Below are 69,912 nucleotides of genomic sequence, written 5' to 3'. Positions count from 1 at the left end.
AGACAAAAGAGGTCTGTTCCCAAAGGTGTGTCCATCCTGAAACCTCTCCCTGCCCCTTTGCAATCTACAGTCCTTTATATCTAGGCCCAGCCCCATCTTCTTCCAAAATACCTGGGCTACCCCTCCCATCACACAACTGTGAAGATTTTTTTTCCGAAGGCCCAACAGAAAGAGAAGCTATAGAGAACAATTTTTACATTAACCTTACTTCAACCACCTATTCACAGCCCTTGAAATACTGTGAATAAGGGCTCACCCGACCACCAAAACAAAAATCTAATATCGACTTACCCTCCTTCTCAGTGTTGACCAGTATCCAGCCAGAGAAATGAAAATGTCCCAGCCCTGCTCCTGAAGGTGTCCGTCCCAAAAGCTGTTTGTTTCATGAAACTTACAGTACAGTCCCATGCACAATCCTTATTCATTGGGGACTATTCATTAGGAACCTGAAACTTGCGAAAGGTGACTTACCATCTCTCTGACCATTGAGCGGCTTCATGCTGCAAAAGTCACGAATACCAGTTCTGCACCAGATGAACAGTGACCATCCTGAAAGGTGTTTCTTTCATGAAACTTATAGTATGGTGCAATGTACAGTCCTCATTACACAAGGTCTCCAGGCACCTCTATGCTCCGCAAGATTCAGGAGATGAATAACCCGGTTTCTGCCATCAAATTGTTTCAGGATTCAGAAGTGAAAATGTCCCAATCCTGATCCCAGATGAAAGGTGCCCATCCCTAAAAGTGTTTCTTTCCTAAAACTGATTGTATGGTCCCATGCATAGCTGTGGTAACAGAGGTACTGCAGGATCCTCTAGACTTTGAAAAATCCAGGAGGTCACTAACCCCCATTTCTGCCGTCAACTGGTTGCAAGCTTCAAAAGTGAAAAATCTCCCAGCCCTGATCTCAGACAAAAGGTGCCAGTCCCAAAAGGTGTTTCCTTCCTAAAAACTGACTGTAGGGTCCCATTCACAGCCGTGACAACAAGACGACTGCAGGATCCTCTAGACAATGACAAACTGCGAAGAGTGACTTTCCATTTCTATGACGGGCAACCTGCTTCGAGCTTCAAAACTGAAAATCTCCCAGCCTTGCTCCCAGATAAAACGTGCCCATCCCTAAAGGTGTTTCTTTCATGAAAATTATAGTATGGTCCAATGTGGAGTCATAATTACGGGGGGTGGGGGGTGGGGGGTGGGGTGGTGGTGTCTCCAGGCACCTTTACGCTCTGAAAAAAGTCCGGGAGGTGACTGACCTTCTTTCTGCACGTTACAGCTTTCGCGCTTCCAAAGTCAAGAATGCCCGGTCAGTCTCCCAGATGAAAGGTGCCTGTGCTGTGTACTGGTAGCTAGCAAAGTGTTGATAACACCCCAATGTTTTGGCTACTACTGAGAAGTGCCAGCACACATCAAGGCTGTCTCTCCAACATGTCTTTCCCCCCTCAGAAGCAGGCTGGAAGTGGGCAAGATCTTGGGAGGGGACACAGCCAGCATGGCTGAATCAAATTCACCAAAGCGATATTCCATACCATATGACATCTGCTGAGCAATAAGAAACTGAGAGATAGGGGGAGGAACAGGGTAGGGGCACTCATTTTGTTTTTTTTTACTAAGTTTGTCTTCCCGAGTAAGGATTAGGCTTACTGAAGCGCTGCTTCCCAGGAACTGGCCAGACATAGCGTGCTCATAAAAAGTACAGAATAATATTTTGGTTTTGCTTTGCTTTTTGATTTAGCTACATTAAACTGCTTTTATCTTGACCCATGAGTTTGGGGTTGTATTTCCATATTGTTTTCTCCCATCCTTGCCTTGTGGAGGAGGGGAGAGATAGAGAGGATTGGTGGAAACTTGGCATCCAGCTGAGGAAAAACCACTATCCATTACTAAAATAACCTGCAGGCCCAGTGTTAGTAGAGCTTGGAACAGGGCCCTGACACAGGTTTCAGGAAGAAACGCCTATCTACCTGAGACTTTTCGAGATGGAGCAGGGATAGGACGTTTTCAGTTTTGAAGGTCAAAGCTGGTCGAAAGACAGCGAGATGCTAAGTGCATGTAGGAGTGTTTGGATGCCATGGTTGCAGTTTGAGGAAAGAAAGAGTTTTCGGGGATGGGAGGTTTCGTCTGGGTGAAGGGTGCAGACATTTTAAGGTATGATGGTCGAAGCCAGTCGGTGGCCCGAGAGATGCTAAGCCACACGTTGGACTTACTGGATGCCTAAAGGAGCCTGCAGCCCAAGAGTTAGGAGGGCTGCTAATGCGGCCATGATAGAGGTTTCAGGAAAGAAACACCATTCAATGATTTGAGGTTTCGTTTGGCAGCAGGGCCTGGACGTTTTCAGTTGTGATGGTCAAAGCCGGTCAAAAGTGAGCGAGATGCTAAGTCTCACGTTGCAGTTTTTGGATGCCTAAAGGAGCATGTGGCCCCAGAGTTAGGAGGGCTGTGAATGGGACCACAGTTGAGGTTTCAAAAGAGAAACAGCATTCAATGCCATGAAGTTTTGTCTTGGAGCAGGGCCTGGACGTTTTCAGTTGTGACAGTCAAAGGCGGTCGAAAGCCAGCGAGATGTTAAGTCGCACGTTGGAGTTTTTGGATGCCTAAAGGATCCTGCTGCCCCAGAGTTAGGAGGGCTGCTACTGGGGCCATGGTTGAGCTTTTAGGAAGGAAAGCGTTTTTTGGGGCTGGTAGAATTCATGGGGGACCATTGGCCAGAACTTTTCAGTTTTGATGGTCAATGCTGGTGTAAAGCCAGCTACAAGATAAGTAGAATTTTAGGGTTGGAGGATGCCTAAAGGATCCTGCAGCCCCAGAATTGCGAGGGCTGTGAATGGGGCCATGGTTGAGGTTTCAGGAAAGAAACACCATTCAATGACATGAAGTTTCGTCTGGCAGCAGGGCCTGGACGTTTTCAGTTGTGACAGTCCAAGCCGGTCGAAAGTCAGCGAGACGCTAAGTCGCACGTTGGAGTTTTTGGATGCCTAAAGGATCCTGCTGCCCCAGAGTTAGGAGGGCTGCTAATGGGACTATGGTTGAGGTTTCAGGAAGAAACACCATTCAATGACATGAAGTTTCGTCTGGCAGCAGGGCCTGGACGTTTTCAGTTGTGACAGTCAAAGGCGGTCGAAAGTCAGCGAGACGCTAAGTCGCACGTTGGAGTTTTTGGATGCCTAAAGGATCCTGCTGCCCCAGAGTTAGGAGGGCTGCTAATGGGACTATGGTTGAGGTTTCAGGAAAGAAACACCATGCAATGACATGAAGTTTCGTCTGGCAGCAGGGCCTGGACGTTTTCAGTTGTGACAGTCCAAGCCGGTCGAAAGTCAGCGAGACGCTAAGTCGCACGTTGGAGTTTTTGAATGCCTAAAGGATCCTGCTGCCCCAGAGTTAGGAGGGCTGCTACTGGGGCCATGGTTGAGCTTTTAGGAAGGAAAGCGTTTTTTGGGGCTGGTAGAATTCATGGGGGGACCATTGGCCAGAACTTTTCAGTTTTGATGGTCAATGCTGGTGTAAAGCCAGCTACAAGATAAGTAGAATTTTAGGGTTGGAGGATGCCTAAAGGATCCTGCAGCCCCAGAATTGCGAGGGCTGTGAATGGGGCCATGGTTGAGGTTTCAGGAAAGAAACACCATTCAATGACATGAAGTTTCGTCTGGCAGCAGGGCCTGGATGTTTTCAGTTGTGACAGTCCAAGCCGGTCGAAAGTCAGCGAGATGCTAAGTCGCACGTTGGAGTTTTTGGATGCCTAAAGGATCCTGCTGCCCCAGAGTTAGGAGGGCTGCTAATGGGGCCATGGTTGAGGTTTCAAGAGAGAAACACCATTTAATGACATGATGTTTTGTCTTGGAGGAGCGCCCTGACCTTTTCAGTTTTGACAGTCAAAGGCGGTCGAAAGTCACTGAGATGCTCAGTCGCATGTCGGAGATTGCGACGCGTAAAGGAGGCTGCAGCCCCAGAGTTAGGAGGGCTGCTACTGGGGCCATGGTTGAGGTTTCAGGAAAGAAACACCATTCAATGACATGAAGTTTCGTCTGGCAGCAGGGCCTGGACGTTTTCAGTTGTGACAGTCCAAGCCGGTCGAAAGTCAGCGAGACGCTAAGTCGCACGTTGGAGTTTTTGGATGCCTAAAGGATCCTGCTGCCCCAGAGTTAGGAGGGCTGCTACTGGGGCCAATGGTTGAGCTTTTAGGAAGGAAAGCGTTTTTTGGGGCTGGTAGAATTCATCGGGGACCATTGGCCAGAACTTTTCAGTTTTGATGGTCAATGCTGGTGTCAAGCCAGCTACAAGATAAGTAGAATTTTAGGGTTGGAGGATGCCTAAAGGATCCTGCAGCCCCAGAATTGCGAGGGCTGTGAATGGGGCCATGGTTGAGGTTTCAAGAGAGAAACACCATTCAATGACATGAAGTTTCGTCTGGCAGCAGGGCCTGGACGTTTTCAGTTGTGACAGTCAAAGGCGGTCGAAAGTCAGCGAGACGCTAAGTCGCACGTTGGAGTTTTTGGATGCCTAAAGGATCCTGCTGCCCCAGAGTTAGGAGGGCTGCTACTGGGGCCATGGTTGAGGTTTCAGGAAAGAAACACCATGCAATGACATGAAGTTTCGTCTGGCAGCAGGGCCTGGACGTTTTCAGTTGTGACAGTCCAAGCCGGTCGAAAGTCAGCGAGACGCTAAGTCGCACGTTGGAGTTTTGGATGCCTAAAGGATCCTGCTGCCCCAGAGTTAGGAGGGCTGCTACTGGGGCCATGGTTGAGCTTTTAGGAAGGAAAGCGTTTTTTGGGGCTGGTAGAATTCATCGGGGACCATTGGCCAGAACTTTTCAGTTTTGATGGTCAATGCTGGTGTAAAGCCAGCTACAAGATAAGTAGAATTTTAGGGTTGGAGGATGCCTAAAGGATCCTGCAGCCCCAGAATTGCGAGGGCTGTGAATGGGGCCATGGTTGAGGTTTCAAGAGAAGAAACACCATTCAATGACATGAAGTTTCGTCTGGCAGCAGGGCCTGGACGTTTTCAGTTGTGACAGTCCAAGCCGGTCGAAAGTCAGCGAGACGCTAAGTCGCACGTTGGAGTTTTTGAATGCCTAAAGGATCCTGCTGCCCCAGAGTTAGGAGGGCTGCTACTGGGGCCATGGTTGAGCTTTTAGGAAGGAAAGCGTTTTTTGGGGCTGGTAGAATTCATCGGGGACCATTGGCCAGAACTTTTCAGTTTTGATGGTCAATGCTGGTGTAAAGCCAGCTACAAGATAAGTAGAATTTTTGGTTTGGAGGATGCCTAAAGGATCCTGCAGCCCCAGAATTGCGAGGGCTGTGAATGGGGCCATGGTTGAGGTTTCAGGAAAGAAACACCATTCAATGACATGAAGTTTCGTCTGGCAGCAGGGCCTGCACATTTTCAGTTGTGACAGTCCAAGCCGGTCGAAAGTCAGCGAGATGCTAAGTCGCACGTTGGAGTTTTTGGATGCCTAAAGGATCCTGCTGCCCCAGAGTTAGGAGGGCTGCTAATGGGGCCATGGTTGAGGTTTCAAGAGAGAAACACCATTTAATGACATGATGTTTTGTCTTGGAGGAGTGCCCTGACCTTTTCAGTTTTGACAGTCAAAGGCGGTCGAAAGTCAGCGAGACGCTAAGTCGCATGTTGGAGTTTTTGGATGCCTAAAGGATCCTGCAGCCCCAGAGTTAGGAGGGCTGCTAATGGGGCCATGGTTGAGGTTTCAAGAGAGAAACACCATTCAATGACATGAAGTTTCGTCTGGCAGCAGGGCCTGGACGTTTTCAGTTGTGACAGTCAAAGGCGGTCGAAAGTCAGCGAGACGCTAAGTCGCACGTTGGAGTTTTGGATGCCTAAAGGATCCTGCTGCCCCAGAGTTAGGAGGGCTGCTACTGGGGCCATGGTTGAGGTTTCAGGAAAGAAACACCATGCAATGACATGAAGTTTCGTCTGGCAGCAGGGCCTGGACGTTTTCAGTTGTGACAGTCCAAGCCGGTCGAAAGTCAGCGAGACGCTAAGTCGCACGTTGGAGTTTTTGAATGCCTAAAGGATCCTGCTGCCCCAGAGTTAGGAGGGCTGCTACTGGGGCCATGGTTGAGCTTTTAGGAAGGAAAGCGTTTTTTGGGGCTGGTAGAATTCATCGGGGACCATTGGCCAGAACTTTTCAGTTTTGATGGTCAATGCTGGTGTCAAGCCAGCTACAAGATAAGTAGAATTTTAGGGTTGGAGGATGCCTAAAGGATCCTGCAGCCCCAGAATTGCGAGGGCTGTGAATGGGGCCATGGTTGAGGTTTCAAGAGAGAAACACCATTCAATGACATGAAGTTTCGTCTGGCAGCAGGGCCTGGACGTTTTCAGTTGTGACAGTCAATGCCGGTCGAAAGTCAGCGAGACGCTAAGTCGCACGTTGGAGTTTTTGGATGCCTAAAGGATCCTGCTGCCCCAGAGTTAGGAGGGCTGCTAATGGGACTATGGTTGAGCTTTTAGGAAGGAAAGCGTTTTTTGGGGCTGGTAGAATTCATCGGGGACCATTGGCCAGAACTTTTCAGTTTTGATGGTCAATGCTGGTGTAAAGCCAGCTACAAGATAAGTAGAATTTTTGGGTTGGAGGATGCCTAAAGGATCCTGCAGCCCCAGAGTTAGGAGGGCTGCTACTGGGGCCATGGTTGAGGTTTCAGGAAAGAAACACCATTCAATGACATGAAGTTTCGTCTGGCAGCAGGGCCTGGACGTTTTCAGTTGTGACAGTCCAAGCCGGTCGAAAGTCAGCGAGACGCTAAGTCGCACGTTGGAGTTTTTGGATGCCTAAAGGATCCTGCTGCCCCAGAGTTAGGAGGGCTGCTACTGGGGCCATGGTTGAGCTTTTAGGAAGGAAAGCGTTTTTTGGGGCTGGTAGAATTCATCGGGGACCATTGGCCAGAACTTTTCAGTTTTGATGGTCAATGCTGGTGTCAAGCCAGCTACAAGATAAGTAGAATTTTAGGGTTTGAGGATGCCTAAAGGATCCTGCAGCCCCAGAATTGCGAGGGCTGTGAATGGGGCCATGGTTGAGGTTTCAAGAGAGAAACACCATTCAATGACATGAAGTTTCGTCTTGGAGCAGGGCTTGGACATTTTCAGTTGTGACAGTCAAAGCGAGTCGAAAGTCAGCGAGATGCTAAGTCGCACGTTGGAGTTTTTGGATGCCTAAAGGATCCTGCTGCCCCAGAGTTAGGAGGGCTGCTAATGGTGTATGGTTGAGGTTTCAGGAAAGAAACACCATTCAATGACATGATGTTTCGTCTGGCAGCAGGGCCTGGACGTTTTCAGTTGTGACTGTCAAAGCCGGTCGAAAGTCACTGAGATGCTCAGTCGCATGTCGGAGATTGCGACTGCCTAAAGGATCCTGCTGCCCCAGAGTTAGGAGGGCTGCTACTGGGCCATGGTTGAGGTTTCAGGAAAGGAAACACCATTGCAATGACATGAAGTTTCGTCTGGCAGCAGGGCCTGGACGTTTTCAGTTGTGACAGTCCAAGCGGTCGAAAGTCCAGCGAGAATGATAAGTACGCACGTTTGGAGTTTTTGGATGCCTAAAGGATCCTGCAGCCCCAGAATTGCGAGGGCTGCTAATGGGACTATGGTTGAGGTTTCAGGAAAGAAACACCATGCAATGACATGAAGTTTCGTCTGGCAGCAGGGCCTGGACGTTTTCAGTTGTGACAGTCCAAGCCGGTCGAAAGTCAGCGAGACGCTAAGTCGCACGTTGGAGTTTTTGAATGCCTAAAGGATCCTGCTGCCCCAGAGTTAGGAGGGCTGCTACTGGGGCCATGGTTGAGCTTTTAGGAAGGAAAGCGTTTTTTGGGGCTGGTAGAATTCATCGGGGACCATTGGCCAGAACTTTTCAGTTTTGATGGTCAATGCTGGTGTAAAGCCAGCTACAAGATAAGTAGAATTTTAGGGTTGGAGGATGCCTAAAGGATCCTGCAGCCCCAGAATTGCGAGGGCTGTGAATGGGGCCATGGTTGAGGTTTCAGAGAAGAAACACCATTCAATGACATGAAGTTTCGTCTGGCAGCAGGGCCTGGACTGTTTTCAGTTGTGACAGTCCAAGCCGGTCGAAAGTCAGCGAGATGCTAAGTCGCACGTTGGAGTTTTTGGATGCCTAAAGGATCCTGCTGCCCCAGAGTTAGGAGGGCTGCTAATGGGGCCATGGTTGAGGTTTCAGGAAAGAAACACCATTCAATGACATGATGTTTCGTCTGGCAGCAGGGCCTGGATGTTTTCAGTTGTGACAGTCAAAGGCGGTCGAAAGTCAGCGAGATGCTAAGTCGCACGTTGGAGTTTTTTGGATGCCTAAAGGATCCTGCTGCCCCAGAGTTAGGAGGGCTGCTAATGGGGCCATGGTTGAGGTTTCAAGAGAGAAACACCATTTAATGACATGATGTTTTGTCTTGGAGGAGGGCCCTGACATTTTCAGTTTTGACAGTCAAAGGCGGTCGAAAGTCACTGAGATGCTCAGTCGCATGTCGGAGATTGCGACGCGTAAAGGAGGCTGCAGCCCCAGAGTTAGGAGGGCTGCTACTGGGGCCATGGTTGAGGTTTCAGGAAAGAAACACCATTCAATGACATGAAGTTTCGTCTGGCAGCAGGGCCTGGACGTTTTCAGTTGTGACAGTCCAAGCCGGTCGAAAGTCAGCGAGACGCTAAGTCGCACGTTGGAGTTTTTGGATGCCTAAAGGATCCTGCTGCCCCAGAGTTAGGAGGGCTGCTACTGGGGCCATGGTTGAGCTTTTAGGAAGGAAAGCGTTTTTTGGGGCTGGTAGAATTCATCGGGGACCATTGGCCAGAACTTTTCAGTTTTGATGGTCAATGCTGGTGTAAAGCCAGCTACAAGATAAGTAGAATTTTAGGGTTGGAGGATGCCTAAAGGATCCTGCAGCCCCAGAATTGCGAGGGCTGTGAATGGGGCCATGGTTGAGGTTTCAAGAGAGAAACACCATTCAATGACATGAAGTTTCGTCTGGCAGCAGGGCCTGGACGTTTTCAGTTGTGACAGTCAAAGGCGGTCGAAAGTCAGCGAGACGCTAAGTCGCACGTTGGAGTTTTTGGATGCCTAAAGGATCCTGCTGCCCCAGAGTTAGGAGGGCTGCTAATGGGACTATGGTTGAGCTTTTAGGAAGGAAAGCGTTTTTTGGGGCTGGTAGAATTCATGGGGGACCATTGGCCAGAACTTTTCAGTTTTGATGGTCAATGCTGGTGTCAAGCCAGCTACAAGATAAGTAGAATTTTAGGGTTGGAGGATGCCTAAAGGATCCTGCAGCCCCAGAATTGCGAGGGCTGTGAATGGGGCCATGGTTGAGGTTTCAGGAAAGAAACACCATTCAATGACATGAAGTTTCGTCTGGCAGCAGGGCCTGGACGTTTTCAGTTGTGACAGTCCAAGCCGGTCGAAAGTCAGCGAGACGCTAAGTCGCACGTTGGAGTTTTTGGATGCCTAAAGGAGCCTGCTGCCCCAGAGTTAGGAGGGCTGCTACTGGGGCCATGGTTGAGCTTTTAGGAAGGAAAGCGTTTTTTGGGGCTGGTAGAATTCATCGGGGACCATTGGCCAGAACTTTTCAGTTTTGATGGTCAATGCTGGTGTAAAGCCAGCTACAAGATAAGTAGAATTTTAGGGTTTGAGGATGCCTAAAGGATCCTGCAGCCCCAGAATTGCGAGGGCTGTGAATGGGGCCATGGTTGAGGTTTCAGGAAAGAAACACCATTCAATGACATGAAGTTTCGTCTGGCAGCAGGGCCTGGACGTTTTCAGTTGTGACAAAGGCGGTCGAAAGTCAGCGAGATGCTAAGTCGCACGTTGGAGTTTTTGGATGCCTAAAGGATCCTGCTGCCCCAGAGTTAGGAGGGCTGCTAATGGGGCCATGGTTGAGGTTTCAAGAGAGAAACACCATTTAATGACATGATGTTTTGTCTTGGAGGAGGGCCCTGACATTTTCAGTTTTGACAGTCAAAGGCGGTCGAAAGTCACTGAGATGCTCAGTCGCATGTCGGAGATTGCGACGCGTAAAGGAGCCTGCTGCCCCAGAGTTAGGAGGGCTGCTACTGGGGCCATGGTTGAGGTTTCAGGAAAGAAACACCATTCAATGACATGAAGTTTCGTCTGGCAGCAGGGCCTGGACGTTTTCAGTTGTGACAGTCAAAGGCGGTCGAAAGTCAGCGAGACGCTAAGTCGCACGTTGGAGTTTTTGGATGCCTAAAGGATCCTGCTGCCCCAGAGTTAGGAGGGCTGCTACTGGGGCCATGGTTGAGGTTTCAGGAAAGAAACACCATGCAATGACATGAAGTTTCGTCTGGCAGCAGGGCCTGGACGTTTTCAGTTGTGACAGTCCAAGCCGGTCGAAAGTCAGCGAGACGCTAAGTCGCACGTTGGAGTTTTTGGATGCCTAAAGGATCCTGCTGCCCCAGAGTTAGGAGGGCTGCTACTGGGGCCATGGTTGAGCTTTTAGGAAGGAAAGCGTTTTTTGGGGCTGGTAGAATTCATCGGGGACCATTGGCCAGAACTTTTCAGTTTTGATGGTCAATGCTGGTGTAAAGCCAGCTACAAGATAAGTAGAATTTTAGGGTTTGAGGATGCCTAAAGGATCCTGCAGCCCCAGAATTGCGAGGGCTGTGAATGGGGCCATGGTTGAGGTTTCAGGAAAGAAACACCATTCAATGACATGAAGTTTCGTCTGGCAGCAGGGCCTGGACGTTTTCAGTTGTGACAGTCCAAGCCGGTCGAAAGTCAGCGAGATGCTAAGTCGCACGTTGGAGTTTTTGGATGCCTAAAGGATCCTGCTGCCCCAGAGTTAGGAGGGCTGCTAATGGGGCCATGGTTGAGGTTTCAAGAGAGAAACACCATTTAATGACATGATGTTTTGTCTTGGAGGAGGGCCCTGACATTTTCAGTTTTGACAGTCAAAGGCGGTCGAAAGTCACTGAGATGCTCAGTCGCATGTCGGAGATTGCGACGCGTAAAGGAGGCTGCAGCCCCAGAGTTAGGAGGGCTGCTACTGGGGCCATGGTTGAGGTTTCAGGAAAGAAACACCATTCAATGACATGAAGTTTCGTCTGGCAGCAGGGCCTGGACGTTTTCAGTTGTGACAGTCAATGCCGGTCGAAAGTCAGCGAGATGTTAAGTCGCACGTTGGAGTTTTTGAATGCCTAAAGGATCCTGCTGCCCCAGAGTTAGGAGGGCTGCTAATGGGGCCATGGTTGAGGTTTCAAGAGAGAAACACCATTTAATGACATGATGTTTTGTCTTGGAGGAGGGCCCTGACATTTTCAGTTTTGACAGTCAAAGGCGGTCGAAAGTCACTGAGATGCTCAGTCGCATGTCGGAGATTGCGACTGAGTAAAGGAGGCTGCAGCCCCAGAGTTAGGAGGGCTGCTACTGGGGCCATGGTTGAGGTTTCAGGAAAGAAACACCATTCAATGACATGAAGTTTCGTCTGGCAGCAGGGCCTGGACGTTTTCAGTTGTGACAGTCCAAGCCGGTCGAAAGTCAGCGAGACGCTAAGTCGCACGTTGGAGTTTTTGGATGCCTAAAGGATCCTGCTGCCCCAGAGTTAGGAGGGCTGCTACTGGGGCCATGGTTGAGCTTTTAGGAAGGAAAGCGTTTTTTGGGGCTGGTAGAATTCATGGGGGACCATTGGCCAGAACTTTTCAGTTTTGATGGTCAATGCTGGTGTAAAGCCAGCTACAAGATAAGTAGAATTTTAGGGTTTGAGGATGCCTAAAGGATCCTGCAGCCCCAGAATTGCGAGGGCTGTGAATGGGGCCATGGTTGAGGTTTCAAGAGAGAAACACCATTCAATGACATGAAGTTTCGTCTGGCAGCAGGGCCTGGACGTTTTCAGTTGTGACAGTCCAAGCCGGTCGAAAGTCAGCGAGACGCTAAGTCGCACGTTGGAGTTTTTGGATGCCTAAAGGATCCTGCTGCCCCAGAGTTAGGAGGGCTGCTACTGGGGCCATGGTTGAGCTTTTAGGAAGGAAAGCGTTTTTTGGGGCTGGTAGAATTCATCGGGGACCATTGGCCAGAACTTTTCAGTTTTGATGGTCAATGCTGGTGTAAAGCCAGCTACAAGATAAGTAGAATTTTAGGGTTGGAGGATGCCTAAAGGATCCTGCAGCCCCAGAATTGCGAGGGCTGTGAATGGGGCCATGGTTGAGGTTTCAGGAAAGAAACACCATTCAATGACATGAAGTTTCGTCTGGCAGCAGGGCCTGGATGTTTTCAGTTGTGACAGTCCAAGCCGGTCGAAAGTCAGCGAGATGCTAAGTCGCACGTTGGAGTTTTTGGATGCCTAAAGGATCCTGCTGCCCCAGAGTTAGGAGGGCTGCTAATGGGGCCATGGTTGAGGTTTCAAGAGAGAAACACCATTTAATGACATGATGTTTTGTCTTGGAGGAGCGCCCTGACCTTTTCAGTTTTGACAGTCAAAGGCGGTCGAAAGTCACTGAGATGCTCAGTCGCATGTCGGAGATTGCGACGCGTAAAGGAGGCTGCAGCCCCAGAGTTAGGAGGGCTGCTACTGGGGCCATGGTTGAGGTTTCAGGAAAGAAACACCATTCAATGACATGAAGTTTCGTCTGGCAGCAGGGCCTGGACGTTTTCAGTTGTGACAGTCCAAGCCGGTCGAAAGCCAGCGAGATGTTAAGTCGCACGTTGGAGTTTTTGGATGCCTAAAGGAGCCTGCTGCCCCAGAGTTAGGAGGGCTGCTAATGGGACTATGGTTGAGCTTTTAGGAAGGAAAGCGTTTTTTGGGGCTGGTAGAATTCATGGGGGACCATTGGCCAGAACTTTTCAGTTTTGATGGTCAATGCTGGTGTAAAGCCAGCTACAAGATAAGTAGAATTTTAGGGTTTGAGGATGCCTAAAGGATCCTGCAGCCCCAGAATTGCGAGGGCTGTGAATGGGGCCATGGTTGAGGTTTCAAGAGAGAAACACCATTCAATGACATGAAGTTTCGTCTGGCAGCAGGGCCTGGACGTTTTCAGTTGTGACAGTCAAAGGCGGTCGAAAGTCAGCGAGACGCTAAGTCGCACGTTGGAGTTTTTGGATGCCTAAAGGATCCTGCTGCCCCAGAGTTAGGAGGGCTGCTAATGGGACTATGGTTGAGGTTTCAGGAAAGAAACACCATGCAATGACATGAAGTTTCGTCTGGCAGCAGGGTCTGGACGTTTTCAGTTGTGACAGTCCAAGCCGGTCGAAAGTCAGCGAGACGCTAAGTCGCACGTTGGAGTTTTTGAATGCCTAAAGGATCCTGCTGCCCCAGAGTTAGGAGGGCTGCTACTGGGGCCATGGTTGAGCTTTTAGGAAGGAAAGCGTTTTTTGGGGCTGGTAGAATTCATCGGGGACCATTGGCCAGAACTTTTCAGTTTTGATGGTCAATGCTGGTGTAAAGCCAGCTACAAGATAAGTAGAATTTTAGGGTTGGAGGATGCCTAAAGGATCCTGCAGCCCCAGAATTGCGAGGGCTGTGAATGGGGCCATGGTTGAGGTTTCAATAGAGAAACACCATTCAATGACATGAAGTTTCGTCTGGCAGCAGGGCCTGGACGTTTTCAGTTGTGACAGTCCAAGCCGGTCGAAAGTCAGCGAGACGCTAAGTCGCACGTTGGAGTTTTTGGATGCCTAAAGGATCCTGCTGCCCCAGAGTTAGGAGGGCTGCTACTGGGGCCATGGTTGAGCTTTTAGGAAGGAAAGCGTTTTTTGGGGCTGGTAGAATTCATCGGGGACCATTGGCCAGAACTTTTCAGTTTTGATGGTCAATGCTGGTGTCAAGCCAGCTACAAGATAAGTAGAATTTTAGGGTTGGAGGATGCCTAAAGGATCCTGCAGCCCCAGAATTGCGAGGGCTGTGAATGGGGCCATGGTTGAGGTTTCAGGAAAGAAACACCATTCAATGACATGAAGTTTCGTCTGGCAGCAGGGCCAGGAGGTTTTCAGTTGTGACAGTCAAAGCCGGTCGAAAGTCAGCGAGACGCTAAGTCGCACGTTGGAGTTTTTGGATGCCTAAAGGATCCTGCTGCCCCAGAGTTAGGAGGGCTGCTAATGGGGCCATGGTTGAGGTTTCAAGAGAGAAACACCATTTAATGACATGATGTTTTGTCTTGGAGGAGGGCCCTGACATTTTCAGTTTTGACAGTCAAAGGCGGTCGAAAGTCAGTGAGATGCTCAGTCGCATGTCGGAGATTGCGACGCGTAAAGGAGGCTGCAGCCCCAGAGTTAGGAGGGCTGCTACTGGGGCCGTGGTTGAGGTTTCAGGAAAGAAACACCATTCAATGACATGAAGTTTCGTCTGGCAGCAGGGCCTGGACGTTTTCAGTTGTGACAGTCAATGCCGGTCGAAAGCCAGCGAGATGTTAAGTCGCACGTTGGAGTTTTTGAATGCCTAAAGGATCCTGCTGCCCAAGGGTTAGGAGGGCTGCTAATGGGGCCATGGTTGAGGTTTCAAGAGAGAAACACCATTTAATGACATGATGTTTTGTCTTGGAGGAGGGCCCTGACATTTTCAGTTTTGACAGTCAAAGGCGGTCGAAAGTCAGTGAGATGCTCAGTCGCATGTCGGAGATTGCGACGCCTAAAGGAGCCTGCAGCCCCAGAGTTAGGAGGGCTGCTAATGGGGCCATGGTTGAGGTTTCAGGAAAGAAACACCATTCAATGACATGAAGTTTCGTCTGGCAGCAGGGCCTGGACGTTTTCAGTTGTGACAGTCAAAGGCGGTCGAAAGTCAGCGAGACGCTAAGTCGCACGTTGGAGTTTTTGGATGCCTAAAGGATCCTGCTGCCCCAGAGTTAGGAGGGCTGCTAATGGGACTATGGTTGAGGTTTCAGGAAAGAAACACCATGCAATGACATGAAGTTTCGTCTGGCAGCAGGGCCTGGACGTTTTCAGTTGTGACAGTCCAAGCCGGTCGAAAGTCAGCGAGACGCTAAGTCGCACGTTGGAGTTTTTGGATGCCTAAAGGATCCTGCTGCCCCAGAGTTAGGAGGGCTGCTACTGGGGCCATGGTTGAGCTTTTAGGAAGGAAAGCGTTTTTTGGGGCTGGTAGAATTCATCGGGGACCATTGGCCAGAACTTTTCAGTTTTGATGGTCAATGCTGGTGTAAAGCCAGCTACAAGATAAGTAGAATTTTAGGGTTGGAGGATGCCTAAAGGATCCTGCAGCCCCAGAATTGCGAGGGCTGTGAATGGGGCCATGGTTGAGGTTTCAAGAGAGAAACACCATTCAATGACATGAAGTTTCGTCTGGCAGCAGGGCCTGGACGTTTTCAGTTGTGACAGTCAAAGGCGGTCGAAAGTCAGCGAGACGCTAAGTCGCACGTTGGAGTTTTTGGATGCCTAAAGGATCCTGCTGCCCCAGAGTTAGGAGGGCTGCTAATGGGACTATGGTTGAGGTTTCAGGAAAGAAACACCATGCAATGACATGAAGTTTCGTCTGGCAGCAGGGTCTGGACGTTTTCAGTTGTGACAGTCCAAGCCGGTCGAAAGTCAGCGAGACGCTAAGTCGCACGTTGGAGTTTTTGAATGCCTAAAGGATCCTGCTGCCCCAGAGTTAGGAGGGCTGCTACTGGGGCCATGGTTGAGCTTTTAGGAAGGAAAGCGTTTTTTGGGGCTGGTAGAATTCATCGGGGACCATTGGCCAGAACTTTTCAGTTTTGATGGTCAATGCTGGTGTAAAGCCAGCTACAAGATAAGTAGAATTTTAGGGTTGGAGGATGCCTAAAGGATCCTGCAGCCCCAGAATTGCGAGGGCTGTGAATGGGGCCATGGTTGAGGTTTCAGGAAAGAAACACCATTCAATGACATGAAGTTTCGTCTGGCAGCAGGGCCTGGACGTTTTCAGTTGTGACAGTCAATGCCAGTCGAAAGTCAGCGAGATGCTAAGTCGCACGTTGGAGTTTTTGGATGCCTAAAGGATCCTGCTGCCCCAGAGTTAGGAGGGCTGCTAATGGGGCCATGGTTGAGGTTTCAAGAGAGAAACACCATTTAATGACATGATGTTTTGTCTTGGAGGAGGGCCCTGACATTTTCAGTTTTGACAGTCAAAGGCGGTCGAAAGTCACTGAGATGCTCAGTCGCATGTCGGAGATTGCGACGCGTAAAGGAGGCTGCAGCCCCAGAGTTAGGAGGGCTGCTACTGGGGCCATGGTTGAGGTTTCAGGAAAGAAACACCATTCAATGACATGAAGTTTCGTCTGGCAGCAGGGCCTGGACGTTTTCAGTTGTGACAGTCCAAGCCGGTCGAAAGCCAGCGAGATGTTAAGTCGCACGTTGGAGTTTTTGGATGCCTAAAGGAGCCTGCTGCCCCAGAGTTAGGAGGGCTGCTAATGGGACTATGGTTGAGCTTTTAGGAAGGAAAGCGTTTTTTGGGGCTGGTAGAATTCATGGGGGACCATTGGCCAGAACTTTTCAGTTTTGATGGTCAATGCTGGTGTAAAGCCAGCTACAAGATAAGTAGAATTTTAGCGTTTGGAGGATGCCTAAAGGATCCTGCAGCCCCAGAATTGCGAGGGCTGTGAATGGGGCCATGGTTGAGGTTTCAAGAGAGAAACACCATTCAATGACATGAAGTTTCGTCTGGCAGCAGGGCCTGGACGTTTTCAGTTGTGACAGTCCAAGCCGGTCGAAAGTCAGCGAGACGCTAAGTCGCACGTTGGAGTTTTTGGATGCCTAAAGGATCCTGCTGCCCCAGAGTTAGGAGGGCTGCTAATGGGACTATGGTTGAGGTTTCAGGAAAGAAACACCATTTAATGACATGTAATGTTTTGTCTTGGAGGAGGGCCCTGACATTTTCAGTTTTGACAGTCAAAGGCGGTCGAAAGTCACTGAGATGCTCAGTCGCATGTCGGAGATTGCGATGCGTAAAGGAGGCTGCAGCCCCAGAGTTAGGAGGGCTGCTACTGGGGCCATGGTTGAGGTTTCAGGAAAGAAACACCATGCAATGACATGAAGTTTCGTCTGGCAGCAGGGCCTGGACGTTTTCAGTTGTGACAGTCCAAGCCGGTCGAAAGTCAGCGAGACGCTAAGTCGCACGTTGGAGTTTTTGGATGCCTAAAGGATCCTGCTGCCCCAGAGTTAGGAGGGCTGCTACTGGGGCCATGGTTGAGCTTTTAGGAAGGAAAGCGTTTTTTGGGGCTGGTAGAATTCATCGGGGACCATTGGCCAGAACTTTTCAGTTTTGATGGTCAATGCTGGTGTAAAGCCAGCTACAAGATAAGTAGAATTTTAGGGTTGGAGGATGCCTAAAGGATCCTGCAGCCCCAGAATTGCGAGGGCTGTGAATGGGGCCATGGTTGAGGTTTCAAGAGAAGAAACACCATTCAATGACATGAAGTTTCGTCTGGCAGCAGGGCCTGGACGTTTTCAGTTGTGACAGTCAAAGGCGGTCGAAAGTCAGCGAGACGCTAAGTCGCACGTTGGAGTTTTTGGATGCCTAAAGGATCCTGCTGCCCCAGAGTTAGGAGGGCTGCTAATGGGGCCATGGTTGAGGTTTCAAGAGAGAAACACCATTTAATGACATGATGTTTTGTCTTGGAGGAGGGCCCGGACATTTTCAGTTTTGACAGTCAAAGGCGGTCGAAAGTCAGTGAGATGCTCAGTCGCACGTTGGAGTTTTTGGATGCCTAAAGGATCCTGCTGCCCCAGAGTTAGGAGGGCTGCTACTGGGGCCATGGTTGAGGTTTCAGGAAAGAAACACCATTCAATGACATGAAGTTTCGTCTGGCAGCAGGGCCTGGACGTTTTCAGTTGTGACAGTCCAAGCCGGTCGAAAGTCAGCGAGACGCTAAGTCGCACGTTGGAGTTTTTGGATGCCTAAAGGATCCTGCTGCCCCAGAGTTAGGAGGGCTGCTACTGGGGCCATGGTTGAGCTTTTAGGAAGGAAAGCGTTTTTTGGGGCTGGTAGAATTCATCGGGGACCATTGGCCAGAACTTTTCAGTTTTGATGGTCAATGCTGGTGTAAAGCCAGCTACAAGATAAGTAGAATTTTAGGGTTGGAGGATGCCTAAAGGATCCTGCAGCCCCAGAATTGCGAGGGCTGTGAATGGGGCCATGGTTGAGGTTTCAAGAGAGAAACACCATTCAATGACATGAAGTTTCGTCTGGCAGCAGGGCCTGGACGTTTTCAGTTGTGACAGTCAAAGGCGGTCGAAAGTCAGCGAGACGCTAAGTCGCACGTTGGAGTTTTTGGATGCCTAAAGGATCCTGCTGCCCCAGAGTTAGGAGGGCTGCTAATGGGACTATGGTTGAGGTTTCAGGAAAGAAACACCATGCAATGACATGAAGTTTCGTCTGGCAGCAGGGTCTGGACGTTTTCAGTTGTGACAGTCCAAGCCGGTCGAAAGTCAGCGAGACGCTAAGTCGCACGTTGGAGTTTTTGAATGCCTAAAGGATCCTGCTGCCCCAGAGTTAGGAGGGCTGCTACTGGGGCCATGGTTGAGCTTTTAGGAAGGAAAGCGTTTTTTGGGGCTGGTAGAATTCATCGGGGACCATTGGCCAGAACTTTTCAGTTTTGATGGTCAATGCTGGTGTAAAGCCAGCTACAAGATAAGTAGAATTTTAGGGTTGGAGGATGCCTAAAGGATCCTGCAGCCCCAGAATTGCGAGGGCTGTGAATGGGGCCATGGTTGAGGTTTCAAGAGAAGAAACACCATTCAATGACATGATGTTTCGTCTGGCAGCAGGGCCTGGACGTTTTCAGTTGTGACAGTCCAAGCCGGTCGAAAGTCAGCGAGACGCTAAGTCGCACGTTGGAGTTTTTGGATGCCTAAAGGATCCTGCTGCCCCAGAGTTAGGAGGGCTGCTACTGGGGCCATGGTTGAGCTTTTAGGAAGGAAAGCGTTTTTTGGGGCTGGTAGAATTCATCGGGGACCATTGGCCAGAACTTTTCAGTTTTGATGGTCAATGCTGGTGTCAAGCCAGCTACAAGATAAGTAGAATTTTATGGTTTGAGGATGCCTAAAGGATCCTGCAGCCCCAGAATTGCGAGGGCTGTGAATGGGGCCATGGTTGAGGTTTCAGGAAAGAAACACCATTCAATGACATGAAGTTTCGTCTGGCAGCAGGGCCTGGACGTTTTCAGTTGTGACAGTCCAAGCCGGTCGAAAGTCAGCGAGATGCTAAGTCGCACGTTGGAGTTTTTGGATGCCTAAAGGATCCTGCTGCCCCAGAGTTAGGAGGGCTGCTAATGGGGCCATGGTTGAGGTTTCAAGAGAGAAACACCATTTAATGACATGATGTTTTGTCTTGGAGGAGGGCCTGGACATTTTCAGTTTTGACAGTCAAAGGCGGTCGAAAGTCACTGAGATGCTCAGTCGCATGTCGGAGATTGCGACGCGTAAAGGAGGCTGCAGCCCCAGAGTTAGGAGGGCTGCTACTGGGGCCATGGTTGAGGTTTCAGGAAAGAAACACCATGCAATGACATGAAGTTTCGTCTGGCAGCAGGGCCTGGACGTTTTCAGTTGTGACAGTCCAAGCCGGTCGAAAGTCAGCGAGACGCTAAGTCGCACGTTGGAGTTTTTGGATGCCTAAAGGATCCTGCTGCCCCAGAGTTAGGAGGGCTGCTACGGGGCCATGGTTGAGGTTTTAGGAAGGAAAGCGTTTTTTGGGGCTGGTAGAATTCATGGGGGACCATTGGCCAGAACTTTTCAGTTTTGATGGTCAATGCTGGTGTCAAGCCAGCTACAAGATAAGTAGAATTTTAGGGTTTGAGGATGCCTAAAGGATCCTGCAGCCCCAGAATTGCGAGGGCTGTGAATGGGGCCATGGTTGAGGTTTCAAGAGAGAAACACCATTCAATGACATGAAGTTTCGTCTGGCAGCAGGGCCTGGACGTTTTCAGTTGTGACAGTCAAAGGCGGTCGAAAGTCAGCGAGACGCTAAGTCGCACGTTGGAGTTTTTGGATGCCTAAAGGATCCTGCTGCCCCAGAGTTAGGAGGGCTGCTAATGGGACTATGGTTGAGGTTTCAGGAAAGAAACACCATGCAATGACATGAAGTTTCGTCTGGCAGCAGGGCCTGGACGTTTTCAGTTGTGACAGTCCAAGCCGGTCGAAAGTCAGCGAGACGCTAAGTCGCACGTTGGAGTTTTTGAATGCCTAAAGGATCCTGCTGCCCCAGAGTTAGGAGGGCTGCTACTGGGGCCATGGTTGAGCTTTTAGGAAGGAAAGCGTTTTTTGGGGCTGGTAGAATTCATCGGGGACCATTGGCCAGAACTTTTCAGTTTTGATGGTCAATGCTGGTGTAAAGCCAGCTACAAGATAAGTAGAATTTTAGGGTTGGAGGATGCCTAAAGGATCCTGCAGCCCCAGAATTGCGAGGGCTGTGAATGGGGCCATGGTTGAGGTTTCAGGAAAGAAACACCATTCAATGACATGAAGTTTCGTCTGGCAGCAGGGCCTGGATGTTTTCAGTTGTGACAGTCCAAGCCGGTCGAAAGTCAGCGAGATGCTAAGTCGCACGTTGGAGTTTTTGGATGCCTAAAGGATCCTGCTGCCCCAGAGTTAGGAGGGCTGCTAATGGGGCCATGGTTGAGGTTTCAAGAGAGAAACACCATTTAATGACATGATGTTTTGTCTTGGAGGAGCGCCCTGACCTTTTCAGTTTTGACAGTCAAAGGCGGTCGAAAGTCACTGAGATGCTCAGTCGCATGTCGGAGATTGCGACGCGTAAAGGAGGCTGCAGCCCCAGAGTTAGGAGGGCTGCTACTGGGGCCATGGTTGAGGTTTCAGGAAAGAAACACCATTCAATGACATGAAGTTTCGTCTGGCAGCAGGGCCTGGACGTTTTCAGTTGTGACAGTCCAAGCCGGTCGAAAGTCAGCGAGACGCTAAGTCGCACGTTGGAGTTTTTGGATGCCTAAAGGATCCTGCTGCCCCAGAGTTAGGAGGGCTGCTAATGGGACTATGGTTGAGCTTTTAGGAAGGAAAGCGTTTTTTGGGGCTGGTAGAATTCATGGGGGACCATTGGCCAGAACTTTTCAGTTTTGATGGTCAATGCTGGTGTAAAGCCAGCTACAAGATAAGTAGAATTTTAGGGTTGGAGGATGCCTAAAGGATCCTGCAGCCCCAGAATTGCGAGGGCTGTGAATGGGGCCATGGTTGAGGTTTCAAGAGAGAAACACCATTCAATGACATGAAGTTTCGTCTGGCAGCAGGGCCTGGACGTTTTCAGTTGTGACAGTCAAAGGCGGTCGAAAGTCAGCGAGACGCTAAGTCGCACGTTGGAGTTTTTGGATGCCTAAAGGATCCTGCTGCCCCAGAGTTAGGAGGGCTGCTAATGGGACTATGGTTGAGGTTTCAGGAAAGAAACACCATGCAATGACATGAAGTTTCGTCTGGCAGCAGGGCCTGGACGTTTTCAGTTGTGACAGTCCAAGCCGGTCGAAAGTCAGCGAGACGCTAAGTCGCACGTTGGAGTTTTTGAATGCCTAAAGGATCCTGCTGCCCCAGAGTTAGGAGGGCTGCTACTGGGGCCATGGTTGAGCTTTTAGGAAGGAAAGCGTTTTTTGGGGCTGGTAGAATTCATCGGGGACCATTGGCCAGAACTTTTCAGTTTTGATGGTCAATGCTGGTGTAAAGCCAGCTACAAGATAAGTAGAATTTTAGGGTTGGAGGATGCCTAAAGGATCCTGCAGCCCCAGAATTGCGAGGGCTGTGAATGGGGCCATGGTTGAGGTTTCAGGAAAGAAACACCATTCAATGACATGAAGTTTCGTCTGGCAGCAGGGCCTGGACTGTTTTCAGTTGTGACAGTCCAAGCCGGTCGAAAGTCAGCGAGACGCTAAGTCGCACGTTGGAGTTTTTGGATGCCTAAAGGATCCTGCTGCCCCAGAGTTAGGAGGGCTGCTACTGGGGCCATGGTTGAGGTTTCAAGAGAGAAACACCATTTAATGACATGATGTTTTGTCTTGGAGGAGGGCCCTGACATTTTCAGTTTTGACAGTCAAAGGCGGTCGAAAGTCACTGAGATGCTCAGTCGCATGTCGGAGATTGCGACGCGTAAAGGAGGCTGCAGCCCCAGAGTTAGGAGGGCTGCTACTGGGGCCATGGTTGAGGTTTCAGGAAAGAAACACCATTCAATGACATGAAGTTTCGTCTGGCAGCAGGGCCTGGACGTTTTCAGTTGTGACAGTCCAAGCCGGTCGAAAGTCAGCGAGATGCTAAGTCGCACGTTGGAGTTTTTGGATGCCTAAAGGATCCTGCTGCCCCAGAGTTAGGAGGGCTGCTAATGGGGCCATGGTTGAGGTTTCAAGAGAGAAACACCATTTAATGACATGATGTTTTGTCTTGGAGGAGCGCCCTGACATTTTCAGTTTTGACAGTCAAAGGCGGTCGAAAGTCACTGAGATGCTCAGTCGCATGTCGGAGATTGCGACGCGTAAAGGAGGCTGCAGCCCCAGAGTTAGGAGGGCTGCTACTGGGGCCATGGTTGAGGTTTCAGGAAAGAAACACCATTCAATGACATGAAGTTTCGTCTGGCAGCAGGGCCTGGACGTTTTCAGTTGTGACAGTCCAAGCCGGTCGAAAGCCAGCGAGACGTTAAGTCGCACGTTGGAGTTTTTGGATGCCTAAAGGATCCTGCTGCCCCAGAGTTAGGAGGGCTGCTAATGGGGCCATGGTTGAGGTTTCAAGAGAGAAACACCATTTAATGACATGATGTTTTGTCTTGGAGGAGGGCCCTGACATTTTCAGTTTTGACAGTCAAATGCGGTCGAAAGTCACTGAGATGCTCAGTCGCATGTCGGAGATTGCGATGCGTAAAGGAGGCTGCAGCCCCAGAGTTAGGAGGGCTGCTACTGGGGCCATGGTTGAGGTTTCAGGAAAGAAACACCATTCAATGACATGAAGTTTCGTCTGGCAGCAGGGCCTGGAGGTTTTCAGTTGTGACAGTCCAAGCCGGTCGAAAGTCAGCGAGACGCTAAGTCGCACGTTGGAGTTTTTGGATGCCTAAAGGATCCTGCTGCCCAAGGGTTAGGAGGGCTGCTAATGGGACTATGGTTGAGGTTTCAGGAAAGAAACACCATGCAATGACATGAAGTTTCGTCTGGCAGCAGGGCCTGGAGGTTTTCAGTTGTGACAGTCCAAGCCGGTCGAAAGTCAGCGAGACGCTAAGTCGCACGTTGGAGTTTTTGGATGCCTAAAGGATCCTGCTGCCCCAGAGTTAGGAGGGCTGCTACTGGGGCCATGGTTGAGCTTTTAGGAAGGAAAGCGTTTTTTGGGGCTGGTAGAATTCATGGGGGGACCATTGGCCAGAACTTTTCAGTTTTGATGGTCAATGCTGGTGTAAAGCCAGCTACAAGATAAGTAGAATTTTAGGGTTGGAGGATGCCTAAAGGATCCTGCAGCCCCAGAATTGCGAGGGCTGTGAATGGGGCCATGGTTGAGGTTTCAAGAGAGAAACACCATTCAATGACATGAAGTTTCGTCTGGCAGCAGGGCCTGGACGTTTTCAGTTGTGACAGTCAAAGGCGGTCGAAAGTCAGCGAGACGCTAAGTCGCACGTTGGAGTTTTTGGATGCCTAAAGGATCCTGCTGCCCCAGAGTTAGGAGGGCTGCTAATGGGACTATGGTTGAGGTTTCAGGAAAGAAACACCATGCAATGACATGAAGTTTCGTCTGGCAGCAGGGTCTGGACGTTTTCAGTTGTGACAGTCCAAGCCGGTCGAAAGTCAGCGAGACGCTAAGTCGCACGTTGGAGTTTTTGAATGCCTAAAGGATCCTGCTGCCCCAGAGTTAGGAGGGCTGCTACTGGGGCCATGGTTGAGCTTTTAGGAAGGAAAGCGTTTTTTGGGGCTGGTAGAATTCATGGGGGACCATTGGCCAGAACTTTTCAGTTTTGATGGTCAATGCTGGTGTAAAGCCAGCTACAAGATAAGTAGAATTTTAGGGTTGGAGGATGCCTAAAGGATCCTGCAGCCCCAGAATTGCGAGGGCTGTGAATGGGGCCATGGTTGAGGTTTCAGGAAAGAAACACCATTCAATGACATGAAGTTTCGTCTGGCAGCAGGGCCTGGACGTTTTCAGTTGTGACAGTCAAAGGCGGTCGAAAGTCAGCGAGACGCTAAGTCGCACGTTGGAGTTTTTGGATGCCTAAAGGATCCTGCTGCCCCAGAGTTAGGAGGGCTGCTGAATGGGGCCATGGTTGAGGTTTCAGGAAAGAAACACCATTCAATGACATGAAGTTTCGTCTGGCAGCAGGGCCTGGACGTTTTCAGTTGTGACAGTCAATGCCGGTCGAAAGTCAGCGAGATGCTAAGTCGCATGTTGGAGTTTTTGGATGCCTAAAGGAGCCTGCTGCCCCAGAGTTAGGAGGGCTGCTACTGGGGCCATGGTTGAGGTTTTAGGAAGGAAACACCATTCAATGACATGAAGTTTCGTCCGGCAGCAGGGCCTGGACGTTTTCAGTTGTGACAGTCCAAGCCGGTCGAAAGTCAGCGAGACGCTAAGTCGCACGTTGGGGTTTTTGGATGCCTAAAGGATCCTGCTGCCCCAGAGTTAGGAGGGCTGCTAATGGGACTATGGTTGAGGTTTCAGGAAAGAAACACCATTTAATTATGTAATGTTTTGTCTTGGAGGAGGGCCCTCACATTTTCAGTTTTGACAGTCAAAGGTGTTCGAAAGTCACTGAGATGCTCAGTCGCATGTCGGAGATTTCGACGCGTAAAGGAGGCTGCAGCCCCAGAGTTAGGAGGGCTGCTACTGGGGCCATGGTTGAGGTTTCAGGAAAGAAACACCATTCAATGACATGAAGTTTCGTCTGGCAGCAGGGCCTGGACGTTTTCAGTTGTGACAGTCCAAGCCGGTCGAAAGCCAGCGAGACGCTAAGTCGCACGTTGGAGTTTTTGGATGCCTAAAGGATCCTGCTGCCCCAGAGTTAGGAGGGCTGCTACTGGGGCCATGGTTGAGCTTTTAGGAAGGAAAGCGTTTTTTGGGGCTGGTAGAATTCATGGGGGACCATTGGCCAGAACTTTTCAGTTTTGATGGTCAATGCTGGTGTAAAGCCAGCTACAAGATAAGTAGAATTTTAGGGTTGGAGGATGCCTAAAGGATCCTGCAGCCCCAGAATTGCGAGGGCTGTGAATGGGGCCATGGTTGAGGTTTCAAGAGAGAAACACCATTCAATGACATGAAGTTTCGTCTGGCAGCAGGGCCTGGACGTTTTCAGTTGTGACAGTCAAAGGCGGTCGAAAGTCAGCGAGACGCTAAGTCGCACGTTGGAGTTTTTGGATGCCTAAAGGATCCTGCTGCCCCAGAGTTAGGAGGGCTGCTAATGGGACTATGGTTGAGGTTTCAGGAAAGAAACACCATGCAATGACATGAAGTTTCGTCTGGCAGCAGGGTCTGGACGTTTTCAGTTGTGACAGTCCAAGCCGGTCGAAAGTCAGCGAGACGCTAAGGCGCACGTTGGAGTTTTTGAATGCCTAAAGGATCCTGCTGCCCCAGAGTTAGGAGGGCTGCTACTGGGGCCATGGTTGAGCTTTTAGGAAGGAAAGCGTTTTTTGGGGCTGGTAGAATTCATGGGGGACCATTGGCCAGAACTTTTCAGTTTTGATGGTCAATGCTGGTGTAAAGCCAGCTACAAGATAAGTAGAATTTTAGGGTTGGAGGATGCCTAAAGGATCCTGCAGCCCCAGAATTGCGAGGGCTGTGAATGGGGCCATGGTTGAGGTTTCAAGAGAGAAACACCATTCAATGACATGAAGTTTCGTCTGGCAGCAGGGCCTGGACGTTTTCAGTTGTGACAGTCCAAGCCGGTCGAAAGTCAGCGAGACGCTAAGTCGCACGTTGGAGTTTTTGGAATGCCTAAAGGATCCTGCTGCCCCAGAGTTAGGAGGGCTGCTACTGGGGCCTATGGTTGAGCTTTTAGGAAGGAAAGCGTTTTTTGGGGCTGGTAGAATTCATCGGGGACCATTGGCCAGAACTTTTCAGTTTTGATGGTCAATGCTGGTGTAAAGCCAGCTACAAGATAAGTAGAATTTTAGGGTTTGAGGATGCCTAAAGGATCCTGCAGCCCCAGAATTGCGAGGGCTGTGAATGGGGCCATGGTTGAGGTTTCAAGAGAGAAACACCATTCAATGACATGAAGTTTCGTCTGGCAGCAGGGCCTGGACGTTTTCAGTTGTGACAGTCCAAGCCGGTCGAAAGTCAGCGAGACGCTAAGTCGCACGTTGGAGTTTTTGGATGCCTAAAGGATCCTGCTGCCCCAGAGTTAGGAGGGCTGCTACTGGGACTATGGTTGAGCTTTTAGGAAGGAAAGCGTTTTTTGGGGCTGGTAGAATTCATGGGGGACCATTGGCCAGAACTTTTCAGTTTTGATGGTCAATGCTGGTGTAAAGCCAGCTACAAGATAAGTAGAATTTTAGGGTTGGAGGATGCCTAAAGGATCCTGCAGCCCCAGAATTGCGAGGGCTGTGAATGGGGCCATGGTTGAGGTTTCAAGAGAGAAACACCATTCAATGACATGAAGTTTCGTCTGGCAGCAGGGCCTGGACGTTTTCAGTTGTGACAGTCAAAGGCGGTCGAAAGTCAGCGAGACGCTAAGTCGCACGTTGGAGTTTTTGGATGCCTAAAGGATCCTGCTGCCCCAGAGTTAGGAGGGCTGCTAATGGGACTATGGTTGAGGTTTCAGGAAAGAAACACCATGCAATGACATGAAGTTTCGTCTGGCAGCAGGGTCCTGGACGTTTTCAGTTGTGACAGTCCAAGCCGGTCGAAAGTCAGCGAGACGCTAAGTCGCACGTTGGAGTTTTTGAATGCCTAAAGGATCCTGCTGCCCCAGAGTTAGGAGGGCTGCTACTGGGGCCATGGTTGAGCTTTTAGGAAGGAAAGCGTTTTTTTGGGGCTGGTAGAATTCATCGGGGACCATTGGCCAGAACTTTTCAGTTTTGATGGTCAATGCTGGTGTAAAGCCAGCTACAAGATAAGTAGAATTTTAGGGTTGGAGGATGCCTAAAGGATCCTGCAGCCCCAGAATTGCGAGGGCTGTGAATGGGGCCATGGTTGAGGTTTCAAGAGAGAAACACCATTCAATGACATGAAGTTTCGTCTGGCAGCAGGGCCTGGACGTTTTCAGTTGTGACAGTCCAAGCCGGTCGAAAGTCAGCGAGACGCTAAGTCGCACGTTGGAGTTTTTGAATGCCTAAAGGATCCTGCTGCCCCAGAGTTAGGAGGGCTGCTACTGGGGCCATGGTTGAGCTTTTAGGAAGGAAAGCGTTTTTTGGGGCTGGTAGAATTCATGGGGGGACCATTGGCCAGAACTTTTCAGTTTTGATGGTCAATGCTGGTGTAAAGCCAGCTACAAGATAAGTAGAATTTTAGGGTTGGAGGATGCCTAAAGGATCCTGCAGCCCCAGAATTGCGAGGGCTGTGAATGGGGCCATGGTTGAGGTTTCAAGAGAGAAACACCATTCAATGACATGAAGTTTCGTCTGGCAGCAGGGCCTGGACGTTTTCAGTTGTGACAGTCAAAGGCGGTCGAAAGTCAGCGAGACGCTAAGTCGCACGTTGGAGTTTTTGGATGCCTAAAGGATCCTGCTGCCCCAGAGTTAGGAGGGCTGCTAATGGGACTATGGTTGAGGTTTCAGGAAAGAAACACCATTCATGACATGAAGTTTCGTGGGCGAGCATGGACCAGAAACTTTTCAGTTTTAATATTTTCAATGCTGGTGTAAATCCAGTAGAAGATAAGTAGAATTCAGGGTTCAGGATGATTATAGGATCCTGAAGCCCCAGAATTAGGAGGGCTGTGAATGGTGCATGGTTGAGGTTTCAAAGGAGAAACAGCATTCAATGACATGAAGTTTTGTCTTGGAGCAGGGCCTGGACGTTTTCAGTTGTGACAGTCAAAGCCGGTCGAAAGTCAGCGAGATGCTAAGTCGCACGTTGGAGGTTTTGGATGCCTAAAGGAGCCTGCTGCCCCAGAGTTTGGAGTGCTGTGAATGGGACCATGGTTGAGGTTTCAGAACAAAAGCGTTTTTGGGGCTGGTAGATTTCATCTGGGAGCATGGCCCAGAACTTTTCAGTTTTGAGGGTCAATGCCACGGTAAAGCCAGCTCGAAGATAAGTAGAATTTCAGGGTTTCAGGATGATTATAGGATCCTGAAGCCCCAGAATTAGGAGGGCTGTGAATGGTGCATGGTTGAGGTTTCAGGAAAGAAACACCATTCAAGGATATGAAGTTTCGTCTGGCAGTAGTGCCTGGACATTTTCAGTTGTGACAGTCAAAGCCGGTCGAAATTCAGCGAGATGCTAAGTCGCACGTTGGAGGTTTTGGATGCCTAAAGGAGCCTGCAGCCCCAGAGTTAGGAGGGCTGTGAATGGGACCATGGTATGGTTGAGGTTTCAAGAGAGAAACAGCATTCAATGACATGAAGTTTTGTCTTGGAGCAGGGCCTGGACGTTTTCAATTGTGACAGTCAAAGCCGGTCGAAAGCCAGGGAGATGGAAGTCGCATGTCGGAGTTTTTGGATGCCTAAAGGAGCCTGCTGCCCCAGAGTTTAGGAGGGCTGCCTACTGGGGCGATGGCTGAGGTTTCAGAACAAAAGCGTTTTTGGGGCTGGTAGATTTCATCTGGGAGCATGGCCCAGAACTTTTCAGTTTTAATATTCAATGCTGGTGTAAATCCAGCTCGAAGATAAGTAGAATTTCAGGGTTTCAGGATGATTATAGGATCCTGAAGCCCCAGAATTAGGAGCGCTGTGAATGGTGCATGATTGAGGTTTCAAGAGAGAAACACCATTCGAAGATACGAAGTTTCGTCTGGCAGCAGGGCCTGGACGTTTTCAGTTGTGACAGTCAAAGACGGTCGAAATTCAGCGAGATGCTAAGTCGCAGGTTGGAGGTTTTGGATGCCTAAAGGAGCCTGCAGCCCCAGAGTTAGGAGGGCTGTGACTGGGACCATGGTTGAGGTTTCAAGAGAGAAACAGCATTCAATGACATGAAGTTTTGTCTTGGAGCAGGGCCTGGACGTTTTCAGTTGTGACAGTCAAAGCCGGTTGAAATTTAACGAGATAAAAGTTGCATGTTGGAGTTTTTGGATGCCTAAAGGAGCCTGCTGCCCCAGAGTTAGGAGGGCTGCTACTGGGGCCATGGCTGAGGTTTCAGAACAAAAGCGTTTTTGGGGCTGGTAGATTTCATCTGGGAGCATGGCCCAGAACTTTTCAGTTTTAATATTCAATGCTGGTGTAAATCCAGCTCGAAGATAAGTAGAATTTCAGGGTTTCAGGATGATTATAGGATCCTGAAGCCCCAGAATTAGGAGGGCTGTGAATGGTGCATGATTGAGGTTTCAAGAGAGAAACACCATTCGAAGATATGAAGTTTTGCCTGGCAGCAGGGCCTGGACGTTTTCAGTTGTGACAGTCAAAGCCGGTCGAAATTCAGCGAGATGCTAAGTCGCAGGTTGGAGGTTTTGGATGCCTAAAGGAGCCTGCAGCCCCACAGTTAGGAGGGCTCCTACTGATGCCATGGTTGAGGTTTCAAGAGAGAAACAGCATTCAATGCCATGAAGTTTTGTCTTGGAGCAGGGCCTGGACGTTTTCAGTTGTGACAGTCAAAGCCAGTCGAAAGTCAGCGAGATGCTAAGTCACACGTTGGAGTTTTTGGATGCCTAAAGGAGCCTGCAGCCCCAGAGTTAGGAGGGCTGTGAATGGGACCACGGTTGAGGTTTCAAAAGAGAAACAGCATTCAATGCCATGAAGTTTTGTCTTGGAGCAGGGCCTGGACGTTTTCAGTTGTGACAGTCAAAGCCAGTCGAAAGTCAGCGAGATGCTAAGTCACACGTTGGAGTTTTTGGATGCCTAAAGGAGCCTGCAGCCCCACAGTTAGGAGGGCTGTGAATGGGACCACGGTTGAGGTTTCAAAAGAGAAACAGCATTCAATGACATGAAGTTTTGTCTTGGAGCAGGGCCTGGACATTTTCAGTTTTGACAGTCAAATCCGGTCGAAAGCCAAGGAGATGGAAGTCGCATGTCGGAGTTTTTGGATGCCTAAAGGAGCCTGCTGCCCCAGAGTTTGGAGGGCTCCTACTGGGGCCATGGCTGAGGTTTCAGAACAAAAGTGTTTTTGGGGCTGGTAGATTTCATCTGGGAGCATGGCCCAGAACTTTTCAGTTTTGAGGGTCAATGCCGGGGTAAAGCCAGCTCGAAGATAAGTAGAATTTCAGGGTTTCAAAATGCCTAAAGGAGCCTGCAGCCCCACAGTTAGGAGGACTGTGAATGGGACCATGGTTGAGGTTTCAAGAGAGAAACAGCATTCAATGCCATGAAGTTTTGTCATGTTTTTTTTTTGGTGACAGTCAAAGCCAGTCGAAAGTCAGCGAGATGCTAAGTCACACGTTGGAGGTTTTGGATGCCTAAAGGAGCCTGCAGCCCCACAGTTAGGAGGGCTCCTACTGATGCCATGGTTGAGGTTTCAAGAGAGAAACAGCATTCAATGCCATGAAGTTTTGTCTTGGAGCAGGGCCTGGACGTTTTCAGTTGTGACAGTCAAAGCCAGTCGAAAGTCAGCGAGATGCTAAGTCACACGTTGGAGTTTTTTGGATGCCTAAAGGAGCCTGCAGCCCCACAGTTAGGAGGGCTGTGAATGGGACCACTGTTGAGGTTTCAAAAGAGAAACAGCATTCAATGCCATGAAGTTTTGTCTTGGAGCAGGGCCTGGACGTTTTCAGTTGTGACAGTCAAAGCTGGTCGAAATTTAACGAGATAAAAGTTGCATGTTGGAGTTTTTGGATGCCTAAAGGAGCCTGCTGCCCCAGAGTTAGGAGGGCTGCTACTGGGGCCATGGCTGAGGTTTCAGAACAAAAGCGTTTTTGGGGCTGGTAGATTTCATCTGGGAGCATGGCCCAGAACTTTTCAGTTTTGAGGGTCAATGCCACGGTAAAGCCAGCTCGAAGATAAGTAGAATTTCAGGGTTTCAGGATGATTATAGGATCCTGAAGCCCCAGAATTAGGAGGGCTGTGAATGGTGCATGGTTGAGGTTTCAAGAGAGAAACACCATTCTAAGATATGAAGTTTTGTCTGGCAGCAGGGCCTGGACGTTTTCAGTTGTGACAGTCAAAGCCGGTCATATTCAGCGAGATGCTAAGTCGCACGTTGGAGGTTTTGGATGCCTAAAGGAGCCTGCAGCCCCAGAGTTAGGAGGGCTGTGAATGGGACCATGGTTGAGGTTTCAAGAGAGAAACAGCATTCAATGACATGAAGTTTTGTCTTGGAGCAGGGCCTGGACGTTTTCAGTTGTGACAGTCAAAGCCGGTCGAAAGCCAGGGAGATGTTAAGTCGCAGGTTGGAGTTTTTGGATGCCTAAAGGAGCCTGCTGCCCCAGAGTTAGGAGGGCTCCTACTGGGGCCATGGCTGAGGTTTCAGAACAAAAGCGTTTTTGGGGCTGGTAGATTTCATCTGGGAGCATGGCCCAGAACTTTTCAGTTTTAATATTCAATGCTGGTGTAAATCCAGCTCGAAGATAAGTAGAATTTCAGGGTTTCAGGATGATTATAGGATCCTGAAGCCCCAGAATTAGGAGGGCTGTGAATGGTGCATGATTGAGGTTTCAAGAGAGAAACACCATTCGAAGATATGAAGTTTCGTCTGGCAGCAGGGCCTGGACGTTTTCAGTTGTGACAGTCAAAGACGGTCGAAATTCAGCGAGATGCTAAGTCGCAGGTTGGAGGTTTTGGATGCCTAAAGGAGCCTGCAGCCCCAGAGTTAGGAGGGCTCCTACTGATGCCATGGTTGAGGTTTCAGGAGAGAAATACCTTTCAATGACATGAAGTTTTGTCTTGGAGCAGGGCCTGGACGTTTTCAGTTGTGACAGTCAAAGCCGGTCGAAATTTAACGAGATAAAAGTTGCATGTTGGAGTTTTTGGATGCCTAAAGGAGCCTGCAGCCCCAGAGTTAGGAGGGCTGCTACTGGGGCCATGGCTGAGGTTTCAGAACAAAAGCGTTTTTGGGGCTGGTAGATTTCATCTGGGAGCATGGCCCAGAACTTTTCAGTTTTAATATTCAATGCTGGTGTAAATCCAGCTCGAAGATAAGTAGAATTTCAGGGTTTCAGGATGATTATAGGATCCTGAAGCCCCAGAATTAGGAGGGCTGTGAATGGTGCATGATTGAGGTTTCAAGAGAGAAACACCATTCGAAGATATGAAGTTTTGCCTGGCAGCAGGGCCTGGACGTTTTCAGTTGTGACAGTCAAAGACGGTCGAAATTCAGCGAGATGCTAAGTCGCAGGTTGGAGGTTTTGGATGCCTAAAGGAGCCTGCAGCCCCAGAGTTAGGAGGGCTCCTACTGATGCCATGGTTGAGGTTTCAGGAGAGAAACAGCATTCAATGACATGAAGTTTTGTCTTGGAGCAGGGCCTGGACGTTTTCAGTTGTGACAGTCAAAGCCGGTCGAAATTCAGCGAGATGCTAAGTCGCAGGTTGGAGTTTTTGGATGCCTAAAGGAGCCTGCTGCCCCAGAGTTAGGAGGGCTGTGAATGGGACCATGGCTGAGGTTTCAGAACAAAAGCGTTTTTGGGGCTGGTAGATTTCATCTGGGAGCATGGCCCAGAACTTGTCAGTTTTAATATTCAATGCTGGTGTAAAGCCAGCTCGAAGATAAGTAGAATTTCAGGGTTTCAGGATGATTATAGGATCCTGAAGCCCCAGAATTAGGAGGGCTGTGAATGGTGCATGATTGAGGTTTCAAGAGAGAAACACCATTCAAGGATATGAAGTTTTGCCTGGCAGCAGGGCCTGGACATTTTCAGTTGTGACAGTCAAAGCCGGTCGAAATTCAGCGAGATGCTAAGTCGCAGGTTGGAGGTTTTGGATGCCTAAAGGAGCCTGCAGCCCCAGAGTTAGGAGGGCTGTGAATGGGACCATGGTTGAGGTTTCAAGAGAGAAACAGCATTCAATGCCATGAAGTTTTGTCTTGGAGCAGGGCCTGGACGTTTTCAGTTGTGACAGTCAAAGCCGGTCGAAAGTCAGCGAGATGCTAAGTCGCACGTTGGAGTTTTTGGATGCCTAAAGGAGCCTGCTGCCCCAGAGTTTGGAGGGCTGCTACTGGGGCGATGGCTGAGGTTTCAGAACAAAAGCGTTTTTGGGGCTGGTAGATTTCATCTGGGAGCATGGCCCAGAACTTTTCAGTTTTAATATTCAATGCTGGTGTAAAGCCAGCTCGAAGATAAGTAGAATTTCAGGGTTTCAGGATGATTATAGGATCCTGAAGCCCCAGAATTAGGAGGGCTGTGAATGGTGCATGATTGAGGTTTCAAGAGAGAAACACCATTCGAAGATATGAAGTTTTGTCTGGCAGCAGGGCCTGGACGTTTTCAGTTGTGACAGTCAAAGCCGGTCGAAAGTCAGCGAGATGCTAAGTCACACGTTGGAGGTTTTGGATGCCTAAAGGAGCCTGCAGCCCCAGAGTTAGGAGGGCTGCTAATGGGACCATGGTTGAGGTTTCAAGAGAGAAACAGCATTCAATGCCATGAAGTTTTGTCTTGGAGCAGGGCCTGGACGTTTTCAGTTGTGACAGTCAAAGCCAGTCGAAAGTCAGCGAGATGCTAAGTCACACGTTGGAGTTTTTGGATGCCTAAAGGAGCCTGCAGCCCCACAGTTAGGAGGGCTGTGAATGGGACTATGGTTGAGGTTTCAAAAGAGAAACAGCATTCAATGCCATGAAGTTTTGTCTTGGAGCAGGGCCTGGACAGTTTTCAGTTGTGACAGTCAAAGCCGGTCGAAAGCCAAGGAGATGGAAGTCGCATGTTGGAGTTTTTGGATGCCTAAAGGAGCCTGCTGCCCCAGAGTTAGGAGGGCTGCTACTGGGGCCATGGTTGAGGTTTCAAGAGAGAAACAGCATTCAATGCCATGAAGTTTTGTCTTGGAGCAGGGCCTGGACGTTTTCAGTTGTGACAGTCAAAGCCAGTCGAAAGTCAGCGAGATGCTAAGTCACACGTTGGAGGTTTTGGATGCCTAAAGGAGCCTGCAGCCCCACAGTTAGGAGGGGTGCTAATGGGACCATGGTTGAGGTTTCAAAAGAGAAACAGCATTCAATGCCATGAAGTTTTGTCTTGGAGCAGGGCCTGGACGTTTTCAGTTGTGACAGTCAAAGCCAGTCGAAAGTCAGCGAGATGCTAAGTCACACGTTGGAGTTTTGGATGCCTAAAGGAGCCTGCAGCCCCACAGTTAGGAGGGCTGTGAATGGGACCACGGTTGAGGTTTCAAAAGAGAAACAGCATTCAATGCCATGAAGTTTTGTCTTGGAGCAGGGCCTGGACGTTTTCAGTTGTGACAGTCAAAGCCGGTCGAAAGTCAGCGAGATGCTAAGTCACACGTTGGAGTTTTTGGATGCCTAAAGGAGCCTGCAGCCCCAGAGTTAGGAGGGCTGTGAATGGGACCATGGTTGAGGTTTCAAAAGAGAAACAGCATTCAATGCCATGAAGTTTTGTCTTGGAGCAGGGCCTGGACGTTTTCAGTTGTGACAGTCAAAGCCGGTCGAAAGCCAGGGAGATGAAAATCGCATGTTGGAGGTTTTGGATGCCTAAAGGAGCCTGCTGCCCCAGAGTTAGGAGGGCTGCTACTGGGGCCATGGCTGAGGTTTCAGAACAAAAGCGTTTTTGGGGCTGGTAGATTTCATCTGGGAGCATGGCCCAGAACTTTTCAGTTTTAATATTCAATGCTGGTGTAAATCCAGCTCGAAGATAAGTAGAATTTCAGGGTTTCAGGATGATTATAGGATCCTGAAGCCCCAGAATTAGGAGGGCTGTGAATGGTGCATGATTGAGGTTTCAAGAGAGAAACACCATTCAAAGGTATGAAGTTTTGTCTTGGATCAGGGCCTGGACGTTTTCAGTTGTGACAGTCAAAGCCGGTCGAAATTCAGCGAGATGCTAAGTCGCACGTTGGAGGTTTTGGATGCCTAAAGGAGCCTGCAGCCCCAGAGTTAGGAGGGCTGTGAATGGGACCATGGTTGAGGTTTCAAGAGAGAAACAGCATTCAATGACATGAAGTTTTGTCTTGGAGCAGGGCCTGGACGTTTTCAGTTGTGACAGTCAAAGCCGGTCGAAAGCCAGGGAGATGGAAGTCGCATGTCGGAGTTTTTGGATGCCTAAAGGAGCCTGCTGCCCCAGAGTTAGGAGGGCTGCTACTGGGGCCATGGCTGAGGTTTCAGAACAAAAGCGTTTTTGGGGCTGGTAGATTTCATCTGGGAGCATGGCCCAGAACTTTTCAGTTTTAATATTCAATGCTGGTGTAAAGCCAGCTCGAAGATAAGTAGAATTTCAGGGTTTCAGGATGATTATAGGATCCTGAAGCCCCAGAATTAGGAGCGCTGTGAATGGTGCATGATTGAGGTTTCAAGAGAGAAACACCATTCGAAGATATGAAGTTTCGTCTGGCAGCAGGGCCTGGACGTTTTCAGTTGTGACAGTCAAAGACGGTCGAAATTCAGCGAGATGCTAAGTCGCAGGTTGGAGGTTTTGGATGCCTAAAGGAGCCTGCAGCCCCAGAGTTAGGAGGGCTCCTACTGATGCCATGGTTGAGGTTTCAAGAGAGAAACAGCATTCAATGACATGAAGTTTTGTCTTGGAGCAGGGCCTGGACGTTTTCAGTTGTGAGAGTCAAAGCCGGTTGAAATTTAACGAGATAAAAGTTGCATGTTGGAGTTTTTGGATGCCTAAAGGAGCCTGCAGCCCCACAGTTAGGAGGGCTCCTACTGGGGCCATGGCTGAGGTTTCAGAACAAAAGCGTTTTTGGGGCTGGTAGATTTCATCTGGGAGCATGGCCCAGAACTTTTCAGTTTTAATATTCAATGCTGGTGTAAATCCAGCTCGAAGATAAGTAGAATTTCAGGGTTTCAGGATGATTATAGGATCCTGAAGCCCCAGAATTAGGAGGGCTGTGAATGGTGCATGATTGAGGTTTCAAGAGAGAAACACCATTCAAACATATGAAGTTTCGTCTGGCAGCAGGGCCTGGACGTTTTCAGTTGTGACAGTCAAAGCCGGTCGAAATTCAGCGAGATGCTAAGTCTCACGTTGGAGGTTTTGGATGCCTAAAGGAGCCTGCAGCCCCAGAGTTAGGAGGGCTCCTACTGATGCCATGGTTGAGGTTTCAAGAGAGAAACAGCATTCAATGCCATGAAGTTTTGTCTTGGAGCAGGGCCTGGACGTTTTCAGTTGTGACAGTCAAAGCCGGTCGAAAGCCAGGGAGATGAAAGTTGCATGTTGGAGTTTTTGGATGCCTAAAGGAGCCTGCTGCCCCAGAGTTAGGAGGGCTGCTACTGGGGCCATGGCTGAGGTTTCAGAACAAAAGCGTTTTTGGGGCTGGTAGATTTCATCTGGGAGCATGGCCCAGAACTTTTCAGTTTTAATATTCAATGCTGGTGTAAATCCAGCTCGAAGATAAGTAGAATTTCAGGGTTTCAGGATGATTATAGGATCCTGAAGCCCCAGAATTAGGAGGGCTGTGAATGGTGCATGATTGAGGTTTCAAGAGAGAAACACCATTCAAAGATATGAAGTTTTGCCTGGCAGCAGGGCCTGGACGTTTTCAGTTGTGACAGTCAAAGCCGGTCGAAATTCAGCGAGATGCTAAGTCGCAGGTTGGAGGTTTTGGATGCCTAAAGGAGCCTGCAGCCCCACAGTTAGGAGGGCTCCTACTGATGCCATGGTTGAGGTTTCAAGAGAGAAACAGCATTCAATGCCATGAAGTTTTGTCTTGGAGCAGGGCCTGGACGTTTTCAGTTGTGACAGTCAAAGCCAGTCGAAAGTCAGCGAGATGCTAAGTCACACGTTGGAGTTTTTGGATGCCTAAAGGAGCCTGCAGCCCCAGAGTTAGGAGGGCTGTGAATGGGACCACGGTTGAGGTTTCAAAAGAGAAACAGCATTCAATGCCATGAAGTTTTGTCTTGGAGCAGGGCCTGGACGTTTTCAGTTGTGACAGTCAAAGCCGGTCGAAAGTCAGCGAGATGCTAAGTCGCAGGTTGGAGGTTTTGGATGCCTAAAGGAGCCTGCTGCCCCAGAGTTAGGAGGGCTGCTACTGGGACCATGGCTGAGGTTTCAGAACAAAAGCGTTTTTGGGGCTGGTAGATTTCATCTGGGAGCATGGCCCAGAACTTGTCAGTTTTGAGGGTCAATGCCGGGGTAAAGCCAGCTCGAAGATAAGTAGAATTTCAGGGTTTCAGGATGATTATAGGATCCTGAAGCCCCAGAATTAGCAGGGCTGTGAATGGTGCATGGTTGAGGTTTCAAAAGAGAAACACCATTCAAGGATATGAGGTTTTGTCTGGCAGTAGTGCCTGGACATTTTCAGTTGTGACAGTCAAAGCCAGGTCGAAATTCAGCGAGATGCTAAGTCACACGTTGGAGGTTTTGGATGCCTAAAGGAGCCTGCAGCCCCAGAGTTAGGAGGGCTGTGAATGGGACCATGGTTGAGGTTTCAAGAGAGAAACAGCATTCAATGCCATGAAGTTTTGTCTTGGAGCAGGGCCTGGACGTTTTCAGTTGTGACAGTCAAAGCCGGTCGAAAGTCAGCGAGATGTTAAGTCTCACGTTGGAGTTTTTGGATGCCTAAAGGAGCCTGCTGCCCCAGAGTTAGGAGGGCTGCTACTGGGGCCATGGCTGAGGTTTCAGAACAAAAGCGTTTTTGGGGCTGGTAGATTTCATCTGGGAGCATGGCCCAGAACTTTTCAGTTTTAATATTCAATGCTGGTGTAAATCCAGCTCGAAGATAAGTAGAATTTCAGGGTTTCAGGATGATTATAGGATCCTGAAGCCCCAGAATTAGGAGGGCTGTGAATGGGACCATGGTTGAGGTTTCAAGAGAGAAACAGCATTCAATGCTATGAAGTTTTGTCTTGGAGCAGGGCCTGGACGTTTTCAGTTGTGACAGTCAAAGCCGGTCGAAATTCAGCGAGATGCTAAGTCACACGTTGGAGGTTTTGGATGCCTAAAGGAGCCTGCAGCCCCAGAGTTAGGAGGGCTGTGAATGGGACCATGGTTGAGGTTTCAAGAGAGAAACAGCATTCAATGACATGAAGTTTTGTCTTGGAGCAGGGCCTGGACGTTTTCAGTTGTGACAGTCAAAGCCGGTCGAAAGCCAGGGAGATGAAAGTCGCATGTTGGAGTTTTTGGATGCCTAAAGGAGCCTGCTGCCCCAGAGTTAGGAGGGCTGCTACTGGGGCCATGGCTGAGGTTTCAGAACAAAAGCGTTTTTGGGGCTGGTAGATTTCATCTGGGAGCATGGCCCAGAACTTTTCAGTTTTAATATTCAATGCTGGTGTAAATCCAGCTCGAAGATAAGTAGAATTTCAGGGTTTCAGGATGATTATAGGATCCTGAAGCCCCAGAATTAGGAGGGCTGTGAATGGTGCATGATTGAGGTTTCAAGAGAGAAACACCATTCAAACATATGAAGTTTCGTCTGGCAGCAGGGCCTGGACGTTTTCAGTTGTGACAGTCAAAGCCGGTCGAAATTCAGCGAGATGCTAAGTCGCAGGTTGGAGGTTTTGGATGCCTAAAGGAGCCTGCAGCCCCAGAGTTAGGAGGGCTGTGAATGGGACCATGGTTGAGGTTTCAAGAGAGAAACAGCATTCAATGACATGAAGTTTTGTCTTGGAGCAGGGCCTGGACGTTTTCAGTTGTGACAGTCAAAGCCGGTCGAAATTTAACGAGATAAAAGTTGCATGTTGGAGTTTTTGGATGCCTAAAGGAGCCTGCAGCCCCACAGTTAGGAGGGCTGCTACTGGGGCCATGGCTGAGGTTTCAGAACAAAAGCGTTTTTGGGGCTGGTAGATTTCATCTGGGAGCATGGCCCAGAACTTTTCAGTTTTAATATTCAATGCTGGTGTAAATCCAGCTCGAAGATAAGTAGAATTTCAGGGTTTCAGGATGATTATAGGATCCTGAAGCCCCAGAATTAGGAGGGCTGTGAATGGTGCATGATTGAGGTTTCAAGAGAGAAACACCATTCAAAGATATGAAGTTTTGCCTGGCAGCAGGGCCTGGACGTTTTCAGTTGTGACAGTCAAAGCCGGTCGAAATTCAGCGAGATGCTAAGTCGCAGGTTGGAGGTTTTGGATGCCTAAAGGAGCCTGCAGCCCCAGAGTTAGGAGGGCTCCTACTGATGCCATGGTTGAGGTTTCAAGAGAGAAACAGCATTCAATGACATGAAGTTTTGTCTTGGAGCAGGGCCTGGACGTTTTCAGTTGTGACAGTCAAAGCCGCTCGAAAGCCAGCGAGATGCTAAGTCGCACGTTGGAGTTTCTGGATGCCTAAAGGAGCCTGCAGCCCCAGAGTTAGGAGGGCTGTGAATGGGACCATGGTTGAGGTTTCAAGAGAGAAACAGCATTCAATGACTTTGAAGTTTTGTCTTGGAGCAGGGCCTGGACGTTTTCAGTTGTGACAGTCAAAGCCGGTCGAAATTCAGCGAGATGCTAAGTCGCACGTTGGAGTTTTTGGATGCCTAAAGGAGCCTGCAGCCCCACAGTTAGGAGGGCTGCTAATGGGACTATGGTTGAGGTTTCAAGAGAGAAACAGCATTCAATGCCATGAAGTTTTGTCTTGGAGCAGGGCCTGGACGTTTTCAGTTGTGACAGTCAAAGCCAGTCGAAAGTCAGCGAGATGCTAAGTCACACGTTGGAGTTTTTGGATGCCTAAAGGAGCCTGCAGCCCCAGAGTTAGGAGGGCTGTGAATGGGACCACGGTTGAGGTTTCAAAAGAGAAACAGCATTCAATGCCATGAAGTTTTGTCTTGGAGCAGGGCCTGGACGTTTTCAGTTGTGACAGTCAAAGCCAGTCGAAAGTCAGCGAGATGCTAAGTCACAGGTTGGAGTTTTTGGATGCCTAAAGGAGCCTGCAGCCCCAGAGTTAGGAGGGCTGTGAATGGGACCATGGTTGAGGTTTCAAAAGAGAAACAGCATTCAATGCCATGAAGTTTTGTCTTGGAGCAGGGCCTGGACGTTTTCAGTTGTGACAGTCAAAGCCGGTCGAAATTTAACGAGATAAAAGTTGCATGTTGGAGTTTTTGGATGCCTAAAGGAGCCTGCTGCCCCAGAGTTAGGAGGGCTGCTACTGGGGCCATGGCTGAGGTTTCAGAACAAAAGCGTTTTTGGGGCTGGTAGATTTCATCTGGGAGCATGGCCCAGAACTTTTCAGTTTTAATATTCAATGCTGGTGTAAATCCAGCTCGAAGATAAGTAGAATTTCAGGGTTTCAGGATGATTATAGGATCCTGAAGCCCCAGAATTAGGAGGGCTGTGAATGGTGCATGATTGAGGTTTCAAGAGAGAAACACCATTCAAAGGTATGAAGTTTTGCCTGGCAGCAGGGCCTGGACATTTTCAGTTGTGACAGTCAAAGACGGTCGAAATTCAGCGAGATGCTAAGTCGCAGGTTGGAGGTTTTGGATGCCTAAAGGAGCCTGCTGCCCCACAGTTAGGAGGGCTGTGAATGGGACGATGGTTGAGGTTTCAAGAGAGAAACAGCATTCAATGCCATGAAGTTTTGTCTTGGAGCAGGGCCTGGACGTTTTCAGTTGTGACAGTCAAAGCCAGTCGAAAGTCAGCGAGATGCTAAGTCACACGTTGGAGTTTTTGGATGCCTAAAGGAGCCTGCTGCCCCAGAGTTTGGAGTGCTGTGAATGGGACCATGGTTGAGGTTTCAGAACAAAAGCGTTTTTGGGGCTGGTAGATTTCATCTGGGAGCATGGCCCAGAACTTGTCAGTTTTGAGGGTCAATGCCGGGGTAAAGCCAGCTCGAAGATAAGTAGAATTTCAGGGTTTCAGGATGACTATAGGATCCTGAAGCCCCAGAATTAGCAGGGCTGTGAATGGTGCATGGCTGAGATTTCAGGAAAGAAACACCATTGAAGGATATGAAGTTTTGCCTGGCAGCAGGGCCTGGACATTTTCAATTGTGACAGTCAAAGACGGTCGAAATTCAGCGAGATGCTAAGTCGCACGTTGGAGGTTTTGGATGCCTAAAGGAGCCTGCAGCCCCAGAGTTAGGAGGGCTGTGCTAATGGGACCATGGTTGAGGTTTCAAGAGAGAAACAGCATTCAATGACATGAAGTTTTGTCTTGGAGCAGGGCCTGGACGTTTTCAATTGTGACAGTCAAAGCCAGTCGAAAGTCAGCGAGATGCTAAGTCTCACGTTGGAGGTTTTGGATGCCTAAAGGAGCCTGCTGCCCCAGAGTTAGGAGTGCTGTGAATGGGACCACGGTTGAGGTTTCAGAACAAAAGCGTTTTTGGGGCTGGTAGATTTCATCTGGGAGCATGGCCCAGAACTTTTCAGTTTTAATATTCAATGCTGGTGTAAAGCCAGCTCGAAGATAAGTAGAATTTCAGGGTTTCAGGATGATTATAGGATCCTGAAGCCCCAGAATTAGCAGGGCTGTGAATGGTGCATGGTTGAGGTTTCAGGAAAGAAACACCATTCAAGGATATGAAGTTTCGTCTGGCAGCAGGGCCTGGACATTTTCAGTTGTGACAGTCAAAGCCGGTTGAAATTCAGCGAGATGCTAAGTCGCAGGTTGGAGGTTTTGGATGCCTAAAGGAGCCTGCTGCCCCAGAGTTAGGAGGGCTGCTAATGGGACGATGGTTGAGGTTTCAAGAGAGAAACAGCATTCAATGCCATGAAGTTTTGTCTTGGAGCAGGGCCTGGACGTTTTCAGTTGTGACAGTCAAAGCTGGTCGAAATTTAACGAGATAAAAGTTGCATGTTGGAGTTTTTGGATGCCTAAAGGAGCCTGCTGCCCCAGAGTTAGGAGGGCTGCTACTGGGGCCATGGCTGAGGTTTCAGAACGAAAGCGTTTTTGGGGCTGGTAGATTTCATCTGGGAGCATGGCCCAGAACTTTTCAGTTTTAATATTCAATGCTGGTGTAAATCCAGCTCGAAGATAAGTAGAATTTCAGGGTTTCAGGATGATTATAGGATCCTGAAGCCCCAGAATTAGGAGGGCTGTGAATGGTGCATGATTGAGGTTTCAAGAGAGAAACACCATTGAAAGATATGAAGTTTTGCCTGGCAGCAGGGCCTGGACGTTTTCAGTTGTGACAGTCAAAGCCGGTCGAAATTCAGCGAGATGCTAAGTCGCAGGTTGGAGGTTTTGGATGCCTAAAGGAGCCTGCAGCCCCACAGTTAGGAGGGCTCCTACTGATGCCATGGTTGAGGTTTCAAGAGAGAAACAGCATTCAATGCCATGAAGTTTTGTCTTGGAGCAGGGCCTGGACGTTTTCAGTTGTGACAGTCAAAGCCAGTCGAAAGTCAGCGAGATGCTAAGTCACACGTTGGAGTTTTTGGATGCCTAAAGGAGCCTGCAGCCCCAGAGTTAGGAGGGCTGTGAATGGGACCATGGTTGAGGTTTCAAAAGAGAAACAGCATTCAATGCCATGAAGTTTTGTCTTGGAGCAGGGCCTGGACGTTTTCAGTTGTGACAGTCAAAGCCGGTCGAAAGCCAGGGAGATGAAAATCGCATGTTGGAGTTTTTGGATGCCTAAAGGAGCCTGCTGCCCCAGAGTTAGGAGGGCTGCTACTGGGGCCATGGCTGAGGTTTCAGAACAAAAGCGTTTTTGGGGCTGGTAGATTTCATCTGGGAGCATGGCCCAGAACTTTTCAGTTTTAATATTCAATGCTGGTGTAAATCCAGCTCGAAGATAAGTAGAATTTCAGGGTTTCAGGATGATTATAGGATCCTGAAGCCCCAGAATTAGGAGGGCTGTGAATGGTGCATGATTGAGGTTTCAAGAGAGAAGGATATGAAGTTTTGTCTGGCAGTAGTGCCTGGACGTTTTCAGTTGTGACAGTCAAAGACGGTCGAAATTCAGCGAGATGCTAAGTCGCAGGTTGGAGGTTTTGGATGCCTAAAGGAGCCTGCAGCCCCAGAGTTAGGAGGGCTCCTACTGATGCCATGGTTGAGTTTTCAGGAGAGAAACAGCATTCAATGACATGAAGTTTTGTCTTGGAGCAGGGCCTGGACGTTTTCAGTTGTGAGAGTCAAAGCCGGTTGAAATTTAACGAGATAAAAGTTGCATGTTGGAGTTTTTGGATGCCTAAAGGAGCCTGCAGCCCCACAGTTAGGAGGGCTCCTACTGGGGCCATGGCTGAGGTTTCAGAACAAAAGCGTTTTTGGGGCTGGTAGATTTCATCTGGGAGCATGGCCCAGAACTTTTCAGTTTTAATATTCAATGCTGGTGTAAATCCAGCTAGAAGATAAGTAGAATTTCAGGGTTTCAGGATGATTATAGGATCCTGAAGCCCCAGAATTAGCAGGGCTGTGAATGGTGCATGATTGAGGTTTCAAGAGAGAAACAGCATTCAATGCCATGAAGTTTTGTCTTGGAGCAGGGCCTGGACGTTTTCAGTTGTGACAGTCAAAGCCGGTCGATATTCAGCGAGATGCTAAGTCACACGTTGGAGTTTTTGGATGCCTAAAGGAGCCTGCAGCCCCACAGTTAGGAGGGCTGTGAATGGGACCACTGTTGAGGTTTCAAAAGAGAAACAGCATTCAATGCCATGAAGTTTTGTCTTGGAGCAGGGCCTGGACGTTTTCAGTTGTGACAGTCAAAGCCGGTCGAAAGCCAAGGAGATGAAAGTCGCATGTCGGAGTTTTTGGATGCCTAAAGGAGCCTGCATCCCCAGAGTTAGGAGGGCTGCTACTGGGGCCATGGCTGAGGTTTCAGAACAAAAGCGTTTTTGGGGCTGGTAGATTTCATCTGGGAGCATGGCCCAGAACTTTTCAGTTTTAATATTCAATGCTGGTGTAAATCCAGCTCGAAGATAAGTAGAATTTCAGGGTTTCAGGATGATTATAGGATCCTGAAGCCCCAGAATTAGGAGCGCTGTGAATGGTGCATGATTGAGGTTTCTTGAAAGAAACACCATTCAAGGATATGAGGTTTCGTCTGGCAGTAGTGCCTGGACGTTTTCAGTTGTGACAGTCAAAGACGGTCGAAATTCAGCGAGATGCTAAGTCGCAGGTTGGAGGTTTTGGATGCCTAAAGGAGCCTGCAGCCCCACAGTTAGGAGGGCTGTGAATGGGACCATGGTTGAGGTTTCAAGAGAGAAACAGCATTCAATGCCATGAAGTTTTGTCTTGGAGCAGGGCCTGGACGTTTTCAGTTGTGACAGTCAAAGCCAGTCGAAAGTCAGCGAGATGCTAAGTCACACGTTGGAGTTTTTGGATGCCTAAAGGAGCCTGCTGCCCCAGAGTTTGGAGTGCTGTGAATGGGACCATGGTTGAGGTTTCAGAACAAAAGCGTTTTTGGGGCTGGTAGATTTCATCTGGGAGCATGGCCCAGAACTTGTCAGTTTTGAGGGTCAATGCCGGGGTAAAGCCAGCTCGAAGATAAGTAGAATTTCAGGGTTTCAGGATGATTATAGGATCCTGAAGCCCCAGAATTAGCAGGGCTGTGAATGGTGCATGGTTGAGGTTTCAGGAAAGAAACACCATTCAAGGATATGAGGTTTTGTCTGGCAGCAGGGCCTGGACATTTTCAGTTGTGACAGTCAAAGCCGGTCGAAATTCAGCGAGATGCTAAGTCGCACGTTGGAGGTTTTGGATGCCTAAAGGAGCCTGCAGCCCCAGAGTTAGGAGGGCTGTGAATGGGACCACTGTTGAGGTTTCAAGAGAGAAACAGCATTCAATGCCATGAAGTTTTGTCTTGGAGCAGGGCCTGGACGTTTTCAGTTGTGACAGTCAAAGCTGGTCGAAATTTAACGAGATAAAAGTTGCATGTTGGAGTTTTTGGATGCCTAAAGGAGCCTGCTGCCCCAGAGTTAGGAGGGCTGCTACTGGGGCCATGGCTGAGGTTTCAGAACAAAAGCGTTTTTGGGGCTGGTAGATTTCATCTGGGAGCATGGCCCAGAACTTTTCAGTTTTAATATTCAATGCTGGTGTAAATCCAGCTCGAAGATAAGTAGAATTTCAGGGTTTCAGGATGATTATAGGATCCTGAAGCCCCAGAATTAGGAGGGCTGTGAATGGTGCATGATTGAGGTTTCAAGAGAGAAACACCATTCGAAGATATGAAGTTTTGCCTGGCAGCAGGGCCTGGACGTTTTCAGTTGTGACAGTCAAAGCCGGTCGAAATTCAGCGAGATGCTAAGTCGCAGGTTGGAGGTTTTGGATGCCTAAAGGAGCCTGCAGCCCCACAGTTAGGAGGGCTCCTACTGATGCCATGGTTGAGGTTTCAAGAGAGAAACAGCATTCAATGCCATGAAGTTTTGTCTTGGAGCAGGGCCTGGACGTTTTCAGTTGTGACAGTCAAAGCCAGTCGAAAGTCAGCGAGATGCTAAGTCGCAGGTTGGAGGTTTTGGATGCCTAAAGGAGCCTGCTGCCCCAGAGTTAGGAGGGCTCCTACTGGGACCATGGTTGAGGTTTCAAAAGAGAAACAGCATTCAATGACATGAAGTTTTGTCTTGGAGCAGGGCCTGGACGTTTTCAGTTGTGAGAGTCAAAGCCGGTTGAAATTTAACGAGATAAAAGTTGCATGTTGGAGTTTTTGGATGCCTAAAGGAGCCTGCAGCCCCACAGTTAGGAGGGCTCCTACTGGGGCCATGGCTGAGGTTTCAGAACAAAAGCGTTTTTGGGGCTGGTAGATTTCATCTGGGAGCATGGCCCAGAACTTTTCAGTTTTACTATTCAATGCTGGTGTAAATCCAGCTCGAAGATAAGTAGAATTTCAGGGTTTCAGGATGATTATAGGATCCTGAAGCCCCAGAATTAGCAGGGCTGTGAATGGTGCATGGCTGAGATTTCAGGAAAGAAACACCATTGAAGGATATGAAGTTTTGCCTGGCAGCAGGGCCTGGACATTTTCAATTGTGACAGTCAAAGACGGTCGAAATTCAGCGAGATGCTAAGTCGCACGTTGGAGGTTTTGGATGCCTAAAGGAGCCTGCAGCCCCAGAGTTAGGAGGGGTGCTAATGGGACCATGGTTGAGGTTTCAAGAGAGAAACAACATTCAATGATATGAAGTTTTGTCTTGGAGCAGGGCCTGGACGTTTTCAATTGTGACAGTCAAAGCCAGTCGAAAGTCAGCGAGATGCTAAGTCTCACGTTGGAGGTTTTGGATGCCTAAAGGAGCCTGCTGCCCCAGAGTTAGGAGTGCTGTGAATGGGACCACGGTTGAGGTTTCAGAACAAAAGCGTTTTTGGGGCTGGTAGATTTCATCTGGGAGCATGGCCCAGAACTTTTCAGTTTTAATATTCAATGCTGGTGTAAAGCCAGCTCGAAGATAAGTAGAATTTCAGGGTTTCAGGATGATTATAGGATCCTGAAGCCCCAGAATTAGCAGGGCTGTGAATGGTGCGTGGTTGAGGTTTCAGGAAAGAAACACCATTCAAGGATATGAAGTTTCGTCTGGCAGCAGGGCCTGGACATTTTCAGTTGTGACAGTCAAAGCCGGTCGAAATTCAGCGAGATGCTAAGTCGCAGGTTGGAGGTTTTGGATGCCTAAAGGAGCCTGCTGCCCCAGAGTTAGGAGGGGTGCTAATGGGACGATGGTTGAGGTTTCAAGAGAGAAACAGCATTCAATGCCATGAAGTTTTGTCTTGGAGCAGGGCCTGGACGTTTTCAGTTGTGACAGTCAAAGCTGGTCGAAATTTAACGAGATAAAAGTTGCATGTTGGAGTTTTTGGATGCCTAAAGGAGCCTGCTGCCCCAGAGTTAGGAGGGCTGCTACTGGGGCCATGGCTGAGGTTTCAGAATGAAAGCGTTTTTGGGGCTGGTAGATTTCATCTGGGAGCATGGCCCAGAACTTTTCAGTTTTAATATTCAATGCTGGTGCAAATCCAGCTCGAAGATAAGTAGAATTTCAGGGTTTCAGGATGATTATAGGATCCTGAAGCCCCAGAATTAGGAGGGCTGTGAATGGTGCATGATTGAGGTTTCAAGAGAGAAACACCATTCGAAGATATGAAGTTTTGCCTGGCAGCAGGGCCTGGACGTTTTCAGTTGTGACAGTCAAAGCCGGTCGAAATTCAGCGAGATGCTAAGTCGCAGGTTGGAGGTTTTGGATGCCTAAAGGAGCCTGCAGCCCCACAGTTAGGAGGGCTCCTACTGATGCCATGGTTGAGGTTTCAAGAGAGAAACAGCATTCAATGCCATGAAGTTTTGTCTTGGAGCAGGGCCTGGACGTTTTCAGTTGTGACAGTCAAAGCCAGTCGAAAGTCAGCGAGATGCTAAGTCACACGTTGGAGTTTTTGGATGCCTAAAGGAGCCTGCAGCCCCACAGTTAGGAGGGCTGTGAATGGGACCACGGTTGAGGTTTCAAAAGAGAAACAGCATTCAATGCCATGAAGTTTTGTCTTGGAGCAGGGCCTGGACGTTTTCAGTTGTGACAGTCAAAGCCGGTCGAAAGCCAGGGAGATGGAAGTCGCATGTCGGAGTTTTTGGATGCCTAAAGGAGCCTGCTGCCCCAGAGTTTGGAGGGCTCCTATTGGGGCCATGGCTAAGGTTTCAGAACAAAAGCGTTTTTGGGGCTGGTAGATTTCATCTGGGAGCATGGCCCAGAACTTTTCAGTTTTAATATTCAATGCTGGTGTAAATCCAGCTCGAAAATAAGTAGAATTTCAGGGTTTCAGGATGATTATAGGATCCTGAAACCCCAGAATTAGGAGCGCTGTGAATGGTGCATGATTGAGATTTCAAGAGAGAAACACCATTCAAAGATATGAAGTTTCGTCTGGCAGTAGTGCCTGGACGTTTTCAGTTGTGACAGTCAAAGACGGTCGAAATTCAGCGAGATGCTAAGTCGCAGGTTGGAGGTTTTGGATGCCTAAAGGAGCCTGCTGCCCCAGAGTTAGGAGGGCTCCTACTGATGCCATGGTTGAGTTTTCAGGAGAGAAACAGCATTCAATGACATGAAGTTTTGTCTTGGAGCAGGGCCTGGACGTTTTCAGTTGTGAGAGTCAAAGCCGGTTGAAATTTAACGAGATAAAAGTTGCATGTTGGAGTTTTTGGATGCCTAAAGGAGCCTGCAGCCCCACAGTTAGGAGGGCTCCTACTGGGGCCATGGCTGAGGTTTCAGAACAAAAGCGTTTTTGGGGCTGGTAGATTTCATCTGGGAGCATGGCCCAGAACTTTTCAGTTTTAATATTCAATGCTGGTGTAAATCCAGCTAGAAGATAAGTAGAATTTCAGGGTTTCAGGATGATTATAGGATCCTGAAGCCCCAGAATTAGCAGGGCTGTGAATGGTGCATGATTGAGGTTTCAAGAGAGAAACACCATTCAAAGGTATGAAGTTTTGCCTGGCAGCAGGGCCTGGACATTTTCAATTGTGACAGTCAAAGCCGGTCGATATTCAGCGAGATGCTAAGTCACACGTTGGAGTTTTTGGATGCCTAAAGGAGCCTGCAGCCCCACAGTTAGGAGGGCTGTGAATGGGACCACTGTTGAGGTTTCAAAAGAGAAACAGCATTCAATGCCATGAAGTTTTGTCTTGGAGCAGGGCCTGGACGTTTTCAGTTGTGACAGTCAAAGCCGCTCGAAAGCCAGGGAGATGGAAGTCGCAGGTTGGAGGTTTTGGATGCCCAAAGGAGCCTGCAGCCCCAGAGTTAGGAGGGCTGCTACTGGGGCCATGGCTGAGGTTTCAGAATGAAAGCGTTTTTGGGGCTGGTAGATTTCATCTGGGAGCATGGCCCAGAACTTTTCAGTTTTAATATTCAATGCTGGTGTAAATCCAGCTCGAAGATAAGTAGAATTTCAGGGTTTCAGGATGATTATAGGATCCTGAAACGCCAGAATTAGGAGCGCTGTGAATGGTGCATGATTGAGATTTCAAGAGAGAAACACCATTCAAAGATATGAAGTTTCGTCTGGCAGTAGTGCCTGGACGTTTTCAGTTGTGACAGTCAAAGACGGTCAAAATTCAGCGAGATGCTAAGTCGCAGGTTGGAGGTTTTGGATGCCTAAAGGAGCCTGCAGCCCCACAGTTAGGAGGGCTGTGAATGGGACCATGGTTGAGGTTTCAAGAGAGAAACAGCATTCAATGCCATGAAGTTTTGTCTTGGAGCAGGGCCTGGACGTTTTCAGTTGTGACAGTCAAAGCCAGTCGAAATTCAGCGAGATGCTAAGTCACACGTTGGAGTTTTTGGATGCCTAAAGGAGCCTGCTGCCCCAGAGTTAGGAGTGCTGTGAATGGGACCATGGTTGAGGTTTCAGAACAAAAGCGTTTTTGGGGCTGGTAGATTTCATCTGGGAGCATGGCCCAGAACTTGTCAGTTTTGAGGGTCAATGCCGGGGTAAAGCCAGCTCGAAGATAAGTAGAATTTCAGGGTTTCAGGATGATTATAGGATCCTGAAGCCCCAGAATTAGGAGGGCTGTGAATGGTGCATGGTTGAGATTTCAGGAAAGAAACACCATTCAAGGATATGAAGTTTCGTCTGGCAGCAGGGCCTGGACATTTTCAGTTGTGACAGTCAAAGCCGGTCGATATTCAGCGAGATGCTAAGTCGCACGTTGGAGGTTTTGGATGCCTAAAGGAGCCTGCTGCCCCAGAGTTAGGAGGGCTGTGAATGGGACCATGGTTGAGGATTCAAGAGAGAAACAGCATTCAATGCCATGAAGTTTTGTCTTGGAGCAGGGCCTGGACGTTTTCAGTTGTGACAGTCAAAGCCAGTCGAAAGTCAGCGACATGCTAAGTCACACGTTGGAGTTTTTGGATGCCTAAAGGAGCCTGCAGCCCCACAGTTAGGAGGGCTGTGAATGGGACCACGGTTGAGGTTTCAAAAGAGAAACAGCATTCAATGCCATGAAGTTTTGTCTTGGAGCAGGGCCTGGACGTTTTCAGTTGTGACAGTCAAAGCCGCTCGAAAGCCAGGGAGATGGAAGTCGCAGGTTGGAGTTTTTGGATGCCTAAAGGAGCCTGCAGCCCCAGAGTTAGGAGGGCTGCTACTGGGGCCATGGCTGAGGTTTCAGAATGAAAGCGTTTTTGGGGCTGGTAGATTTCATCTGGGAGCATGGCCCAGAACTTTTCAGTTTTAATATTCAATGCTGGTGTAAATCCAGCTCGAAGATAAGTAGAATTTCAGGGTTTCAGGATGATTATAGGATCCTGAAACCCCAGAATTAGGAGCGCTGTGAATGGTGCATGATTGAGATTTCAAGAGAGAAACACCATTCAAAGATATGAAGTTTCGTCTGGCAGTAGTGCCTGGACGTTTTCAGTTGTGACAGTCAAAGACGGTCGAAATTCAGCGAGATGCTAAGTCGCAGGTTGGAGGTTTTGGATGCCTAAAGGAGCCTGCTGCCCCAGAGTTTGGAGTGCTGTGAATGGGACCATGGTTGAGGTTTCAGAACAAAAGCGTTTTTGGGGCTGGTAGATTTCATCCGGGAGCATGGCCCAGAACTTTTCAGTTTTAATATTCAATGCTGGTGTAAATCCAGCTCGAAGATAAGTAGAATTTCAGGGTTTCAGGATGATTATAGGATCCTGAAGCCCCAGAATTAGCAGGGCTGTGAATGGTGCATGGTTGAGGTTTCAGGAAAGAAACACCATTCAAGGATATGAAGTTTCGTCTGGCAGCAGGGCCTGGACATTTTCAGTTGTGACAGTCAAAGCCGGTCGAAATTCAGCGAGATGCTAAGTCGCAGGTTGGAGGTTTTGGATGCCTAAAGGAGCCTGCTGCCCCAGAGTTAGGAGGGGTGCTAATGGGACGATGGGTGAGGTTTCAAGAGAGAAACAGCATTCAATGCCATGAAGTTTTGTCTTGGAGCAGGGCCTGGACGTTTTCAGTTGTGACAGTCAAAGCTGGTCGAAATTTAACGAGATAAAAGTTGCATGTTGGAGTTTTTGGATGCCTAAAGGAGCCTGCTGCCCCAGAGTTAGGAGGGCTGCTACTGGGGCCATGGCTGAGGTTTCAGAATGAAAGCGTTTTTGGGGCTGGTAGATTTCATCTGGGAGCATGGCCCAGAACTTTTCAGTTTTAATATTCAATGCTGGTGTAAATCCAGCTCGAAGATAAGTAGAATTTCAGGGTTTCAGGATGATTATAGGATCCTGAAGCCCCAGAATTAGGAGCGCTGTGAATGGTGCATGATTGAGGTTTCAAGAGAGAAACACCTTTGAAAGATATGAAGTTTTGCCTGGCAGCAGGGCCTGGACGTTTTCAGTTGTGACAGTCAAAGCCGGTCGAAATTCAGCGAGATGCTAGGTCGCAGGTTGGAGGTTTTGGATGCCTAAAGGAGCCTGCAGCCCCACAGTTAGGAGGGCTCCTACTGATGCCATGGTTGAGGTTTCAAGAGAGAAACAGCATTCAATGCCATGAAGTTTTGTCTTGGAGCAGGGCCTGGACGTTTTCAGTTGTGACAGTCAAAGCCAGTCGAAAGTCAGCGAGATGCTAAGTCGCAGGTTGGAGGTTTTGGATGCCTAAAGGAGCCTGCAGCCCCACAGTTAGGAGGGCTCCTACTGATGCCATGGTTGAGTTTTCAGGAGAGAAATACCTTTCAATGACATGAAGTTTTGTCTTGGAGCAGGGCCTGGACGTTTTCAGTTGTGAGAGTCAAAGCCGGTTGAAATTTAACGAGATAAAAGTTGCATGTTGGAGTTTTTGGATGCCTAAAGGAGCCTGCAGCCCCACAGTTAGGAGGGCTGTGAATGGGACCACGGTTGAGGTTTCAAAAGAGAAACAGCATTCAATGCCATGAAGTTTTGTCTTGGAGCAGGGCCTGGACGTTTTCAGTTGTGACAGTCAAAGCCGCTCGAAAGCCAGGGAGATGGAAGTCGCATGTTGGAGGTTTTGGATGCCCAAAGGAGCCTGCTGCCCCAGAGTTAGGAGGGCTGCTACTGGGGCCATGGCTGAGGTTTCAGAATGAAAGCGTTTTTGGGGCTGGTAGATTTCATCTGGGAGCATGGCCCAGAACTTTTCAGTTTTAATATTCAATGCTGGTGTAAATCCAGCTCGAAGATAAGTAGAATTTCAGGGTTTCAGGATGATTATAGGATCCTGAAGCCCCAGAATTAGGAGCGCTGTGAATGGTGCATGATTGAGTTTTCAAGAGAGAAACACCATTCAAAGATATGAAGTTTTCGTCTGGCAGTAGTGCCTGGACGTTTTCAGTTGTGACAGTCAAAGACGGTCGAAATTCAGCGAGATGCTAAGTCGCAGGTTGGAGGTTTTGGATGCCTAAAGGAGCCTGCAGCCCCAGAGTTAGGAGGGCTGCTAATGGGACCATGGTTGAGGTTTCAAGAGAGAAACAGCATTCAATGCCATGAAGTTTTGTCTTGGAGCAGGGCCTGGACGTTTTCAGTTGTGACAGTCAAAGCCAGTCGAAAGTCAGCGAGATGCTAAGTCACACGTTGGAGTTTTTGGATGCCTAAAGGAGCCTGCAGCCCCACAGTTAGGAGGGCTGTGAATGGGACCACGGTTGAGGTTTCAAAGAGAAACAGCATTCAATGCCATGAAGTTTTGTCTTGGAGCAGGGCCTGGACGTTTTCAGTTGTGACAGTCAAAGCCGGTCGAAAGCCAGGGAGATGGAAGTCGCAGGTTGGAGTTTTTGGATGCCTAAAGGAGCCTGCAGCCCCAGAGTTAGGAGGGCTGCTACTGGGGCCATGGCTGAGGTTTCAGAATGAAAGCGTTTTTGGGGCTGGTAGATTTCATCTGGGAGCATGGCCCAGAACTTTTCAGTTTTAATATTCAATGCTGGTGTAAATCCAGCTCGAAGATAAGTAGAATTTCAGGGTTTCAGGATGATTATAGGATCCTGAAAGCCCCAGAATTAGGAGCGCTGTGAATGGTGCATGATTGAGATTTCAAGAGAGAAACACCATTCAAAGATATGAAGTTTCGTCTGGCAGTAGTGCCTGGACGTTTTCAGTTGTGACAGTCAAAGACGGTCGAAATTCAGCGAGATGCTAAGTCGCAGGTTGGAGGTTTTGGATGCCTAAAGGAGCCTGCTGCCCCAGAGTTTGGAGTGCTGTGAATGGGACCATGGTTGAGGTTTCAGAACAAAAGCGTTTTTGGGGCTGGTAGATTTCATCTGGGAGCATGGCCCAGAACTTTTCAGTTTTAATATTCAATGCTGGTGTAAATCCAGCTCGAAGATAAGTAGAATTTCAGGGTTTCAGGATGATTATAGGATCCTGAAGCCCCAGAATTAGCAGGGCTGTGAATGGTGCATGGTTGAGGTTTCAGGAAAGAAATACCATTCAATGCCATGAAGTTTTGTCTTGGAGCAGGGCCTGGACATTTTCAGTTGTGACAGTCAAAGCCGGTCGAAATTCAGCGAGATGCTAAGTCGCAGGTTGGAGGTTTTGGATGCCTAAAGGAGCCTGCTGCCCCAGAGTTAGGAGGGCTGCTAATGGGACCATGGTTGAGGTTTCAAGAGAGAAACAGCATTCAATGCCATGAAGTTTTGTCTTGGAGCAGGGCCTGGACGTTTTCAGTTGTGACAGTCAAAGCTGGTCGAAATTTAACGAGATAAAAGTTGCATGTTGGAGTTTTTGGATGCCTAAAGGAGCCTGCTGCCCCAGAGTTAGGAGGGCTGCTACTGGGGCCATGGCTGAGGTTTCAGAACGAAAGCGTTTTTGGGGCTGGTAGATTTCATCTGGGAGCATGGCCCAGAACTTTTCAGTTTTAATATTCAATGCTGGTGTAAATCCAGCTCGAAGATAAGTAGAATTTCAGGGTTTCAGGATGATTATAGGATCCTGAAGCCCCAGAATTAGGAGCGCTGTGAATGGTGCATGATTGAGGTTTCAAGAGAGAAACACCTTTGAAAGATATGAAGTTTCGTCTGGCAGCAGGGCCTGGACGTTTTCAGTTGTGACAGTCAAAGCCGGTCGAAATTCAGCGAGATGCTAGGTCGCAGGTTGGAGGTTTTGGATGCCTAAAGGAGCCTGCAGCCCCACAGTTAGGAGGGCTCCTACTGATGCCATGGTTGAGGTTTCAAGAGAGAAACAGCATTCAATGCCATGAAGTTTTGTCTTGGAGCAGGGCCTGGACGTTTTCAGTTGTGACAGTCAAAGCCAGTCGAAAGTCAGCGAGATGCTAAGTCGCAGGTTGGAGGTTTTGGATGCCTAAAGGAGCCTGCAGCCCCACAGTTAGGAGGGCTCCTAATGTGACATGGTTGAGGTTTCAAGAGAGAAACAGCATTCAATGACATGAAGTTTTGTCTTGGAGCAGGGCCTGGACGTTTTCAGTTGTGACAGTCAAAGCCGGTTGAAATTTAACGAGATAAAAGTTGCATGTTGGAGTTTTTGGATGCCTAAAGGAGCCTGCAGCCCCACAGTTAGGAGGGCTGTGAATGGGACCACGGTTGAGGTTTCAAAAGAGAAACAGCATTCAATGCCATGAAGTTTTGTCTTGGAGCAGGGCCTGGACGTTTTCAGTTGTGACAGTCAAAGCCGCTCGAAAGCCAGGGAGATGGAAGTCGCAGGTTGGAGGTTTTGGATGCCTAAAGGAGCCTGCTGCCCCAGAGTTAGGAGGGCTGCTACTGGGGCCATGGCTGAGGTTTCAGAATGAAAGCGTTTTTGGGGCTGGTAGATTTCATCTGGGAGCATGGCCCAGAACTTTTCAGTTTTAATATTCAATGCTGGTGTAAATCCAGCTCGAAGATAAGTAGAATTTCAGGGTTTCAGGATGATTATAGGATCCTGAAGCCCCAGAATTAGGAGCGCTGTGAATGGTGCATGATTGAGATTTCAAGAGAGAAACACCATTCAAAGATATGAAGTTTCGTCTGGCAGTAGTGCCTGGACGTTTTCAGTTGTGACAGTCAAAGACGGTCGAAATTCAGCGAGATGCTAAGTCGCAGGTTGGAGGTTTTGGATGCCTAAAGGAGCCTGCAGCCCCACAGTTAGGAGGGCTGTGAATGGGACCATGGTTGAGGTTTCAAGAGAGAAACAGCATTCAATGCCATGAAGTTTTGTCTTGGAGCAGGGCCTGGACGTTTTCAGTTGTGACAGTCAAAGCCAGTCGAAAGTCAGCGAGATGCTAAGTCACACGTTGGAGTTTTTGGATGCCTAAAGGAGCCTGCAGCCCCACAGTTAGGAGGGCTGTGAATGGGACCACGGTTGAGGTTTCAAAAGAGAAACAGCATTCAATGCCATGAAGTTTTGTCTTGGAGCAGGGCCTGGACGTTTTCAGTTGTGACAGTCAAAGCCGGTCGAAAGCCAGGGAGATGGAAGTCGCAGGTTGGAGTTTTTGGATGCCTAAAGGAGCCTGCAGCCCCAGAGTTAGGAGGGCTGCTACTGGGGCCATGGCTGAGGTTTCAGAATGAAAGCGTTTTTGGGGCTGGTAGATTTCATCTGGGAGCATGGCCCAGAACTTTTCAGTTTTAATATTCAATGCTGGTGTAAATCCAGCTCGAAGATAAGTAGAATTTCAGGGTTTCAGGATGATTATAGGATCCTGAAACCCCAGAATTAGGAGCGCTGTGAATGGTGCATGATTGAGATTTCAAGAGAGAAACACCATTCAAAGATATGAAGTTTCGTCTGGCAGTAGTGCCTGGACGTTTTCAGTTGTGACAGTCAAAGACGGTCGAAATTCAGCGAGATGCTAAGTCGCAGGTTGGAGGTTTTGGATGCCTAAAGGAGCCTGCTGCCCCAGAGTTTGGAGTGCTGTGAATGGGACCATGGTTGAGGTTTCAGAACAAAAGCGTTTTTTGGGGCTGGTAGATTTCATCCGGGAGCATGGCCCAGAACTTTTCAGTTTTAATATTCAATGCTGGTGTAAATCCAGCTCGAAGATAAGTAGAATTTCAGGGTTTCAGGATGACTATAGGATCCTGAAGCCCCAGAATTAGGAGGGGTGCTACTGTGGTCATGGTTGAAGTGTCAGGAGAGAAATACCATTCAATGACATGAAGTGTTGTCTTGGAGCAGGGCCTGGACGTTTTCAGTTGTGACAGTCAAAGCCGGTCGAAAGCCAGGGAGATGGTAGTCGCATGTCGGAGTTTTTGGATGCCTAAAGGAGCCTGCTGCCCCAGAGTTTGGAGGGCTGCTTCTGGGGCCATGGCTGAGGTTTCAGGAGAGAAACAGCATTCAATGACATGAAGTTTTGTCTTGGAGCAGGGCCTGGCCGTTTTCAGTTGTGGCAGTCAAAGCCGGTCGAAAGCCAGCGAGATGCTAAGCTGCATGTTGGAGTTTTTAGGATGCCTAAAGGAGCCTGCAGCCGCAGGTTTAAGAGGGCTGTGAATGGGGCCACGGTTGAGGTTTGAGGAAAGAAAGAGTTTTTCTGGCTGGGAGGTTTCGTCTGGGAGCAGGGCCCAGACGTTTTCAGTTTTGACGGTCGAAGCTGGTCGTTTGCCAGCGAGATGCTAAGTCGCATGTCGAAGTTTTTGGATGCCTAAAGGAGCCTGCAGCCGCAGGGTTAGCAGTTGTGGCCATGGTTGAGGTTTCAGGAAAGAAAGAGTTTTCGGTGCTGGGAGGTTTCCTCTGGGAGCTGTGTCCGGACATGTTCGGTTTTGACGGTCGCATCCGGTCAGTGGTCCGAGCGATGCTAAGTCGCATGTTGCAGTTTTTGGATGCCTAAAGGAGCCTGAAGCCACAGGGTTAGCAGGGCTGTGAATGGGGCCATGGTTCAGGTTTCAGGAAGAAAGAGTTTTCATGGCTGGGAGGTTTTGTGTGGGAGAAGGGTGCAGACATTTTCAGTTTTGGCGGTCGAAGCCGGTCGGTGGCCCGAGAGATGCTATGTCCCATGTGGGAATTTTTGGATGCCCAAAGGAGCCTGCAGCCGTAGGTTTAGTAGGGCTGTGAATGGGGCCATGGTTGAGGTTTCAGGAAAGGAAGAGTTTTCATGGCTGGGATGTTTCGTCTGGGAGCAGGGCACGGACGTTTTCAGTTTTGACAGTCGAAGCCGGTCGGTGGCCCGAGAGATGCGAAGTGGCATGTTGGATGTTTTGGATGCCTAAAGGAGCCTGCAACCGCAGCTTTTTGGTAGGGCTGTGAATGGGGCCATGGTTGAGGTTTCAGGAACGAAAGCGTTTTTGGGGCTGGTAGATTTCATCTGGGAGCATGGCCCAGAACTTTTCAGTTTTGATGGTCAAAGCCGGTGTAAAGCCAGGGAGAACATAAGTAGAATTTCAGGGTTTGAGGATGACTAAAGGAGCCTGCAACCCCAGAATTATGAGGGCTGTGAATGGGGCCATAGTGGGGCCATAGTTGATGTCTCAGGAAAGAAACAGCATTCAATAATATGAGGTTTCGTCTGGCAGCAGGGCCTGCACGTTCTCAGTTTTGAAGGTCAAAGATGGTCGAAAGCCAGCGAGATGCTAAGTCGCACGTTGGAGGTTTTGGATGCCTAAAGGAGCCGGCAGCCCCAGAGTTAGGAGTGCTGCATGGTTGAGGTTTCAGGAAAGAAAAAACATTCAATGATATGAGGTTCCGTCTGCCAGCAGGGCCTGGAGGTTTTCAGTTGTGACAGTCAAAGCCGGTCGATATTCAGCGAGATGCTAAGTCGCACGTTGGAGGTTTTGGATGCCTAAAGGAGCCTGAAGCCCCACAGTTAGGAGGGCTCCTACTGGTGCCATGGTTGAGGTTTCAGGAGAGAAACAGCATTCAATGACATGAAGTTTGTCTTGGAGTAGGGCCTGGACGTTTTCAGCTGTGACAGTCAAAGCCGGTCGAAAGTCAGCGAGATGCTAAATCGCACCTTGGAGTTTTTGGATGCCTAAAGGAGCCTGCAGCCTCAGAGTTAGGAGGGCTGCTACTGGGGCCATGGCTGAGGTTTCAGAATGAAAGCATTTTTGGGGCTGGTAGATTTCATCTGGGAGCATGGCCCAGAACTTTTCAGTTTTGAGGGTCAATGCCGGGCTAAAGCCAGCTAGAAGATAAGTAGAAATTCATAGTTTCAGGATGATGAATGGATCCTGAAGCCCCAGAATTAGGAGGGCTGTGAATGGTGCATGGTTGAGGTTTCATGAAGGAAACACCATTCAAGGATATGAGGTTTTGTCTGGCAGCAGGGCCTGGACGTTTTCAGTTGTGACAGTCAAAGCCGGTCGAAAGCCAGCGAGATGTTAAGTCACACGTTGGAGTTTTTGGATGCCTAAAGGAGCCTGCTGCCCCAGAGTTAGGAGGGCTGTGAATGGGACCATGGTTGAGGTTTCAGGAATGAAAGCGTTTTTGGGGCTGGTAGATTTCATCTGGGAGCATGGCCCAGAACTTTTCAGTTTTGAGGGTCAATGCCGGGGTAAAGCCAGCTCGAAGATAAGTAGAATTTCAGGGTTTCAGGATGACTATAGGATCCTGAAGCCCCAGAATTAGGAGGGGTGCTACTGTGGTCATGGTTGAAGTGTCAGGAGAGAAATACCATTCAATGACATGAAGTGTTGTCTTGGAGCAGGGCCTGGACGTTTTCAGTTGTGACAGTCAAAGCCGGTCGAAAGCCAGGGAGATGGTAGTCGCATGTCGGAGTTTTTGGATGCCTAAAGGAGCCTGCTGCCCCAGAGTTTGGAGGGCTGCTTCTGGGGCCATGGCTGAGGTTTCAGAATGAAAGCGTTTTTGGGGCTGGTAGATTTCATCTGGGAGCATGGCCCAGAACTTTTCAGTTTTGAGGGTCAATGCCGGGGTAAAGCCAGCTCGAAGATAAGTAGAATTTCAGGGTTTCAGGATGACTATAGGATCCTGAAGCCCCAGACTTAGGAGGGGTGCTACTGTGGTCATGGTTGAAGTGTCAGGAGAGAAACAGCATTCAATGACATGAAGTTTTGTCTTGGAGCAGGGCCTGGCCGTTTTCAGTTGTGGCAGTCAAAGCCAGTCGAAAGTGAGCGAGATGCTACGTCGCACGTTGGAGGTTTTGGATGCCTAAAGGAGCCTGCAGCCCCAGAGTTTGGAGGGCTGCTACTGGGGCCATGGCTGAGGTTTCAGAATGAAAGCGTTTTTGGGGCTGGTAGATTTCATCTGGGAGCATGGCCCAGAACTTTTCAGTTTTGAGGGTCAATGCCGGGGTAAAGCCAGCTCGAAGATAAGTAGAATTTCAGGGTTTCAGGATGACTATAGGATCCTGAAGCCCCAGAATTAGGAGGGGTGCTACTGTGGTCATGGTTGAAGTGTCAGGAGAGAAACAGCATTCAATGACATGAAGTGTTGTCTTGGAGCAGGGCCTGGCCGTTTTCAGTTGTGGCAGTCAAAGCCGGTCGAAAGCCAGGGAGATGGTAGTCGCATGTCGGAGTGTTTGGATGCCTAAAGGAGCCTGCTGCCCCAGAGTTTGGAGGGCTGCTTCTGGGGCCATGGCTGAGGTTTCAGAATGAAAGCGTTTTTGGGGCTGGTAGATTTCATCTGGGAGCATGGCCCAGAACTTTTCAGTTTTGAGGGTCAATGCCGGGCTAAAGCCAGCTCGAAGATACGTAGAATTTCAGGGTTTCAGGATGACTATAGGATCCTGAAGCCCCAGAATTAGGAGGGGTGCTACTGTGGTCATGGTTGAAGTGTCAGGAGAGAAACAGCATTCAATGACATGAAGTTTTGTCTTGGAGCAGGGCCTGGCCGTTTTCAGTTGTGGCAGTCAAAGCCAGTCGAAAGTGAGCGAGATGCTACGTCGCACGTTGGAGGTTTTGAATGCCTAAAGGAGCCTGCAGCCCCAGAGTTAGGAGGGCTGTGAATGGGACCATGATTGAGGTTTCAGGAAGGAAAGCGTTTTTGGGGCTGGTAGATTTCATCTGGGAGCATGGCCCAGAACTTGTCAGTTTTGATGGTCAGTGCCGGTGTAAACCCAGCCAGAACATAAGTGTAATATCAGGGTTTGAGGATGACTAAAGGAGACTGCAGCCCCAAGGTTAGTAGGGCTGCTAACTGGGCATGGTTGAGGTTTCAGGAAAGAAACACCATTCAATGATATGAGGTTTCGTCTGGCAGCAGGGCCTGGACGTTTTCAGTTGTGACAGTCAAAGCCGGTCGAAAGCCAGCGAGATGCTAAGCTGCATGTTGGAGTTTTTAGGTGCCTAAAGGAGCCTGTAGCCCCAGGTTTAAGAGGGCTGTGAATGGGGCCACGGTTGAGGTTTGAGGAAAGAAAGAGTTTTTCTGGCTGGGAGGTTTCGTCTGGGAGCAGGGCCCAGACATTTTCAGTTTTGACGGTCGAAGCTGGTCGGTTGCCAGCGAGATGCTAAGTCGCATGTCGAAGTTTTTGGATGCCTAAAGGAGCCTGCAGCCGCAGGGTTAGCAGTTGTGGCCATGGTTGAGGTTTCAGGAAAGAAAGAGTTTTCGGTGCTGGGAGGTTTCCTCTGGGAGCTGTGTCCGGACATGTTCGGTTTTGACGGTCGCATCCGGTCAGTGGTCCGAGCGATGCTAAGTCGCATGTTGCAGTTTTTGGATGCCTAAAGGAGCCTGAAGCCACAGGGTTAGCAGGGCTGTGAATGGGGCCATGGTTCAGGTTTCAGGAAGAAAGAGTTTTCATGGCTGGGAGGTTTTGTGTGGGAGAAGGGTGCAGACATTTTCAGTTTTGGCGGTCGAAGCCGGTCGGTGGCCCGAGAGATGCTATGTCCCATGTGGGAATTTTTGGATGCCCAAAGGAGCCTGCAGCCGTAGGTTTAGTAGGGCTGTGAATGGGGCCATGGTTGAGGTTTCAGGAAAGGAAGAGTTTTCATGGCTGGGATGTTTCGTCTGGGAGCAGGGCACGGACGTTTTCAGTTTTGACAGTCGAAGCCGGTCGGTGGCCCGAGAGATGCGAAGTGGCATGTTGGATGTTTTGGATGCCTAAAGGAGCCTGCAACCGCAGCTTTTTGGTAGGGCTGTGAATGGGGCCATGGTTGAGGTTTCAGGAACGAAAGCGTTTTTGGGGCTGGTAGATTTCATCTGGGAGCATGGCCCAGAACTTTTCAGTTTTGATGGTCAAAGCCGGTGTAAAGCCAGGGAGAACATAAGTAGAATTTCAGGGTTTGAGGATGACTAAAGGAGCCTGCAACCCCAGAATTATGAGGGCTGTGAATGGGGCCATAGTGGGGCCATAGTTGATGTCTCAGGAAAGAAACAGCATTCAATAATATGAGGTTTCGTCTGGCAGCAGGGCCTGCACGTTCTCAGTTTTGAAGGTCAAAGATGGTCGAAAGCCAGCGAGATGCTAAGTCGCACGTTGGAGGTTTTGGATGCCTAAAGGAGCCGGCAGCCCCAGAGTTAGGAGTGCTGCATGGTTGAGGTTTCAGGAAAGAAAAAACATTCAATGATATGAGGTTCCGTCTGCCAGCAGGGCCTGGAGGTTTTCAGTTGTGACAGTCAAAGCCGGTCGATATTCAGCGAGATGCTAAGTCGCACGTTGGAGGTTTTGGATGCCTAAAGGAGCCTGAAGCCCCACAGTTAGGAGGGCTCCTACTGGTGCCATGGTTGAGGTTTCAGGAGAGAAACAGCATTCAATGACATGAAGTTTGTCTTGGAGTAGGGCCTGGACGTTTTCAGCTGTGACAGTCAAAGCCGGTCGAAAGTCAGCGAGATGCTAAATCGCACCTTGGAGTTTTTGGATGCCTAAAGGAGCCTGCAGCCTCAGAGTTAGGAGGGCTGCTACTGGGGCCATGGCTGAGGTTTCAGAATGAAAGCATTTTTGGGGCTGGTAGATTTCATCTGGGAGCATGGCCCAGAACTTTTCAGTTTTGAGGGTCAATGCCGGGCTAAAGCCAGCTAGAAGATAAGTAGAAATTCATAGTTTCAGGATGATGAATGGATCCTGAAGCCCCAGAATTAGGAGGGCTGTGAATGGTGCATGGTTGAGGTTTCATGAAGGAAACACCATTCAAGGATATGAGGTTTTGTCTGGCAGCAGGGCCTGGACGTTTTCAGTTGTGACAGTCAAAGCCGGTCGAAAGCCAGGGAGATGGAAGTCGCACGTTGGAGTTTTTGGATGCCTAAAGGAGCCTGCTGCCCCAGAGTTAGGAGGGCTGTGAATGGGACCATGGTTGAGGTTTCAAAAGAGAAAGCGTTTTTGGGGCTGGTAGATTTCATCTGGGAGCATGGCCCAGAACTTTTCAGTTTTGAGGGTCAATGCCGGGGTAAAGCCAGCTCGAAGATAAGTAGAATTTCAGGGTTTCAGGATGACTATAGGATCCTGAAGCCCCAGAATTAGGAGGGGTGCTACTGTGGTCATGGTTGAAGTGTCAGGAGAGAAATACCATTCAATGACATGAAGTTTTGTCTTGGAGCAGGGCCTGGCTGTTTTCAGTTGTGGCAGTCAAAGCCAGTCGAAAGTCAGCGAGATGCTACGTCGCACGTTGGAGGTTTTGGATGCCTAAAGGAGCCTGCAGCCCCAGAGTTAGGAGGGCTGTGAATGGGACCATGATTGAGGTTTCAGGAATGAAAGCGTTTTTGGGGCTGGTAGATTTCATCTGGGAGCATGGCCCAGAACTTTTCAGTTTTGAGGGTCAATGCCGGGGTAAAGCCAGCTCGAAGATACGTAGAATTTCAGGGTTTCAGGATGACTATAGGATCCTGAAGCCCCAGACTTAGGAGGGGTGCTACTGTGGTCATGGTTGAAGTGTCAGGAGAGAAATACCATTCAATGACATGAAGTGTTGTCTTGGAGCAGGGCCTGGACGTTTTCAGTTGTGACAGTCAAAGCCGGTCGAAAGCCAGGGAGATGGTAGTCGCATGTCGGAGTTTTTGGATGCCTAAAGGAGCCTGCTGCCCCAGAGTTTGGAGGGCTGCTTCTGGGGCCATGGCTGAGGTTTCAGAATGAAAGCGTTTTTGGGGCTGGTAGATTTCATCTGGGAGCATGGCCCAGAACTTTTCAGTTTTGAGGGTCAATGCCGGGCTAAAGCCAGCTCGAAGATACGTAGAATTTCAGGGTTTCAGGATGACTATAGGATCCTGAAGCCCCAGACTTAGGAGGGGTGCTACTGTGGTCATGGTTGAAGTGTCAGGAGAGAAACAGCATTCAATGACATGAAGTTTTGTCTTGGAGCAGGGCCTGGCCGTTTTCAGTTGTGGCAGTCAAAGCCAGTCGAAAGTGAGCGAGATGCTACGTCGCACGTTGGAGGTTTTGAATGCCTAAAGGAGCCTGCAGCCCCAGAGTTAGGAGGGCTGTGAATGGGACCATGATTGAGGTTTCAGGAAGGAAAGCGTTTTTGGGGCTGGTAGATTTCATCTGGGAGCATGGCCCAGAACTTGTCAGTTTTGATGGTCAGTGCCGGTGTAAACCCAGCCAGAACATAAGTGTAATATCAGGGTTTGAGGATGACTAAAGGAGACTGCAGCCCCAAGGTTAGTAGGGCTGCTAACTGGGCATGGTTGAGGTTTCAGGAAAGAAACACCATTCAATGATATGAGGTTTCGTCTGGCAGCAGGGCCTGGACGTTTTCAGTTGTGACAGTCAAAGCCGGTCGAAAGCCAGCGAGATGCTAAGCTGCATGTTGGAGTTTTTAGGATGCCTAAAGGAGCCTGCAGCCGCAGGTTTAAGAGGGCTGTGAATGGGGCCACGGTTGAGGTTTGAGGAAAGAAAGAGTTTTTCTGGCTGGGAGGTTTCGTCTGGGAGCAGGGTCCCAGACATTTTCAGTTTTGACGGTCGAAGCTGGTCGGTTGCCAGCGAGATGCTAAGTCGCATGTCGAAGTTTTTGGATGCCTAAAGGAGCCTGCAGCCGCAGGGTTAGCAGTTGTGGCCATGGTTGAGGTTTCAGGAAAGAAAGAGTTTTCGGTGCTGGGAGGTTTCCTCTGGGAGCTGTGTCCGGACATGTTCGGTTTTGACGGTCGCATCCGGTCAGTGGTCCGAGCGATGCTAAGTCGCATGTTGCAGTTTTTGGATGCCTAAAGGAGCCTGCTGCCCCAGAGTTTGGAGGGCTGCTTCTGGGGCCATGGCTGAGGTTTCAGAATGAAAGCGTTTTTGGGGCTGGTAGATTTCATCTGGGAGCATGGCCCAGAACTTTTCAGTTTTGAGGGTCAATGCCGGGGTAAAGCCAGCTCGAAGATAAGTAGAATTTCAGGGTTTCAGGATGACTATAGGATCCTGAAGCCCCAGACTTAGGAGGGGTGCTACTGTGGTCATGGTTGAAGTGTCAGGAGAGAAATACCATTCAATGACATGAAGTGTTGTCTTGGAGCAGGGCCTGGCCGTTTTCAGTTGTGGCAGTCAAAGCCGGTCGAAAGCCAGGGAGATGGTAGTCGCATGTCGGAGTGTTTGGATGCCTAAAGGAGCCTGCTGCCCCAGAGTTTGGAGGGCTGCTTCTGGGGCCATGGCTGAGGTTTCAGAATGAAAGCGTTTTTGGGGCTGGTAGATTTCATCTGGGAGCATGGCCCAGAAATTTTCAGTTTTGAGGGTCAATGCCGGGGTAAAGCCAGCTCGAAGATAAGTAGAATTTCAGGGTTTCAGGATGACTATAGGATCCTGAAGCCCCAGACTTAGGAGGGGTGCTACTGTGGTCATGGTTGAAGTGTCAGGAGAGAAACAGCATTCAATGACATGAAGTTTTGTCTTGGAGCAGGGCCTGGCCGTTTTCAGTTGTGGCAGTCAAAGCCAGTCGAAAGTGAGCGAGATGCTACGTCGCACGTTGGAGGTTTTGGATGCCTAAAGGAGCCTGCAGCCCCAGAGTTAGGAGGGCTGCTACTGGGGCCATGGCTGAGGTTTCAGAATGAAAGCGTTTTTGGGGCTGGTAGATTTCATCTGGGAGCATGGCCCAGAACTTTTCAGTTTTGAGGGTCAATGCCGGGCTAAAGCCAGCTCGAAGATACGTAGAATTTCAGGGTTTCAGGATGACTATAGGATCCTGAAGCCCCAGAATTAGGAGGGCTCCTACTCGTGCCATGGTTGAAGTGTCAGGAGAGAAATACCATTCAATGACATGAAGTTTTGTCTTGGAGCAGGGCCTGGCCGTTTTCAGTTGTGGCAGTCAAAGCCAGTCGAAAGTGAGCGAGATGCTACGTCGCACGTTGGAGGTTTTGGATGCCTAAAGGAGCCTGCAGCCCCAGAGTTAGGAGGGCTGTGAATGGGACCATGATTGAGGTTTCAGGAATGAAAGCGTTTTTGGGGCTGGTAGATTTCATCTGGGAGCATGGCCCAGAACTTGTCAGTTTTGATGGTCAGTGCCGGTGTAAACCCAGCCAGAACATAAGTGTAATATCAGGGTTTGAGGATGACTAAAGGAGACTGCAGCCCCAAGGTTAGTAGGGCTGCTAACTGGGCATGGTTGAGGTTTCAGGAAAGAAACACCATTCAAGGATATGAGGTTTCGTCTGGCAGCAGGGCCTGGACGTTTTCAGTTGTGACAGTCAAAGCCGGTCGAAAGCCAGCGAGATGCTAAGCTGCATGTTGGAGTTTTTAGGATGCCTAAAGGAGCCTGTAGTCCCAGGCTTAAGAGGGCTGTGAATGGGGCCACGGTTGAGATTTGAGGAAAGAAAGAGTTTTTTTGGCTGGGAGGTTTCGTCTGGGAGCAGGGCCCAGACATTTTCAGTTTTGACGGTCGAAGGCGGGCGGTGGCCAGAGAGATGCTATGTCGCATGTCGGAGCTTTTTGGCTGCCTAAAGGAGCCTGCAGCCGCAGGGTTAGTAGTTGTGGCCATGGTTGAGGTTTCAGGAAAGAAAGAGTTTTCGGTGCTGGGAGGTTTCCTCTGGGAGCTGGGTCCGGACATGTTCGGTTTTGACGGTCGCATCCGGTCAGTGGTCCGAGCGATGCTAAGTCGCATGTTGCAGTTTTTGGATGCCTAAAGGAGCCTGAAGCCACAGGGTTAGCAGGGCTGTGAATGGGGCCATGGTTCAGGTTTCAGGAAGAAAGAGTTTTCATGGCTGGGAGGTTTTGTGTGGGAGAAGGGTGCAGACATTTTCAGTTTTGGCGGTCGAAGCCGGTCGGTGGCCTGAGAGATGCTATGTCCCATGTGGGAATTTTTGGATGCCCAAAGGAGCCTGCAGCCGTAGGTTTAGTAGGGCTGTGAATGGGGCCATGGTTGAGGTTTCAGGAAAGGAAGAGTTTTCATGGCTGGGATGTTTCGTCTGGGAGCAGGGCACGGACGTTTTCAGTTTTGACAGTCGAAGCCGGTCGGTGGCCCGAGAGATGCGAAGTGGCATGTTGGATGTTTTGGATGCCTAAAGGAGCCTGCAACCGCAGCTTTTTGGTAGGGCTGTGAATGGGGCCATGGTTGAGGTTTCAGGAACGAAAGCGTTTTTGGGGCTGGTAGATTTCATCTGGGAGCATGGCCCAGAACTTTTCAGTTTTGATGGTCAAAGCCGGTGTAAAGCCAGGGAGAACATAAGTAGAATTTCAGGGTTTGAGGATGACTAAAGGAGCCTGCAACCCCAGAATTATGAGGGCTGTGAATGGGGCCATAGTGGGGCCATAGTTGATGTCTCAGGAAAGAAACAGCATTCAATAATATGAGGTTTCGTCTGGCAGCAGGGCCTGCACGTTCTCAGTTTTGAAGGTCAAAGATGGTCGAAAGCCAGCGAGATGCTAAGTCGCACGTTGGAGGTTTTGGATGCCTAAAGGAGCCGGCAGCCCCAGAGTTAGGAGTGCTGCATGGTTGAGGTTTCAGGAAAGAAAAAACATTCAATGATATGAGGTTCCGTCTGCCAGCAGGGCCTGGAGGTTTTCAGTTGTGACAGTCAAAGCCGGTCGATATTCAGCGAGATGCTAAGTCGCACGTTGGAGGTTTTGGATGCCTAAAGGAGCCTGAAGCCCCACAGTTAGGAGGGCTCCTACTGGTGCCATGGTTGAGGTTTCAGGAGAGAAACAGCATTCAATGACATGAAGTTTGTCTTGGAGTAGGGCCTGGACGTTTTCAGCTGTGACAGTCAAAGCCGGTCGAAAGTCAGCGAGATGCTAAATCGCACCTTGGAGTTTTTGGATGCCTAAAGGAGCCTGCAGCCTCAGAGTTAGGAGGGCTGCTACTGGGGCCATGGCTGAGGTTTCAGAATGAAAGCATTTTTGGGGCTGGTAGATTTCATCTGGGAGCATGGCCCAGAACTTTTCAGTTTTGAGGGTCAATGCCGGGCTAAAGCCAGCTAGAAGATAAGTAGAAATTCATAGTTTCAGGATGATGAATGGATCCTGAAGCCCCAGAATTAGGAGGGCTGTGAATGGTGCATGGTTGAGGTTTCATGAAGGAAACACCATTCAAGGATATGAGGTTTTGTCTGGCAGCAGGGCCTGGACGTTTTCAGTTGTGACAGTCAAAGCCGGTCGAAAGCCAGGGAGATGCTACGTCGCACGTTGGAGTTTTTGGATGCCTAAAGGAGCCTGCTGCCCCAGAGTTAGGAGGGCTGTGAATGGGACCATGATTGAGGTTTCAGGAATGAAAGCGTTTTTGGGGCTGGTAGATTTCATCTGGGAGCATGGCCCAGAACTTTTCAGTTTTGAGGGTCAATGCCGGGGTAAAGCCAGCTCGAAGATAAGTAGAATTTCAGGGTTTCAGGATGACTATAGGATCCTGAAGCCCCAGAATTAGGAGGGGTGCTACTGTGGTCATGGTTGAAGTGTCAGGAGAGAAATACCATTCAATGACATGAAGTTTTGTCTTGGAGCAGGGCCTGGCTGTTTTCAGTTGTGGCAGTCAAAGCCAGTCGAAAGTCAGCGAGATGCTACGTCGCACGTTGGAGGTTTTGGATGCCTAAAGGAGCCTGCAGCCCCAGAGTTAGGAGGGCTGTGAATGGGACCATGATTGAGGTTTCAGGAATGAAAGCGTTTTTGGGGCTGGTAGATTTCATCTGGGAGCATGGCCCAGAACTTTTCAGTTTTGAGGGTCAATGCCGGGGTAAAGCCAGCTCGAAGATACGTAGAATTTCAGGGTTTCAGGATGACTATAGGATCCTGAAGCCCCAGACTTAGGAGGGGTGCTACTGTGGTCATGGTTGAAGTGTCAGGAGAGAAATACCATTCAATGACATGAAGTGTTGTCTTGGAGCAGGGCCTGGACGTTTTCAGTTGTGACAGTCAAAGCCGGTCGAAAGCCAGGGAGATGGTAGTCGCATGTCGGAGTTTTTGGATGCCTAAAGGAGCCTGCTGCCCCAGAGTTTGGAGGGCTGCTTCTGGGGCCATGGCTGAGGTTTCAGAATGAAAGCGTTTTTGGGGCTGGTAGATTTCATCTGGGAGCATGGCCCAGAACTTTTCAGTTTTGAGGGTCAATGCCGGGCTAAAGCCAGCTCGAAGATACGTAGAATTTCAGGGTTTCAGGATGACTATAGGATCCTGAAGCCCCAGAATTAGGAGGGGTGCTACTGTGGTCATGGTTGAAGTGTCAGGAGAGAAACAGCATTCAATGACATGAAGTTTTGTCTTGGAGCAGGGCCTGGCCGTTTTCAGTTGTGGCAGTCAAAGCCAGTCGAAAGTGAGCGAGATGCTACGTCGCACGTTGGAGGTTTTGGAATGCCTAAAGGAGCCTGCAGCCCCAGAGTTTCGAGGGCTGCTAATGGGACCATGGCTGAGGTTTCAGGAATGAAAGCGTTTTTGGGGCTGGTAGATTTCATCTGGGAGCATGGCCCAGAACTTGTCAGTTTTGATGGTCAGTGCCGGTGTAAACCCAGCCAGAACATAAGTGTAATATCAGGGTTTGAGGATGACTAAAGGAGACTGCAGCCCCAAGGTTAGTAGGGCTGCTAACTGGGCATGGTTGAGGTTTCAGGAAAGAAACACCATTCAATGATATGAGGTTTCCTCTGGCAGCAGGGCCTGGACGTTTTCAGTTGTGACAGTCAAAGCCGGTCGAAAGCCAGCGAGATGCTAAGCTGCATGTTGGAGTTTTTAGGTGCCTAAAGGAGCCTGTAGTCCCAGGTTTAAGAGGGCTGTGAATGGGGCCACGGTTGAGGTTTGAGGAAAGAAAGAGTTTTTCTGGCTGGGAGGTTTCGTCTGGGAGCAGGGCCCAGACATTTTCAGTTTTGACGGTCGAAGCTGGTCGGTTGCCAGCGAGATGCTAAGTCGCATGTCGAAGTTTTTGGATGCCTAAAGGAGCCTGCAGCCGCAGGGTTAGCAGTTGTGGCCATGGTTGAGGTTTCAGGAAAGAAAGAGTTTTCGGTGCTGGGAGGTTTCCTCTGGGAGCTGGGTCCGGACATGTTCGGTTTTGACGGTCGCATCCGGTCAGTGGTCCGAGCGATGCTAAGTCGCATGTTGCAGTTTTTGGATGCCTAAAGGAGCCTGCTGCCCCAGAGTTTGGAGGGCTGCTTCTGGGGCCATGGCTGAGGTTTCAGAATGAAAGCGTTTTTGGGGCTGGTAGATTTCATCTGGGAGCATGGCCCAGAACTTTTCAGTTTTGAGGGTCAATGCCGGGGTAAAGCCAGCTCGAAGATAAGTAGAATTTCAGGGTTTCAGGATGACTATAGGATCCTGAAGCCCCAGACTTAGGAGGGGTGCTACTGTGGTCATGGTTGAAGTGTCAGGAGAGAAATACCATTCAATGACATGAAGTGTTGTCTTGGAGCAGGGCCTGGCCGTTTTCAGTTGTGGCAGTCAAAGCCGGTCGAAAGCCAGGGAGATGGTAGTCGCATGTCGGAGTTTTTGGATGCCTAAAGGAGCCTGCTGCCCCAGAGTTTGGAGGGCTGCTTCTGGGGCCATGGCTGAGGTTTCAGAATGAAAGCGTTTTTGGGGCTGGTAGATTTCATCTGGGAGCATGGCCCAGAACTTTTCAGTTTTGAGGGTCAATGCCGGGGTAAAGCCAGCTCGAAGATACGTAGAATTTCAGGGTTTCAGGATGACTATAGGATCCTGAAGCCCCAGACTTAGGAGGGGTGCTACTGTGGTCATGGTTGAAGTGTCAGGAGAGAAACAGCATTCAATGACATGAAGTTTTGTCTTGGAGCAGGGCCTGGCCGTTTTCAGTTGTGGCAGTCAAAGCCAGTCGAAAGTGAGCGAGATGCTACGTCGCACGTTGGAGGTTTTGGATGCCTAAAGGAGCCTGCAGCCCCAGAGTTAGGAGGGCTGCTTCTGGGGCCATGGCTGAGGTTTCAGAATGAAAGCGTTTTTGGGGCTGGTAGATTTCATCTGGGAGCATGGCCCAGAACTTTTCAGTTTTGATGGTCAATGCCGGGCTAAAGCCAGCTCGAAGATACGTAGAATTTCAGGGTTTCAGGATGACTATAGGATCCTGAAGCCCCAGA

The sequence above is a fragment of the Balearica regulorum genome, chromosome 5 (genome assembly GCF_011004875.1).
Source record: "Balearica regulorum gibbericeps isolate bBalReg1 chromosome 5, bBalReg1.pri, whole genome shotgun sequence".
Classification (NCBI taxonomy): domain Eukaryota; kingdom Metazoa; phylum Chordata; class Aves; order Gruiformes; family Gruidae; genus Balearica; species Balearica regulorum.
This window is presented reverse-complemented; position numbering follows the sequence as displayed.